Genomic DNA, 72,089 nt, shown 5'->3' with positions numbered 1-72,089 from the left:
CCTAACCTAACCTAACCTAACCTAACCTAACCTAACCTAACCTAACCTAACCTAACCTAACCTAACCTAACCTAACCTAACCTAACCTAACCTAACCTAACCTAACCTAACCTAACCTAACCTAACCTAACCTAACCTAACCTAACCTAACCTAACCTAACCTAACCTAACCTAACCTAACCTAACCTAACCTAACCTAACCTAACCTAACCTAACCTAACCTAACCTAACCTAACCTAACCTAACCTAACCTAACCTAACCTAACCTAACCTAACCTAACCTAACCTAACCTAACCTAACCTAACCTAACCTAACCTAACCTAACCTAACCTAACCTAACCTAACCTAACCTAACCTAACCTAACCTAACCTAACCTAACCTAACCTAACCTAACCTAACCTAACCTAACCTAACCTAACCTAACCTAACCTAACCTAACCTAACCTAACCTAACCTAACCTAACCTAACCTAACCTAACCTAACCTAACCTAACCTAACCTAACCTAACCTAACCTAACCTAACCTAACCTAACCTAACCTAACCTAACCTAACCTAACCTAACCTAACCTAACCTAACCTAACCTAACCTAACCTAACCTAACCTAACCTAACCTAACCTAACCTAACCTAACCTAACCTAACCTAACCTAACCTAACCTAACCTAACCTAACCTAACCTAACCTAACCTAACCTAACCTAACCTAACCTAACCTAACCTAACCTAACCTAACCTAACCTAACCTAACCTAACCTAACCTAACCTAACCTAACCTAACCTAACCTAACCTAACCTAACCTAACCTAACCTAACCTAACCTAACCTAACCTAACCTAACCTAACCTAACCTAACCTAACCTAACCTAACCTAACCTAACCTAACCTAACCTAACCTAACCTAACCTAACCTAACCTAACCTAACCTAACCTAACCTAACCTAACCTAACCTAACCTAACCTAACCTAACCTAACCTAACCTAACCTAACCTAACCTAACCTAACCTAACCTAACCTAACCTAACCTAACCTAACCTAACCTAACCTAACCTAACCTAACCTAACCTAACCTAACCTAACCTAACCTAACCTAACCTAACCTAACCTAACCTAACCTAACCTAACCTAACCTAACCTAACCTAACCTAACCTAACCTAACCTAACCTAACCTAACCTAACCTAACCTAACCTAACCTAACCTAACCTAACCTAACCTAACCTAACCTAACCTAACCTAACCTAACCTAACCTAACCTAACCTAACCTAACCTAACCTAACCTAACCTAACCTAACCTAACCTAACCTAACCTAACCTAACCTAACCTAACCTAACCTAACCTAACCTAACCTAACCTAACCTAACCTAACCTAACCTAACCTAACCTAACCTAACCTAACCTAACCTAACCTAACCTAACCTAACCTAACCTAACCTAACCTAACCTAACCTAACCTAACCTAACCTAACCTAACCTAACCTAACCTAACCTAACCTAACCTAACCTAACCTAACCTAACCTAACCTAACCTAACCTAACCTAACCTAACCTAACCTAACCTAACCTAACCTAACCTAACCTAACCTTTTTTTTTTTTTTTTTTTTTTTTTTTTTCGTTGGGAAATCCTCATGGATACCCCCCGGTAGGGACTAACTGACCGGGAGGTTATGTCGGACTCCTACCGACTAAAACCCAACGGTGATCAAACTCAGCGCTACTCGCCCCCCCTCACGCGAATGGAGGGGGGGGGGGGGGACGGGGGGAGGCCCGGAACTTAACGATGATTACATCAGGCCCCCCCCCATTTGCGCTCAGGGCCCCTCGAGGTTTTGAGGATGCCCTCTTCCCGGCGCACTCGCGCACTTAAACGTCCCCGGATACCGGGGTATCGAGGGTTAGGTGTGATCACCCACCTTACCCTCTCCCTCGCAACACGCGTGCAATGGGCCAAAGGACAATCCCTGGGTCCTTGGGACCCGCGTGTTTCGGACGAGTACTATGTTAAAACATGGTAAAACATGGGGCAGATTACCGTCCGAACTACCCACTTCGTTGTTATTATTGCCGTTATATGCTGTTGGACACAGTCTCTGGACGACAGCTGTTGAAGAAGACTCAAAGCCCCAATTGTCCATTCTTCTTCTTTACATTACATTATCTCCACAGTTAACTTGTCACTTGATAAAGTGTTATTATTATAACACTAATTATAATTAATTAGTACTAATGTACTTATGTGTACACACATACGCGTGAAATTTATGCTATATGTATGCTATTTTTATGTTATGTTATACTAGTGACTTAAGTCTATCACTTAACAACTTTTAAGCTTATGGTTATCGTATTTCTCTATTTACTTCATCTTTCTCTGTTTTTTAGTGTTCACTTATTATATATTATTATCTATATATATGCTTTATTACCTATTAATATTTATTTTACTATATTAACTAGTATATTAGCAGCAATAGATTTTTATTATCTTGCTCATTTATCGTCCATCTTCGTTAATATTGGCCGAAATATGGTTTATTTATTGTTTATTTATTTGCCTTGCACTTTTATTTATTTATTCATCATCCTAATTATTAATTATGACCTTCTCATTTACTTTTTACTGACTTTTCGAAATTAAAATCGCGAAAAAAATCACCAAAGTCCCGACTCAGAGTTCCAGGACTTGAACACGGCACCGCGCGGAATTAAACTTCGCACGGTATCGTGTTCAAGTCCCATCGTATGAGCGAGACTTTCCCATTTTTATTTTTCGTCCACTTTTATTTATTTATTTTTGTTGTTTTCTTCTGTATTTTAATGTTTGCCTTGTTTATTCATCCTCTGACTTTAAAGATTAATTATTTATTAGCGGATGGATGAGCAAACAGTTGTTTTATCACCAATTAAATGTCTAACACCTCTATTTTTTAATTATTTAATTTTATTTATTGTTCTTTCTCTTTAATTTATGGTCCTATATGCTTATTTATAGTCTTTGCAATTTATTTTAATGTATTTTCGCATTAAAAAACGAAAAAAGTCACAAAGTCCCAAGTCAGATTTCCGAGATTTGAACCCGCCACCGTACGGGGTTCGTCTACGCACGGTGCCGCGTTCAAATCCCATCATTCGTACAAAACTTAATCCTTTTTTCTTTTCTTCACTTTTATTCATTTTATTTGCTTGTCCTTTTCCTGTTTTTAATGTATTCCCACCTTATTTATTATTTTTAATTTATTTTTAAATTTATTTTAAAATTAAACGGATGTTTTAATTTTAGTATTTAATATTTAAGTAGGTAGGACTTTTCCCTCCTCTGTTTACTGTTTTTTCTTTCTTTATAATGTCATTCTTTGGTTATATATTTATATTTTATATTTTTATATTTTTATATTTTATATATTTAGTTTCTTTCTTGAGTTTATTGCCCACTGTTACTTTATACTTTCCGTGTGTTTATTTCCTGTTAACTTGCATGTTAACTTTACCACCAGGAAGTTGGTGAGCTCTTGTCAACTCCAAGTCCGTTTTTGCACATACACGTTATTCTTAATTTATTTTTATTTTATTTCCCGCCTTTCTTATAGTTTTATAGTTTTCGTTCCTTCATAGTCATTCTAGCGTGCACTAGCTCTTTCTTCACTTTTATTCATTTTTATTTGCTTGTCCTTTTCCTATTTATTAATGTATGCCCACCTTATTTTATTATTTTTAATTTATTTTTAATTTATCTTTAAATTTTAAACTTTAAATTTTAAATTTCAAATTTTTTAAATTTTAAATTTTAAAACCAAAATCAAATTAAACGAGTGTTTAATTTTAATATATTAATATTTTAATATACTAATTAGGTAGGACTTTCTCCTCTGTTTAATGTTCTCTTTCCTCATAACGTCCTTCTTTGGTTCGTTTAAGATACTGTTTTAGATTCTTACTTGAGCTTATTGCCCACTGTGCTTTATACTTTCCGCGCGTTTATTTTCATGTTAACTTTGCCGCAAGGAAGTTCGTGAGCTCGTGTCAACTCCAAGTCCGTTTTTGCACATACGCGTTTATTCTTGCTTTTTTTTTTATTTTTTTTTATTTTTATTTTTCCGCCTTTATTTTAATTTTTATTCCTTCATAGTCATTATAGCGTACCTTAGTTCTTAATTCGTTATTTAAAGCGTTGATAACTTATTAGTAAACTAGGTAGCCGAATCTTGCAGGTGTTATTTGAGACCTTTGCTTATGTCTACTGTCACCATTGTTATCTTCGCGATATATCGTACTATTGGTCGTAGAGTTCCGCTCGATTGTTATTTATTCGGATGTTAAATAGGCAGTCAAAATCTCGCTCTTCCATTTTATTTTATTTATTTATTTATTTTCTTTTATTTTATTATTACCTCTATTTTTATTTTTACGCCTGTTTTTAACAATCATTTTACTTTACGCCCGTTTTTATTTCATTTATCGCTGATTCTTATCTTTCTTATTTGTATTTTTTATTGCCTTCCTTGTTTATTTCTTCCGTAGTTTAATTTCATTCACTGCCTTAGCGTGTAATATCGCAGAAAGCCAGCAAGTCGCCGTCATCCTTCGGTATGTTTCCATGATCATAGTTTTTTCTTCTTTTATTTTTCCACAATCATTTCTTGCACTTTTGATTTGTCAGACCCTTGTCTTTATTACCTGCCTTCCTTGTTAAAATCAATTCAGCAATTATTGTTTTAAGCAGATAATTAGACAGTCGGGTCTCTGCTCTTTCTAGACGGTAAGTAGCCGTTAATCTTCGGTACATTCCCGTGTGCAGAATTTTTTCTTTTTGTTTTTCCGCCATAATTTCTTGCAATTATTGAGTATCAGACCCTTGACTTTGTTTCCTACCTTCTTTGTTAAAATCAATTCAGCGATTGTTGTTTTAAGCAGATAATTAGGTAGTCGGGTCTCTCTCTTTCTAGACGGTAAGTCGCCGTTAGTCTTCTGTACATTTCCGTGTGCAGAATTTTTCCTATTATTTTTTCCGCCGTAATTTTTTGCAATTATTGAATGTCAGACCCTTGACTTTAATTCCTGCCTTGCTCGTTGGAATCAATTCAACAGTTGTTATTTTGAGTGAGCAATTAGGTAGTCGGGTCTCTGCACATTGTGGTCGGCCAGCCGCCCTCTGTCTCCGGTGCGTTTTCGTGTGCAGAATTTTTCTTTTTGTTTTTTCTGCCACAATTTCTTGCACTTATTAAGTGTCAGACCCTTATCTTTGTTTCCTAGCTTCCTTGTTAAAATCAATCCAAGGGTTATTATTTAAAACAAGTAATTAGGTAGCCGGGTCACTGCACTTTATTGTCAGTGTTTTTGTCATTTTTGTCATTATTTGACCAATTAATTGTCTGGTATACTTGTATTTTCACCACTTTGTATGCTTTTAGTGCTTATCCTTGTAATATTAGCTGCGTCGATCACATTTAACCCGTTCGCGAAATTTATCCCAAGTCCAGGGCGCACTTGAGGCTAGTTTGCTCATATAATATTCTTGCGAGCATACCACTGGCTTGATTTTTCGCCACGCACTATTACACGATCACGCACGAACCGCACACACACGCACACGAAAATTATTCGCGCACTCACGCACTCGAGTAACCGAACGCGCACACACGCACACAGCACTCACTTGTCGCACTGCACAATCCACCTCGATCCTCTTCGCAGCCAATGGGTCCTTGTTGACGTCCTCCGATGAAGTTATCATCAGTTTCTTCGCGTTTCTTCGCGTGTAGCGTTGCAGAGGAGAAAACTGCGCATCTCCTCTGATTGGAGCTACCAAGACCGCCCCAGCAGCAAAATAGGAGAAGGCCTTCCTCCCGAGAGGATCTTAGGAGATGAACCGCTGTCCCTTTTCAGGAAACAACGGCCCCCCCTCGCTCGGACGGACGTGACAAACGTCTACGACGTCGGCCACGCAGGACTCGCCGAGCAGAGAGCGTACGCTCTCTTTCGCGCTCAGCGGCCTCCTTCAAAGCCATAACTTCGTTGCAAAACGAAGCCATGGCCTGCCAGGCCCTCTGACTGTGCGTTATTCTCTCAAAAACAACACTCAGGGACAAATCTGGCCCTATCTCGCCAACCAGGGACCGCCTCGGCCACTCCCATGCTGGACAGCGCTGCAACGTGTGGGCGGCGCTGTCTTCCTCTTCGTCGCAGTGGGGGCAGACGGCCGTGTTTTCTCGGCCAATCCTCTTCAAGTACGACGCAAAGCACCCGTGATTCGTGAGTATCTGCGTCATCCTGAAGCTAAGCGCGCCATTTCTTCTCGTTAACCACGCGTCGATTGTGGGGAGTAACGCCCCCATCGTCCAGTGGTTAGTATGGCGGCTCAGAGCCGTTTTCCACTTCGTCATAGTTGTTCTATGCGCCTCGCACCGCAAATCTTCGGTGTTTTGATCTCTACTCGTACCTCGCAGCTTCTCGTAAACGAAAGAATCTTCTTCTGCGAGGAATTCAATAGGCGCTATGCCCGCCAGGACTGTTGCTGCGTCATAAGAGATGGTTTTGTATCCTCTTATCACCCTTATCGCGACTCTCCTCCAGGATCTTTTAACCGTACTGATATTTTTCTTACTCGCAATAAGGGCGGAATACCATATCGGCGAACCGTACATGGCGATACTTCTTACGACGCTGGCATACAATCTTCGAACATTCTCGTTCGGGCCACCAAAATTTGGCATTAATCTGCTTAGCTTGATGACAGATTTATCCAATCTTGGCGCCAGACGGGCGAAGTGGTTCTCAAAGTTCCACAATTCGTCGAGATAAAGTCCTAAATATTTAAGTTCCTTTTTAATCTCGATCGATTTCCCGGCTACTCTTATCCTCCGAACGCGATTAGAGCTCCTTTTTCTTTCGAAAGGGCTTACAAAGAATAGAGCTTCCGTTTTGTCAACAGATAATTGCAGCCCGAGTTGTGAGAACTTAGATGTCACGGCCGCAATCCCCACCTCGGCACGGCTAATGGTTCCGCTTTTACTTTTCCCGACTGAGAGCACCATCGTATCGTCCGCGTAACACGTAATGTGTACTCCCATCGGGACCGGCTCGCAAAGGGTTACATTATAGCCAATATTCCACAATAATGGACCTAAGACTGAACCCTGCGGAACTCCGCGATCTGTTGTTCTAGTTATTAGTTCACCGTCGCGATTTCGATATATAATCGCCCTTTCGCTCAAATAATCATGAATTATTGCCCGTAGATATTCTGGAAATTCATGCATTAATAATCCTCTACGGATGGCCGACCATGAGAGGGAGTTGAAAGCGTTCTTGATGTCGAGCGACACCGCGAGCGCAATTCCTCCCATTTTCGTGGCCGCTTCCGCGGTGGATTTTACTCTCATTACCGCATCTATCGTAGAGCGGCCCTCTCTGAAGCCAAATTGGCATTCTGCGAGGTCTGGTCCATCCGATTTCATATGCTGGACGAGTCTGAATTGAATTATTCGCTCGAAAATCTTCCCAACCTCGTCCAGGAGGACTATCGGGCGATACGCGGACGGTGAATTCGCGGGTCTTCCCGGTTTATTGAGCAGAACCATATTGCCTGTTTTCCACCTTTTTGGAAATTTTCCGGTCTGCAGACATTCCGTAAAAATTCTCTGCAACCGGGGGCCGTAAAAAACGATCGCTTTCGTCCAAAATCGACCTGGGATCCCGTCAGGACCGGGTGCAGTGCATTTTTTCTTGAGTTTCTGCACCGCACGTGCGATATCCACCAACGTTACTTCCTGATTCGCATCACGGAAATTTCTGAAGCTCTCAAGCAGGTTACTATCCCCACATATTGAGTCCGTATCACCTCGTGGGAATAAAGTGTCCACAACCTCCTCGAGAAGCTCACTACACATTGTTTCCGTGATAGGGGGAGCCCATGGTCTTAATTTGTCCATAACTATTTTGTATGGGCGCCCCCAAGGATCTTCTTGCAGCGTGGATCGCAATTGATCCCAGGATCTGGATTTTGAGTCCGAAATTGCGAGTTTAAGCTTGTTCTTCTTGCATTTATATTCTTCGCAGAGCTGCTTGATTTTTTCCTCGCTTTTGTTGTTCTTTCGACCTTTTTCCCTTTTGTATTGGCGGCGTGCGAACGTACATTCAGCTCTGTGTTTCGAAATCTCATCCGTCCACCAATACACGGGCTTCCTCTGCGGGATCGATTTGATCCGCGGCATGCACGTATCGCATACCGATGATAGAGATTCGATCAGGTCGTCCACTTCTTTTTCCACGTTTATCGGACTTTCGTCCTCCGTGGTCCATGTGGCAGCGATGGCAGCAGCCTGCAGCAAGTCTTCGTCCAGTTTTTTAACGGCCCATTTTTTCGGCCGGTTATTCCGGATAAGTGGGCCATTAGATTGGGCTACGGATACCTGAATACGGATATAACGGTGATCCGACAGGCTCTCCGTTACGTCGACCCTCCAATCTTTGATTTTTCTCGCCGCAAGAATATTTCCAAAGGAGATGTCCACTATGCTTTCTCCCTGCGGACGGGAGCAAGTGGACACCGCGCCTTTGTTTAGTAAAATTAATCTCGCTGTACTGGCCCACTCCAGAACCAAGTGTCCTTTCTCCGTTGTAATTCTCGAAGACCACGCAGCTGCGTGTGCGTTAAAATCTCCGAGAACGAGCACCGGGCGATTTTTTATTCTGGTATCATTTAAGACTGTGTCCAATTCGCCTAAGAAGCGCTCGAATTTGGATATCGGCCAACTTGGCGGTGCATAAATGCCCATAACCAGCCACTCGCACCAGTTTACCGCTACAAAGCCGTTTCCAGCCGCAAAGAGCGTAATTGGCTTGTATGCAGACGGCGTGCATTGCGCAACTGCGACTCTTCCTGTCGTGTCTCCGATCCAGTACGGACTTTCTGGGACACGATACGGTTCAGCGATAACCACAAGTTCCATTTTACGATTCTTCATCTCACTGATAATCAAATCATGAGCTTTGGCAGCATGATTTGAATTTATCTGGAGGATTTGGCACGTATCGGCGAATTTTAAGCCGTGTCCATCGCCTCCTCCTGGCTAAATTCCTTCTCTTGGTATTCACTTTCGATTTCGAGCGCAGCGAATCTGTTTTCCACAGAGATTCGTCCTGCGGCTAGCTCGATTTTTTCCCCTCCACTGGTTCCTTTGCTTGTGGAGGGAATTGCGTTATCCTTGATGGTTGTATCACCTTTTTTATGAAAGAACTTAGTGATCTTTTGCAGACCACTTAAATTCTTGTTTTTATCCTTGTTCTTCCCTTCTTCGCTTTTTGGATTCGCCGTATTTTCTGCTGTAGTTTTTGCGGACCTTTCTTGGTTGCCCCGGGCTCCGCACGCAGTGCCCCCGGCCCTGTGACCCGCCGGGCGCCCCGCAGCACTACATATCGCGCAATTCGCCTTGGCGGCTCTACACTCTCCTGCACGGTGTCCTTGTTTGCCGCACCTGTAACATAACTCGCTTCGGTCTATCAGGGCCGTACATGTTTGCGCGACGTGCCCGGATCCCCAACACTTGAAGCACGTTTCCTTCCTTGTGCTTAATATTTGCACTCTAACGGTCGTCCATCCGATCGTAATTCTGCCTTTTTCGGCTATTTTCCTTGCTGCCGCGATAGGGCATTGCACCCACACGGTGTTAAGACCCGTGTAGGTGCGTCTTAGCGGTCCAGTTTTGATATCGGTTTCCGCACATTCTCCGATTTTCGCAAGATTCCTGAGAACTTCATCCTTTGAGATAGAGTCCTCTATCCCATGCAGCCGAAGCTCTCCCTTCTTCGTTGGCGTTGAGATTCTTACGCCGTCTTCTGAGAGCGCAGCCCTCAATTTCTCAGCCAATTTTGCGGCCTTGGCTTCCTTGCTTTCTCCGGTTATTTCGAGAATTAAGCCACCTGTTCTTGCTTTTTTCGGTTTAACCGACTGAATGCCGATTTCCTCGAGTTTAACCCGACTTCTAGCCGCAGCCATGGCCTCCGCATATGATTTTATTTTTGAGTCGGCGTTGTTAGCGGGGACTGTAATTACCACCGCCGCCGTTTTTGGCACTTTTGCCAATTTTGGCGTCTCCTTTTTTGGATTTTTTGTACGCTCCATCCTCGATGGGGCTGTTGTCGTCGAATTACTGTTATTTGTTTTCTTCGATCTTGTGATTTCCGCCGATCTTGTCGCGCTCTTTACTTTTCTACCCACAACTTTGGTCCATGGGATTTCGTTCTCAGGTTTCAAGGCTTTTCTCGCCTCTTCAACTTTCTTCTCCGCAATTCTGGCTGCTGGAGATTCTCTAACTCTTTTTTGTATCACTGCCATTCTCTTATCCAAAGGCGACTCAGTTTTATCCTTCACCGACCTTTTCCCGTCTTCAGGCTTTCCTTTGCGCGCCTTAGCGTCTGCAACCGGGTGTGATACTCTGTAAGGGGCGATCTTCTCTCTCGTTTTACTAGAGTCGGTGTTCTCTCTTGTTTTCCTCGCTTTTGTTGTGCTCGAGGCCACATTTGTTCGCGAGTCAGCGTTTTTCTTACTGAATAACTCGTTCTCGATTCTCTCAAATCTACTCGAGATGAGCGTCTCAATATGCTTGAGGATTGAATCGAGAGGAAATTCCGCCGCTCGTGCTGATCCATCTGAAGTCGTCGCGTGCGGTTTTTCCTTATTCTTCTTCGGACTATTACCTGGGGAAGCACGGCTGTTATTATCCTTTCCGATCCTATTTTTTCGCTCACTCGCCATTTCAGACAATTTGTGCGTCAATTCGGAAAGCTTCGCGCTCAACAGGTCCACCTGCTTCCTTAGTTGCGCGTTTTCAGCAGCCAAGGAGCTGATTCCCCCTTCAGTGTCGTTCCCAGTTTCGTTTTCGGTCGTCGCCTCGCTGAGACGACGAGACAGCTCGTCAGCTATCACGTTCATGTGGATGGCGTTGACTCTAATATCTCTTTTGACCGTTCCCTTCAGTTTTGACGAGATATACGCCGCCCTGTGTAACTGCGAAGTGTTTCTCTTCGCCCATGCTCCCAACTCGGCCGCAGAGGCGTTTCTGGCCATGATTCTGGCCTGGTTTTCGTCCTCCGTGACTTCTTTCCTGCTAGCCTTCGGGGGGGCCGTGGTACCAAAGAGGATTTCCTCCTCCTCTTCGGACCATTCTTCGCCTGCTTCCTTCCCGACGTAGGTGGCTTTCTCATATTTGTACTTGTCAGGAGCCCTTCCATTTTTTCCTTTATTGTTTGCCGTGTTGGTGTTACCCTGCTTCCTTGGGCTTACAGTTTTGCGCCTGATCACCACAGAATCTACAGACTCGTCGGAATCACTCGTGTATGTCGTGGTGATCCTCCTCTTGGGGGCTTTTCTGCCCCTTACGGCGCGCGTTTCCTCGAACTCCTGCATACCCACGACGTCTATCTGTTCAGAATCATTTCCTACCTCGTCAGATTTGTTCACACCAAATCCATAAAGAGGTGGAAATTCCTTGTCGAAGTCGCTTCCACCGTTGTATTCTGTGGGATCGTCGCTGGTTTCCTGCTCCGTCCCAGGCCTATAGGACGACGTAGAAGCCATATTTCTGGCTTCTTCCGCCTCCTTTACCCTGTTAAATCTTCTTAATTGAATTATTTTCCAAACACTTTTTGATTGCAAAGAGAAAATCGTCACCCTCTGGGGAGTTACTATAAGTGACTATAATCCACTAGAAAGTTCCCAGCGTAACTATACCCACTTTTATGCGCTATATTCAGGCTGATTTGAATCTCTTACTTGTAAGGATACTTAAACAACTCACCCGAGGCGGCCACACATCCAAAGAGTCCAGAAATTAACGTTTTTAATGTAAAAAACCGTGCATTCTTCTTGCCATGTGACGTTCCGTGTTACATCACCAGGCGGCGCTGATCGTATGGTGAGCTCGTACCCGTTGTCCGAGTTGCACCTCTCGATAGCCGTGAACACTGCCCGCACTGGTAACCACGCCCGACTGTCTCGATTTGTTTTTATCCGAGTTTTTATTTAAGCTACTAGTATTGCCTACTGTTTCAGCTTCCTGTCTCTTTATTAATTAACTAGGTAATTATTATTACTATTTGTTATATATGTTTATATCTTTACGTATCTTCTTTGATTTTATATTGTTTATTTTATTTCAGCGAAACTTCACCCCTGCTTGCATGCATACATAAGCTCAACACGCCTTCCAGTTTATTTCCTCAACTTAATGAATTGAGTGATTATTAGGAAGGGAATGCTAGGGTACGTGCTATCTAATCATGACACATCATAACCTGTACGACACTACGCCAAGTATACTGTGTAAGTTGAATTTATTTTATTAATTCTCTCCACCTTATTTATTTAATTTATTTAGATCTATTTATGACCCTCTTGTTGCTTCTTTAATACTCCTAACCAACACTTTTTGTCTCATGCATTGGTTGTACGAGTATTTTTGTTTAAATATGCTGCTGGTCGCCTTTACGGGCCCCCTGGAGGCAACGACGAACCGCTTCCTGGTATTTGTGACGGCAACGCCTCTGCCAGGTTCTCCGTCGACTCAGGTACGCCTTCTCTTGTATCGCTTGTAAACACGTATTAGTATTAGTGCTAATGTTGATGTTAATTTTTAATACTTATGTTTACTTGCTTGTGTCCACCCGCAGATACTTGTTTTATAAGTTATTTCCACTTTTCAGGTCTGCGGATGAAGCTCCCTTCCACTTGCCTTTTGCCTACGCCAGCAGCCGCTGGAGCCAGCACGGTGTGCACGACACTTATCTTTTATTATCTTATATAAGTCCCTAGTTTCTGCCTGTATGGTTTGTTTTATGCAGAAAACAGAAAACTTGTAACTGTTAGCCGTTTGTATTTTACGTACTATAGTCTTCTACGTGTAATTATTATTTCTTCCACTGTATTTACTTAACTAATTACATGCATGTATTCTACATATATTTGTATTAGCCAGTTTTTAGATAGTTTTACAGCTGTATACATATGTTTGTATTGTGTTTTAACTATTTTAACTATTTTAACTATTTTTGACTATTTTAGTAAGTCAATTGAGTAATTTTAGTTTGTGAATATTTACTTTATTTCACTTATTTTATATTACTTTATCTATTAGCTGTATTTTCCCTCTCGTGTATTTCTACATACTTGTGTTATGTTATTTATGTATGTAAAATGAGTTAATGAATTAAACGTAGACACAGGAGGACTAAGTGGTAGTCCCCTTGTGTGTGTATTTGCCGATGCTGTGCGTGTCAAGAGGTCACAGATCTGGCTCGCACAGTAGCGGGTTATTATTTTATTATTGCAGTCGTGCAGTGGATTGCATAGACTTCTCTCTGTTTTTTATTTATTTATTTATTCCCTTCTTTACGTGCTTATGACCTAACTTCCTTCCCTCTTACACTCCACGAGGTTTTTTGTGATTGTTCGCTCCCTTTCACGTTTTTATTTAAAAGGTTAGCGTAACTTATTCACTCCCGTTGTTTAAAGGATTTTATTTAACAAATGGACACCTGTATTTTTAACTCGGCTAACTTAATCCTTTGTTTTTGTAATTTTAGCTGAGCTTGTATGCCTCCTTTTTTAGCCTTTTGTGTTTTTAATAATTTTTTTTTTTTTTTGCTTCAAGTTTTTAAATTCACTTTAACTTTAACTCTTTATACCTTCTTTCTGACTGTCAAACACCCTTTGTTTTCACACAGGTGAGAGTTTACTTGTAGTGAACGCAAGTTGGCGCTGCGTCCACCAAAACTTTGAATTTTCTTCACGGTTTTTATAGTTAGTACTAATTTATCGCGTAGTTTTTATAGTACCATCCACTTTCTCTAGCCTTGTCACACACTCAGAGGTACGAATGACGCACTGTCACTAAGTAATTACGTGCCGCGACGCACTGCACGTGTACGCGAAAACGCAACGACACACGACAATGGCGGCGGTGTTACGTCACACCGCCTTTCCACCGATTTATCACTTGTCGCGCACTTTACACTCACTTTACACTTTATTGACTTCACAATTGACTCTTGACGATACTTACCTTGCCTCTGCCTCTTCCTGTGACCCTGCAGGCCCCTCCTCGACCCGAAAACGCGTTTCCGAATCGCGAAGTGACCACGCACGTGTCACGCGCGCAAAAATAGCGAATTCGCGCACGAAATTCGCTATTTTTCGCCCTAATTACCGCGCGATAACCAGGTTTTTACGACTGGCTTCACCGCGATACTTACCTTTACCTTTCGGCACTCGCTTAAACTCTAAACCTCGCGAATTCCACTCGAAAAATCGAAAATACTCGGAGCGATTTTAAAACACGTCCGTATCCTTTCGATATCACCTCGGGAATCCAACCTAACCTAACCTAACCTAACCTAACCTAACCTAACCTAACCTAACCTAACCTAACCTAACCTAACCTAACCTAACCTAACCTAACCTAACCTAACCTAACCTAACCTAACCTAACCTAACCTAACCTAACCTAACCTAACCTAACCTAACCTAACCTAACCTAACCTAACCTAACCTAACCTAACCTAACCTAACCTAACCTCTACAACAATATGACGTCACTTCCGGTGTTGTCCGAGTGCGATGACGTCACTTCCGGTGTTGTCCGAGTGCGATGACGTCACTTCCGGTATTGCCCGCGTTGAGTGACGGCATTTCCGGTCTTTCCCGAGTGGGGGATGACGTCATTTCCGGTGGTCCCCGAGTGCGATGACGTCATTTCCGGTGGTCCCCGAGTGCGATGACGTCATTTCCGGTGGTCCCCGAGTGCGATGACGTCATTTCCGGTGGTCCCCGAGTGCGATGACGTCATTTCCGGTGGTCCCCGAGTGCGATGACGTCATTTCCGGTGGTCCCCGAGTGCGATGACGTCATTTCCGGTGGTCCCCGAGTGCGATGACGTCATTTCCGGTGGTCCCCGAGTGCGATGACGTCATTTCCGGTGGTCCCCGAGTGCGATGACGTCATTTCCGGTGGTCCCCGAGTGCGATGACGTCATTTCCGGTGGTCCCCGAGTGCGATGACGTCATTTCCGGTGGTCCCCGAGTGCGATGACGTCATTTCCGGTGGTCCCCGAGTGCGATGACGTCATTTCCGGTGGTCCCCGAGTGCGATGACGTCATTTCCGGTGGTCCCCGAGTGCGATGACGTCATTTCCGGTGGTCCCCGAGTGCGATGACGTCATTTCCGGTGGTCCCCGAGTGCGATGACGTCATTTCCGGTGGTCCCCGAGTGCGATGACGTCATTTCCGGTGGTCCCCGAGTGCGATGACGTCATTTCCGGTGGTCCCCGAGTTGCGATGACGTCATTTCCGGTGGTCCCCGAGTTGCGATGACGTCATTTCCGGTGGTCCCCGAGTTGCGATGACGTCATTTCCGGTGGTCCCCGAGTGCGATGACGTCATTTCCGGTGGTCCCCGAGTGCGATGACGTCATTTCCGGTGGTCCCCGAGTGCGATGACGTCATTTCCGGTGTTTCCCGCGTTGAGTGACGTCATTTCCGGTGTTTCCCGAGTGGGATGACGTCATTTCCGGTGTTGTCCGACTGCGATGACGTCATTTCCGGTGGTCCCCGAGCGTGGTGACGTCATTTCCGGTGTTGTCCGAGTGCGATGACGTCATTTCCGGTGGTCCCCGAGCGTTATGATGTCATTTCCGGTATTGCCCGAGCGTGATGACGTCACTTCCGGTTGCGCATGCGCCGAGGAGATGACGTCACTTCCGGTTGCGCATGCGCCGAGGAGATGACGTCACTTCCGGTTGCGCATGCGCGAGGAGATGACGTCACTTCCGGTTGCGCATGCGCGAGGAGATGGCGTCACTTCCGGTTGCGCATGCGCCGAGGAGATGACGTCACTTCCGGTTGCGCATGCGCCGAGGGATGACGTCACTTCCGGTTGCGCATGCGCCGAGGGATGACGTCACTTCCGTTTTGCGCAGGTGCGAAGGGATGACGGGATGACGTCACTTCCGTTTTGCGCAGGCGCGTAGGGATGACGGGATGACGTCACTTCCGGTTAGGTTAGGTTAGGTTGTATTAAGTTACTTACAAAAGGGTTTCGGTTAGGTTAGGATAGATTATAATACTTGCCGGAGGGTCTAGGGTTATCTAAGTTACTTCCGCAGGGGTTGGGTTAGTGTTAGGATAAGTTAGGTTACGTTAGGAATGGTCCGAAGGGGTGAAGGTTAGGTTAGGGTAGGTTAGGTTAGGTTAGGTTAGGTTAGGTTAGGTTAGGTTAGGTTAGGTTAGGTTAGGTTAGGTTAGCTTACTTCCGGTTGCGTTTGGCGAGCGGTTAAGGCACTCCTACTTGTATTTTGTGTCATTGGTAGGGCCAATTTCATTGATGGATAGATCATTTCTTACCGTGGGCCTACAACGCCTTTCTTTACTTAAGGATCATTACATAATTTCATGATTAATTAATAATTTCATAATTATAATTCAATTTTGGCGCCATTGTGGCGCCATCTCTTCGATAATTTTCGAAACAAAGTTGCGAAAGGTTTAAGCAGTTTCACGAGAGATGGCGCCACCTGTCAGTCAGCAGTACTTGCTTGTACATTTCGATTAAAGTTAATAATTACAAAATATGCGTTGTAATAGCTGTTGGTTACTTAAAATTTAAACAGTTTCTTCATTGTTAATGTAAAGAGTATATTATTGTGCAGTGCTTCCATGCTTTATCCCGTTCCAAACAATTATTAAATTCACGTGCTTATAGTTGTAACATGTGCATTATTTTTTTTACATCTGTACCCCTACTTTTAAATTCAATTCTGCTGATTTCTGTGTTCTGCAAGTAATCTCCATAAGGATCAAGGCGTTCCTGACTAATCTGCATGCACGTTGTCTAAAGCGATTCGTTAATTTCTTTCAGAAAATGCAGTTTACAAGTTGTTTCGTGTTTCAGGATTGAAATGGGTCATTCTTGGTTATTTACAAGTGTTATTAACGATTAATTGGTGATAATAGAACATTTATTTCAGATGCTTGACAATTAAAGAATACAAAAAGTGTCCGTACCTGCGTACGCTTATAAATTAAATTTATAAATGCACATATACATAGTATATTATTAAAATTTTGTTGGTAAGGCTTACCAGATACATTTTACGCATAGTCTTTGTAAACAAGTGTAAGATAAATCCCACGCGACTAAAAGCGATGCCAATTTATAATAAGAACCTGTAGATTAACAATTTCTCTTGCGTCTTCTTCGTCGTTGATCCAACAGTTATTTGTAACTGCTTTAAGACATATAAACTCTTCTTCTAACTGTGATGAGAGGCTTACTATTAATCTCTTCTACCTGGTTATTGTAGTTCTTGCACCGTTACTCTCAGCTGAACACATGTAATTCTTAGTCGTAAGTCCTTGGAGATGCTTCGCCAGACGTTTGTACACGCAATTAAAAGCATACGCATGTGCACAATTGATTGAGATACCATACTAAACAATAGAAAAGTCATAAAAGAAAGGATTACAAGTGTCAGAATGTTACTAACTATCATCGTCTAATGAAAGAAATCCTTTCCATTATTTATTTTTCACCACTTACAACATACTTTCGTAGTAGAAAAGCATTTTTTAATGATTCTACGTATTCTATTATCGTTAGAGTTCTAACATTGCTGATTAAATTATTAATTATCATTAATTTATTTACGATATGGTGGCGCCATCTCTCGTGGAATGGCTGAACCCTGAACGGGGAACAGTTTCAGCACTTCTTGCAGAGATGACGCTACCAGTCTTCCCGCCATGTTTCCTGACGTAGTATCGAAAAATGTGAACAAACATAAAACATTCTTTGTTCTGGCTATTAATTAATTAATACTCAGTTTCTATCGTCACGTAATTAACGAGGAAGGAGCTGTAGCTTCATAGTTCATGTAAATAAAATGTTATTGAAAAATGATTCCTTGTTTTATTCCCTTCCAGTCATTACTCTTGTGCTTGCATTGATTCCAACGTTTCTGTGTAATATTTGTATAGATTTATGCCCATTCTCTTACATCTACTTTCATTAGTTTCCCTGCTTCTGTGCTTGTTTCTCTTATATACGCATTAGTAGAAACTACAAGCAATCTGTCCATACAATTGAACGCATTCCCTTCTAACTTCTGGACACGTGGTCGCATGCAATCCATTTATTTGTGTTTGGTACAATATTGTACTATTATGTCGCCTCAGACATTGAAATAGATTATTCCAGGATCGTTGCGGGGGTGGTTGAGTAATTAAACAGATCATTAGAGGTAACAAAACGTTTATTGCAACTTCTTATCAATTCACAGAATACAAAAGTTTTACCTTATAAATTACCTTTGCAAATCCACATACGCATAGTATATTACTAAAATTTAAATGGTAAGACTTAGTAGGTGCATTTTATAAAGGATTTTAGGAAGCCAATATACGACACATGTAAGACCAACATAGATGTCAATTTATAAGGAGATAACGTAGATCATCCATTTCTGCAAGTTCTTCTTTGTCGTTGATTACACAGTCCATTATTACTGCTTCAGGACTCTGCGACTCTTGTCTGAATAGTTACAATAAGCCAACCGCTAGTATTCGTTGCATGGATATTATAGTTTCTTCTCTGTCGTTCTTATCCGATGTAGACATGTAGTTGCTTGATTAATAAAGTCCTTTGGGATGCATCACCAGATATCTGTGCATAAAATCAAAAACATACACATGTTCACAATTGATTGAGGTACCATACTAAACAAGAGAAAAGTCAGAAAAAGGGATTATTATAAGTGTCAGAACATTATTAACTTTGATCATTTAATCGAAAAAATCCTTGCAATGGTTCTGACGCATTCACCACTTGGAACATTTTTAATCATTATACGCATTCTACTATCATTACAGTTCTAACATCGCTGATTAATTTATTAATTAGTATCATCATTAATTTATTTACGGTATGATGGCGCCATCTCACATAGAACGGCTGAACCCTGAACGGCGAACAGTTTCAGCACTTTTTACAAAGATGGCGCTACCAGTCGTCCCGCCATGTTTTCTGACGTAGTGTCGAAAAATGTGAACGAACATAAAACGTTCCTTGCTGTGGCTATTAATTAATTAATACTCAGTTTCTATCGTCACGTAATTAACGAGGAAGGAGCTGTAGCTTCATAGTTCATGTAAATAAAATGTTATTGAAAAATGATTCCTTGTTTTATTCCCTTCCAGTCATTACTCTTGTGCTTGCATTGATTCCAACGTTTCTGTGTAATATTTGTATAGATTTATGCCCATTCTCTTACATCTACTTTCATTAGTTTCCCTGCTTCTGTGCTTGTTTCTCTTATATACGCATTAGTAGAAACTACAAGCAATCTGTCCATACAATTGAACGCATTCCCTTCTAACTTCTGGACACGTGGTCGCATGCAATCCATTTATTTGTGTTTGGTACAATATTGTACTATTATGTCGCCTCAGACATTGAAATAGATTATTCCAGGATCGCTGCGGGGGTGGTTGAGTAATTAAACAGATCATTAGAGGTAACAAAACGTTTATTGCAACTTCTTATCAATTCACAGAATACAAAAGTTTTACCTTATAAATTACCTTTGCAAATCCACATACGCATAGTATATTACTAAAATTTAAATGGTAAGACTTAGTAGGTGCATTTTATAAAGGATTTTAGGAAGCCAATGTACGACACATGTAAGACCAACATAGATGTCAATTTATAAGGAGATAACGTAGATCATCCATTTCTGCAAGTTCTTCTTTGTCGTTGATTACACAGTCCATTATTACTGCTTCAGGACTCTGCGACTCTTGTCTGAATAGTTACAATAAGCCAACCGCTAGTATTCGTTGCATGGATATTATAGTTTCTTCTCTGTCGTTCTTATCCGATGTAGACATGTAGTTGCTTGATTAATAAAGTCCTTTGGGATGCATCACCAGATATCTGTGCATAAAATCAAAAACATACACATGTTCACAATTGATTGAGGTACCATACTAAACAAGAGAAAAGTCAGAAAAAGGGATTATTATAAGTGTCAGAACATTATTAACTTTGATCATTTAATCGAAAAAATCCTTGCAATGGTTCTGACGCATTCATCACTTGGAACATTTTTAATCATTATACGCATTCTACTATCATTACAGTTCTAACATCGCTGATTAATTTATTAATTAGTATCATCATTAATTTATTTACGGTATGATGGCGCCATCTCACATAGAACGGCTGAACCCTGAACGGCGAACAGTTTCAGCACTTTTTACAAAGATGGCGCTACCAGTCGTCCCGCCATGTTTTCTGACGTAGTGTCGAAAAATGTGAACGAACATAAAACGTTCCTTGCTGTGGCTATTAATTAATTAATACTCAGTTTCTATCGTCACGTAATTAACGAGGAAGGAGCTGTAGCTTCATAGTTCATGTAAATAAAATGTTATTGAAAAATGATTCCTTGTTTTATTCCCTTCCAGTCATTACTCTTGTGCTTGCATTGATTCCAACGTTTCTGTGTAATATTTGTATAGATTTATGCCCATTCTCTTACATCTACTTTCATTAGTTTCCCTGCTTCTGTGCTTGTTTCTCTTATATACGCATTAGTAGAAACTACAAGCAATCTGTCCATACAATTGAACGCATTCCCTTCTAACTTCTGGACACGTGGTCGCATGCAATCCATTTATTTGTGTTTGGTACAATATTGTACTATTATGTCGCCTCAGACATTGAAATAGATTATTCCAGGATCGCTGCGGGGGTGGTTGAGTAATTAAACAGATCATTAGAGGTAACAAAACGTTTATTGCAACTTCTTATCAATTCACAGAATACAAAAGTTTTACCTTATAAATTACCTTTGCAAATCCACATACGCATAGTATATTACTAAAATTTAAATGGTAAGACTTAGTAGGTGCATTTTATAAAGGATCTTAGGAAGCCAATGTACGACACATGTAAGACCAACATAGTTGTCAATTTATAAGGAGATAACGTAGATCATCCATTTCTGCAAGTTCTTCTTTGTCGTTGATTACACAGTCCATTATTACTGCTTCAGGACTCTGCGACTCTTGTCTGAATAGTTATAATAAGCCAACCGCTAGTGTTCGTTGCATGGATATTATAGTTTCTTCTCTGTCGTTCTTATCCGATGTAGACATGTAGTTGCTTGATTAATAAAGTCCTTTGGGATGCATCACCAGATATCTGTGCATAAAATCAAAAACATACACATGTTCACAATTGATTGAGGTACCATACTAAACAAGAGAAAAGTCAGAAAAAGGGATTATTATAAGTGTCAGAACATTATTAACTTTGATCATTTAATCGAAAAAATCCTTTCAATGGTTTTGACGCATTCACCACTTGGAACATTTTTAATCATTATACGCATTCTACTATCGTTATAATTCTAACATTACTGATTAATTTAATAATTAGTATCATCATTAATTTATTTACGTCATAGTGGCGTCATCTCTCATAGAATGGCTGAACCCTGAACCGCGAACGGTTTCAGCACTTTTTACAGAGATGACGCTACCAGTCTTCCCGCCATATTTTCTGACGTAGTGTCGAAAAATGTGAACAAGCATAAAACATTCCTTGTTGTGGCTACTAATTAAGTAACGCTCAGTGTCTTTCGTCACGTAATTAACGAGGAAAGAGCAGTAGCTTCATAGTTCCTGTAAATAAAATGTTATTGAAAAATGATTCGTTGCTTTATTCCCTTCCAGTCATTACTCTCGTGCTTGCAGTGATTGCAACGTATCTGTGTAATATTTGTATAGATTTATACCCATTCTCGTATATCTACTTTTATTAGTTTCCCTGTTCTGTGCTTATTTTTCTGAATATATCCATTAGTAGAAAGTACAAACGATCTGTCCATACAATCGAACGCACTCCCAACTAATTTCTACACACGTGGTCGCAAACAATTCATTTATTTGTGTTTGGTAGAGCATTATACTATTTTTTCGCCTCAGACATTAAAATAGATCATTCCAGGATCGTTGTGGAGGTGACTGAATAATTAAACCGATCATTAAATTATAAGATAACAAAACGTTTATTGCATCTTTTTGACAATTTACAGAATACAAAAGTCTTAGCTTACAAAGTACCTTAATAAGTACGCATACGCATAGTATATTACTAAAATTTAAATGATAAGCTAGAGTAGATGCATTTTATAAAGGTTTTTATGAAGCCAGTGTACGACACATCCACGGTTAACACTGATGTCAATTTGTAAGGAGGTAACGTAGATCAGCCATTTCTGCAACTTCTTCTTTGTTGTTGATTAAAGAATCCATTATAACTGCTTCAGGATTTTGTAACTCTTGTCTGAATAGTAATAACGGGCGGTCTGCCAGCCTTTGGTGCATGGATATTACAGTTTCTTCTGTGTCATTCTTATCCGATGTAGACCTATAGTTGCTTGAATAATAAAGTCCATTGGGATGCATTGTCAGACATCTGTGCATAAAATTAAAAGCATACACATGTAAGCAATTGTTTGATGTAGCATGCTAAACAAGAGAAAAGTCAGAAAAAAGGATTATTGCAAGTGTCAGAACATTATTAATTTTGATTGTTTAATCAAAGAAATCCATTCAATTGTTCTGATGCATCTACGACTTGGAACATATTCTCGTAATAGAAACGCGTTTTTAATGATTATATGTATTCTATTACCATTATAGTTTTAATATTGCTGATCAATTTATTAATTAATATCACCATTAATTTTTTACGACACAGTGGCGCCATCTCTCGTGGAACGGCTGAACCGTGAACGACGAACAGTTTCATCATTTTCCACAGAGATGACGCTACCAGTCTTCTCGCCATGTTTTCTGACGTAGTGTCGAAAAATGTGAACAAACATAAAAAATTCCTTGTTGTGGCTACTAATTAATTAACACTCAGTGTCTTTCGACGCGTAATTAACGAGGAAAGAGCAGTAGCTTCATAGTTCGTGTAAATAAAATGTTATTGAAAAATGATTCGTTGCTTTATTCCCTTCCAGTCATTACTCTCGTGCTTGCAGTGATTGCAACGTATCTGTGTAATATTTGTATAGATTTATACCCATTCTCGTACATCTATTTCTGTTAGTTTCACTGTTCTGTGCTTGTTTCTCTGAATATACGCTTCAACAGAAAATATAAGCGATCTGTCCATAGAATTGGACGCATTCCCAATTAATTTCTGCACACGTGTTCGCAAGCAATTCATTTATTTGCGTTTAATACAGCATTCTACTATCTTTTTGCCTCAGACATTAAAATAGATCTTTTCAGGAACGTTATGGAGGTGATTGAATAATTAAACCGATCATTAAAGATAACAGAACGTTTATTGCAACTTCTTGTCAATTGACAGAATACAAAAGTCTTGTTTTATAAATTATCTTTATAATGCACATACGTATAATATATTACTAGGACTTAGATGGTTATACGCCTACAATTTTCATTATAATCTCCAACATCCTTGATTAATTAATTAATTAATATAAATTTATTTGGAAGCGTTATCGACTTCCACATCTTAGCAGATTCGTTCACTGCCACCTACTTCCGCCCCTCGGAAGGTACAATTTCCTACAAACAATAAGTCTTTAACAAGTTAGGTAAACTGAAGTAGAAGCTTAGAAAAATCGCGTATATGCGTCCATAGAGCTCTAAGGGTTCAACACAGCTAACGTAGCCGCACGAGCTATCGTGTCAATTGCATGTCCAGCGGCCTTGCAGTCTTCGCTACTGGCTTCGGTTATTAGCTGCGGTAACAAAAAACTTATCCACGAACCGTACAATCACTGCCTGTCGCCGTGTACGTAATTAATTTTGTTCCAACTTTATTGACAGAGATATTTGCACTGTTTGAACGTGGACTCGAGAGAACGTTCCTGGAACATGGTGCTGGTTCTCAGTTGATAATCGTGATACAGGATTAAACGTCGCGTAAAAAGTAACTTCTTATATTTTCATGTTTCGTATAGAAAGCGTAGAAATATAAGCTAAATATAAATCTACATTTTGTACAGAAAAATTATGATGTGATGTCTTTGATGGCGCAGAAATAAGCGAATAATATATTTTAAAAATGTGTAAATTTGAAAGACGTAGCAAACGAGAGTCTCTTTTTTATAGATGGCACAAATTAATCTTTAAACAATTTCGTACTGAAAATGTACCTTCCGAGGGGCGGAAGTAGATGGCAGTGAACGAGTCTACTGAGATGTGGCAGTCGATAACGTCCTTCGGAGGTAGATGGCAGTGAACGAGTCTGCTGAGATGTGGCAGTCGATAACGTCCGTCGGAGGTAGATGGCAGTGAACGAGTCTGCTGAGATGTGGCAGTCGGTAACGTCCTTCGGAGGTAGATGGCAGTGAACGAGTCTGCTGAGATGTGGCAGTCGATAACGTCCGTCGGAGGTAGATGGCAGTGAACGAGTCTGCTGAGATGTGGCAGTCGATAACGTCCCTCGGAGGTAGATGGCAGTGAACGAGTCTGCTGAGATGTGGCAGTCGATAACGTCCTTCGGAGGTAGATGGCAGTGAACGAGTCTGCTGAGATGTGGCAGTCGATAACGTCCCTCGGGAGTAGATGGCAGTGAACGAGTCTGCTGAGATGTGGCAGTCGATAACGTCCCTCGGAAGTAGATGGCAGTGAACGAGTCTGCTGAGATGTGGAAGTCGATAACGCCACAATTTACGTCGTAGTGGCACAATATCTTTAAAAACGACTGATTCCTCAACGGCGAACAGTTTCAGCATTTTCTACAAAGATGACGCCATCAGTCTCTCTACTATATTTTTTGATGTAGATGTCGAAAAATATGAATAAATATAAAACATTCCTTGTTGTGGTTATTCATTAATTAACACTCAGTGTCTTTCGTCGCGTAATTAACGAGGAAAGAGCAGTAGCTTCATAGTTCGTGTAAATAAAATGTTATTGAAAAATCATTCCTTGTTTTATTCGCTTCCAGTCATCACTCTTGTACTTGCAGTGATTACAACATATCTGTATAATATTTGCATGGATTCATATCCATTCTGGTATATCTACTTCTATTAGTTTCCCTGTTTCTGTGCTTATTTCTCTGAATATACGTGTTAGTAGGAGGCACAAGGGATCTGTCCATATGATTGAACGTATTCACAGCGAATTTCGATACACGTTCTCGTAAACGATTGATTTATTTGCGTCTGGATGGCATTTTACAAGTTTCTCGCCCTAGACATTAATATAGGTCATTCCACGATTGTTGCAGCAGTTATTGAGCAATTAAATTATTCATTAACAATAAGAGAACATTTATTGTAACTTCTTGTCAATTCACAAAATGCAAAAGTCTCGCCTTACAAATTACTTTCATATAAGCACATACGCATTGTATATTACTAAGATTTAGATGGTAAGACTTGGTAGGCGCATTTTATGATGGATCTTTAGAAGCCAGTGTACCACACATCTTTTACGATTGAAACGTGACGTGAATTTGTAAAGAAAGAACGTAGATCGGTCGTTTCTGCAGCTTTTTCCCTGGTGTTGATTAAATAATCCATTTTAACTGCTTCTAATATTAATGACCCTTCTTCTGATTGTCATAATAGTTCCACAATTAATTTCTTCTCCAATGGATCTTGCAATTTTTGCATTATTGCTTTCCACTGTAGACATGTAATTCCTTGAGTAATGATGTCCTCTTGGAGATGCATCATCAGACATCAGTGCATAAAATTAAAAGCATACACATGTTCATAATTGATTAAGATACTATATTAAATGAGTGAAAGGTCAAGAAAAAGGATTATTACAAGGATTGTAATCCCCAATATCCTTGATTAATTAATTAATTATTATCATCAATCTATTTACGTCATAGTGACGCCATCTCTCGAGGAACAACTGAACCCTAAATGTCGAACAGTTTCAGCAGTTTCCACAGAGATGGTGCCACTAGTCATCCCGTCATTTTTTTTTCTTTTTTTCTGACGTAACATTCGAGAAGAGTAAGTGATCATAAAACATTCCTTGTAGCGGATATTAATTAAGTAAAACAGTTACTTCCGACACGTAATTAACAAGGGAGAGGCAGTATCTTTACAGTTGAACTAAATAAGATGTTATTGAAAAGTGATTCCTGGTTTTATTCCCTTCCAAACTATTGTTAGTCTCGTGTTTACATTGATTATAACTGATCTGTAATGTTTTCATGGATCATGATTTGAATGGTTCTATTAAAAATTATGTACAGTGTCTTTTATACCTACGTCTATTAGTTTCTTTGTTTCTGTGCTTGTTACGATTTAACCTATTCACAACTAATTTCCATACACGTTGTGCAAGCGATTGATTCATTTGTATCGGGGACTGCATGTTACGAGTTGATCGCTTTAAAGATTAATATAGGTAATTCCAGAATCATTATACGAATCATTCAGTAATTAAACCGTTTATTAACAATAATAGAACGTTTATTGTAACTCTTTGACAATTCACCGAATACAAAACTATCTCTGCCAGCTAACGATTATAAATTATCTTTATAAATCCATGTACGTATCATACATAACTAAAAGTTAGATCGTAAGACATATTAGGTATGTTTTATGAAGAATCTCGGTAAACCAGTGTACACTACATCCTGTTAGACTAAAAGTGATGTCAATTTGTTATAGGAAACCATAATTGACTATTTCTGTCGCTCCTTCTTTGTCGTTGATTCAACAGCGATTTGTAACTGCCTTAAGACCTAGTGACTCTTCTTCTGATTGCTATAACAGGCCAACGATTAATCTATTCTGTATGGATACTGTAGTTTTCGTACTTTTGCTTTCCTGCGAGATGTCCTACGAGATGCATCACCGGACATCAGTGCATACAATTAAAAGCATACACATGTACCAAATTGATTGAGATACAATACTGAACAAGAGAAAGATTAAAAATAAAGGATTATTACAAGTATATCAGATCGTTATTAATTTTGATCTTTTAATCCACCACCATTTAATACACATCTTTTAATCATCCACCATTTGTAACAGAGTCTCGTGATAAAAATGTATTCTTAATGGTTATACGTATTCTGTTATCGTTATAGTCCTAACATTGCTGATTAGTTAATTAATTAATAGGTTCATTTATTTATGTACACCACGGTGGCGCCACCTCTCGAGAAACGGCTGAACCCTGAACGGCGAACGGTTTCAGCACTTTCCACAGAGATGGCGCTATCAATCTGACAAGCGCACTTTTTGATATACAATTCAATAAGTAAAAGATTTGTTGTATTAACTGTTATTTATTTCACATAAATTTGTTCAGAGTTTCTTAATACTGCGGAAGTCGTTGAGACGCAACAATTGTGAATAATCGTTTGCTTTAATTCTTTGTATTTTCACAGAAAATGTAATCATTTCATTTTATAAAACATGTGCGGTTGCACTACTGGAAAATAACGAGAACGTAGCTGAAAACAACGTTTATTGCGCGTATCGGACGATTTAAGTTCGCGAAATCGATATCACGATCCACGTGATCGTATTGTCACGATATGGCGATAACAGGGTGCTTTAATATCGTCTCATTACACTGCAAGTTGCATTAGAAATTCTATTAGTTCGACAGAAGTTTATCCGCTGAGAATAACTTGTTGAAACGGCAGGCAACTGTGTTTCAGAAACATTGAAAATTGCTATTGTTTTGTCAAATTGAGTGCAGTCCTGGATAGAAACGTGAACTATAACAGTTTGATTTCCGTTGAGAAAGAATAAATCTTTCCATATATCATTTTTGGTAATTCGTTAATAATTATATAAATATAAATAATAATTTTGACGAAATTGTAAACTTCTTGATATACGAAGTAAATTTGCGGTTTATTGTAAAGCAAGTGTACTCGTTAATTACATATATATGTAAATAAAAATTAATTTCGAACCGCGATATCGACTCGGTTTACCGTGTAATACGATAACGAAATAACGCAATACATCGTGTAATCTGGTTTATGGTATGTTTGTTCCCAGAGTATCGAAAAAGTTGTGACTGTTGGTTATGATGAATTCCATTCTAATTCGAGTCGGTGATAGTGGTTTGTGGTCCCGTTTTGTCAAAATAATTTACCCCTTCTTTGCCTTCCATTCAATGAATTTACAACCGTGGTAAATGGTAAACGTCCACGAAGCATTATGATGCGTAATAAAATCGTACAGGATTATGCGTTCATATCCTACGATTTTCCAGTAGAGATTGAAAAAGTAGATTGTTCCTAGTTTGTAATTAGAAATATCGAGAATACTCCAGTAACCGATGTAATTGGTAAACTACTGGTCAGCACCTAAATACTTTCCTATTTCATCTACTAATTTTATTGTTTTATATTTATAGCAATGCGTTATTACATTGCTGCTTGTATAGCAACGTTCGATAATTTAGCTTCAGATTGATTTACACTTGGTTATGGAATTGTGGTTGCGGTACAGGAAATTAGTTACAGAATGGATTATTCTACTACTATCTAATATTAACTACATAATAATGTACAGGGGTTAATATATACATATCCATGTACCTACGAATGAATACAGGTGTAATAATAAATTTCTGAATAATAATTAAGACAACGTTACTCAATAAACGTCTATCTGAGAAACGATTCTAAATATAATTTAACCTTTGAAATGACAAACGCTATAAAATTGATTTTCCAACAACTGCAAGATTCGATAAGATTCGCTAAACGTTTCGTAAATAAATGTCAAATTTGGCTAGTGTACCACGCACGCAGATACGCAGATAATGCATACTTTCATGAAATCAAACGAATGTACATGCATTGTCGCAACAGGCGTGCGACCATCGATTTCCGATACACGATACGCGATATACCTTTCCATCCTACTACCGTCACTATCGTTCGTCTCTCTTCAATTTTTCCCTTTCGTCCCATATTTTTCTCTCTCTTTTCTCCATTTGCATTCTCCACACCGTACCGTTACGCGTTCCCTTCCTTCTGCACCTCGTTCCGTTCTTGTTTTTTCCGTGGCCTAAATACAACTCCCTCAAAAAAAGAGAAAGAAACGAGCAAACACGCTCGCTCCGCGTTGTTCCTCGACAACCCCCTAAAAATTGTTCCATCCTCGCCGCGACGCGCCAAAGAGGACAGTAGTAAGGAAACGTGGAATGTGCGAACAGATAATAAATAACATCTGTCTGTCGCGTGTTTTATGAGCAATCGCCGTGTTCCATGTTCCATAAAGCGAACAGCGGACTTTATCTTCCCTTTTTCGTTGGTATTGTCACGCAGGACTCCCGAGAGAACAATCTTTGCTCGACTCTTATCGATATCGCCGCGCTCGATGTTACAGAGGAGGAAAGAGGGTATCTTGATGCAAGGCCGGTCGTATCATTCTCAACGAAGAGGAATTACGTCTGGTGGAAACTAGGGGATATTACAAGATATGTTTCAAGGAACGTTATAAGGGAATGTATGTAATTCAAGGAATGTAACGGTCAAATAAGAGGATATATGTATTATTATTTTTAGATCGGGTGCCACTAAGAAAATGACTGTTGTATTATTTTTTAGGAAAATTATATTAACTGCAATAATTACAGCGAATATTACGAGTATGCGATTAAGAAGGGGTATGTTTAATATCATTTTCTTGCAAATACATATGATGTTATATGGAATTTTCTTTTTCGCATTCACTTTTAATTGAAATGAGCGAGAAACAAAATTGATTTAAATTAATGGCATAAATCACTCATAGCTCTGATATGGTTGTAATTAAATTTTTAGCCGACTATTTTATAATACTTTAGAAATTCAGCTTCGCTTCCTTACATTTTTTTTCATAGTGTCCTTTCCATCTTCCTAGTATTGTCATCATTCGTCGAGTTTCCTTGGTTCGGAAGCTTTCCATTTGTTAATGTAGTCTACCTACGCGTAGCTGGCCGATGCTCTTAAGATTAATTAATGTGCAAATAATGTGAAAGCACAGGGATGGACCAGCATTTTGCGCGGTGGTCGCGGGCCACATTTGGGCAATACCAAAAGTTTTTCCCAAGTGGCGAAGTAAGGAATAAGCAAAGATGAATACCACAATAATAATAATAATAACAAATTAAGTAAGAACCACTGTGCGTTTCTCTCAGTTTCTTTTTACGTTGCTCTCAACTTTCTTTTCATTTCTATTAGAAGAGACTCCTTTTGCGCAACTTGTACCGGATCACTCGGAACTTGTCCACTGCCTACAGATTATTTGCGTCTACAGTGGTGGACTTAAGAAGGTTTGAAGTGGTGGTCTTGGGTAATCTAAGAAGCGAAAAAGGAAAATTGTTTATTTTAGAATTGAAAATCATATTTATAACAGTACAGGGGGTTAGCAAATCAGATTTATTAACAGTTAATATGCTAATGTGTAAGAGGAGAAAATGTAAAGAGTATTGCGCACGCAAAAAAAGTGTTTGTTTATTATTCGTAAATGAAAATATGAGGAAATACGCGATTAGTTCATTGCTTCTATATAGGTATACACATACGTACGTACGTACATACATACATAGACATGTTTTCCCGATAATATTATTTTTATAAACTGCTCGTCCGTTTAATCGAAAATAAAACGACCGGCTGACGTAAACGAATTTTATCGTTGAAATAATATTACCAGGAACGAGAGTCTGTAGTGAGTATATATTTTTACAACAGTACACACTTTATTTCTTTATTTAAATTATATTCCCTTTATTAGAGTTTTATCATTGATACTCTATTCGAGGCGGAACATTTTTCATCCGAGATATAATGCATTTTTTCTGAAAAAGAAAGTCAGGAATTCGGCTGCGATGTATTGTAGAAATTTGTATTAATTATCAGTTTAAAGCGGAATATATTGAATACGTAGAAAGAAAATATTCGGTATGTTTTGTAAGCGACAATGTTTGTCACGATGGTACGTACACGTGGACACGCAGTGCGCGTGCATCGATACTTACACGGGGAGGATTAATTATAGCTGTTCATTTCCATAATTAGAACCGACAATGGCGTAAATATTGCATTAGGGATGATACGATGCGAACACCTATCGATTAACGGAGAAATTTACTCGCGAATGAAACAAGGGTGGGGATGATTTAATAACTCTCGCTAAAAAGAAACGTAATCCTGACAAACTTTTTATTCCCGATGTTCTCTTCAGCATCGGAAATATTAATTTGAGTGCTGTTTTCAGGCACGGATCTAGAAATAGAATCAATTCGCAGCTTTTAGGTTTTCGTCGGTCAGAGTGCACTGTGAATAATCAGGCTCGTTTATTTCACCGGTCTGAGTAACGCGCACAGTCCATTTATATCACTTATCCTTTTCACGTGGGTCAGCTCGTCTTGCAGAAATCCACTGGAATGTGTCCGCACGGTATTCTTCAGCAGGCAAGGATCGACTTCTTTTGTTGCGTTCCTTGAAATTGCTAAAAGTCAGATGTCTTCTTGCTTAGTTTAATTCATACGGCTCGTCTAGATGGATTTTTACAAATTTGTTCTTTAACATCGTTTTAATTTAGATACGTAGACCGACGAAAGGAAATTTGTGCACAATACCCTCTTCACATTATACATGGATTCAATTTCGAAATGCAGGAAATTCTAAATTTCTAGAAATGATTTGGTTGTAAACGGTGAAGTAGCAGGCCGGAGAAGACTGACGGAATGGAATAATGGGAATCGGTCAATTGTACGAAATTTGATACTCTGTTTGTAGTTAAATTTCCAGATTAGATCGCAGTAGAAAATAATGAATTTCATTACAAATTTTAAAGTCAGTCCACGTGTCGAACATCACACTCGTCTAGTGACGTTTTGTAAAAATTGTTAGCTTTCTTTTGAATAATTTGAACATTTTTTTAGCAGATATTTGTGGTACTTAATGAGTCCAGGTAAAAGTCGTTTACGATCGCAAAAGTGGACAGAAACTGCGCGATAAGCTCTATTAAACGCGTCAACAGGAAAAATGAACGGTTCAAAAGTGGCGATGATGAAAGTTTCGTGTGCACAGCCAGAACGTTTACGCTTCGACAACTTTTTTAATGCAGCACGCGTGTGTTCAGGAAGTTCGTTATTACGGGTAACAACTCGTTCATTTCTTGTTTCTTTTTTGTTTTCATTTTTCCAAGCGTACACGCTCCTTCGTTCATTCTATCTTTATGCATGTTTAATGAGCAGGTTACAGCGCAAATTGAATATTCACAGTTTCTTTGGAAGCTAGTCAGAGATCTTTCGCTATCTTCTTTTGAACAATTTCATAAAAAAATAATTGATCCAAGCAAGGCGAAACTCTTGCCAGCTGAAATCCTACGCGATCAATGCGAGTTAGCGTTCGCTGTTATATTCGGTAGACAATCAGTGATTGATACTTGTGAATACTTTATGCCACTAAGAATCGGGCGTAATTCATGTCGATCGTTTATCTACGGAAGTACGTAGGATCTAATGTAGTTAACTAGAAAATAATGTTAATGGTACATTGAAACTTTGAACAAAGTCTACAAAAGTGCAACGGCAATCAGCTTAAGATATATTATAGAATATCTTTTATTTTTTAATCGTTCCAACTGTCACGCCAACGAAAATATTATATAAATACATTCAAGCTTGCAGATAATTGTACGTCCGCAATAAAATATGGAACAAGGGGTGTTTTAGGTACATCGTTCCATGTCAAACATGGCATCAGTCAGCGACAGATCAATATTACGTGTCATGAGTCGTGAAAGGATCAGTTGAAAGACGCGTCGAAATTATTCAACGTGGCGGAAATTTAACAAGCGTTAAGGCTGGTTTCCACATGCAAATATGATGAAAGCCACTCGGCTAGTGCCGCAATTTCGTTGCATATGGAAACGCGTTGACGTAACACTAGCAGCACGTGACTGACATTTATTTTTTTTCACTGCACGAGCAGAATATGGCGCAGGTGTACTTTCGTGTAGCAGTTTGGGACTAATTAAGAATAACATTTACGACGTTACATCGATACATTTCTAATGGCAACTATGCCCGCAACGAAAGGTATTGAAACGCTGGTTGATCCATACAATTTTTAATAAAGTCTAATCGTAATAGGTGGATCGCATGCGATCATGCTTTCTGTCGCGCGTATCAAGATTATTGGTCCTCCGAGTGAGGGAGGGATGGGACGTGACAAAGGTGGTCGAAATGGATCATCGGATTGTCGATCATTGGTCGCTACGCTTCTTTATTCAACTTTGCGAGCCTGCAATTGTCGTTAATGGCTGGGTATCACCGTCGACCTGGAAATTCCATCGCTACGAGAGACAGGGAGCGGGCGGAAGGAAAAATTGTGGAAGAAATTTTGACAAAAACGTGAAGGAGGATGGAAGAGGAAACGGGCGGAACGTCCTTAATCGTCCACGTTCCTCCGATGGGATTTCATTTAAAATTCGGTACTTTTCTAAACGTCGGGCTCGCCTTCTCGTAGAAGGAGAATATAAATTCTCGCCTCGTCGTTATGTCGTGGCTTCTGGCAGTCTTTGAGTCAAACGACGAGACGATATAACCGGGTCCGGATAGGTAAATTCAAAGCGCGTTGACGCTACTGCGTCGCGGAACTTTCGTGCCTGTAAAAATAAATCTGGCTACGTGATCGACATTTCGAGCATTTTCCACAGCTCCAAGAAGATCTCACGACATCGCGATGTTTTAGAGATTCATGCTGGAAATAATTGGTGAAATACGCGTTGAAGTGGGTAGCCTCCAGACATGCAAGATCTAAGTAGTACGGGGTGTTGTTGCTTGAAATTTCGTCCAGATGGAAGAAAAGTAGCGAGATCTTTTCTTAGAAAATTGGCAGCATCTGTTTCAACCACGATCGACGTAAGACGTAAAGTCGTGACACATATTATCCAACTTTCGGTCATTCTCTTTTTTGCGCGTTACCGTTCGCATCCCGTCCTCCACTCGAGTCCGTAGTATCGACTGAATCTCATATTTGAGCGCCCCTCAGGAGTCTAGGAGAACGCATGAAATCCCCTTGGTTTGTACAGTTCTTCGAATCCTCTCTTTACCATTTACTTATTTTGAGCGCTAGTATTTCCTACTATCATATCACGGCCCGTTTCGGAAATATTATGTTGCTACACGACATACAATTATGCACTATATTTAAACGTCACAGATCGAAAAGAAATTCCTAATAGCAGTTTCAAAGCATGCGATCGATCGTCAAGATCGGGACACCTAAGTACGACAACGAAGTGTATCGACTCGAGCTTGTTAGTGTTCATGGATGCTAATAAGTTGAATCATCTTATCAATCTGACACGGATATAAAGACGGAAGCGAATTATAAAAGATAATGGTTACAAACACGTCGATCGTCGCGATACAATGGGACATCGCCATCGTGGTTGCGCGACGCACAAGGTTCTCGTTCAGCTCTACCGTGGAAAAGGGTTGGAATGGTCCCCAGAGGGATCACATACTGGATGATGATAAAACGTCCGAATTCCATTGCGGTCCGTGGTTTAGTCCTTCTCGCTCGTGTGAACGCACCCTTCGAACGCGCGAGCAGGCAGTCAGGTTACAAGGGCCAGGCTCGCCAGGAGAGCGTAGGTGAGCTGAAATAGATCGATGGACGTGCTGCGCACGCAAGTACCTCCGGTTGTAACCCCTGCAGGGGGTAGGGAGAGCCCCGCGTCGGTAGGTAGGGTTGTTAGAAAGCGAGGGGAATGTGGTGGACACGGGGGTGGAACAAAGTGAGACAAAGTGAGACGGAAGCGCAGGAAAGAACGGGCCAGCAGTGAGAAGAGTGAAACGCGGAACTACGAGGTAGGAGTGTCGATAGTTCGATAGGGGTAGGAGATACTGTAGGGAGGACGGCCGTTATGAATGCCTGTCGATCGAACGGGGATGGAGATAGACACACAGAGAGAGAGAGAGAGAGAGAGAGAGAGAGGCACGCGGAACAATCGTGCAGGAACGGGAATGAAAAGGAACAGTAGAGGAGAGCGGATGATGTTATCAGGGGTGGAAGGTGCGGGAAGGGTAGAATTTTTGGAGGGGTTGAGATCGGCGATAAAATGGTGATCGAACGAGAGGGAAAGAAACAGCGCGTGTCGGCTTAATCTCTCGAAATAAGAAAAATCATAGGCAGGAATTCCGAGTGCTTTCACAAAAAACGCCGTGCGGGGTGGGTACGAAGCGCAAGGACGAGGCTAGTCTAGAATCCGGGGGTTGATACGCGTCGAGTTAGGGTGGGAGGAGCGTGTAGACAAGGAGGATGGTGAGGGGATATTCCGTGGGGATGAAAGGGAGACGGAAAACGGACCAGCCGGGTAAATTGGAGTAGGGTGACGGTACGAAGTGGGATGCAAAGAGAGCGAGTAAGCAAGACAGAGAAAGACGGGCACGCGACGGCATCTCACCTGTTTGCCAGCCCGCCAGTCTAGTTTACGCGCCCGATCATCCGCCGGCTCTACAAGTGGCTATTCCATTGCACGATCGCTAGTCGTGCTCGTTCTGTCGTGTACGCACCCTCCTCGTTTTCTTTCATTCTGTCGCGTATCACGACCGCGTTTGTCCACGTCGCGAGCGGCTGACCATCGGATTTCTCTGACTGCCGAGTGAACCTCCTCCGAGCCTCTCCCTGGGGTCTTCCCACTCCCCATTGGACGCGGGACAACGGAAACGGTGAGTACCGTAGGTCCGAGGGTCAGCGTACTTTAAATCGACGACTCTATTCAGTGGGAAGGTATCGCTTTGCGATTTCTGCAGTGCGATCGTTCGAATTTGTTTGTTAAATAGTGGTGGTGGATCAGTTGGTAGCGTTCGTTTCACGTCGTCGACGACCAGAAACGTGGACTGATCTGATCCAGGGTGGTGCGTCTCGTTTCGAACGAACGATTCTGGAACGATTGACAGATCGTTCACCGCCCCTTAAAAGCCCCCTTCCCCAAACCTCCAAATCTATTTGTAACGAGTGATCTGTGAACAAGCAGTTGTCCGTTTATATTCGAGCGAGCTTTTCATCCTCTTCTTTTTGATAATGGGGTCACGAAATATGATGATGTGATGGTAGATTATTTAACGTTCAGATCAATTTGTGATGTGTAAGGTACAAATATTGATCTAATTCGATGAACTGATGCGTGCAAACATGTGCTCCGATGACTATGCCTCGACGATCGAAATCATTGTTTGTTTTTCAGCAATTCGTAGAGAAGCGACGCGATGGATCGAGGAAATTCTTACTGCATCTCGGTATTCATGATTTTTGGTAAAAATTTTGCCTGTTTCATAGCGCGATCACGTATCTATTTCTCGTAGCTCTTTTGGTTGGCTACGTTTTCATTGTGCACAACTTTTACACTGTATACGATACGGTATATCTTTTTTATTTTTATCGCGAAGAATGGTAGAAGAGAGAATGAGAGCAAAAAAAACGAGGCAAAGAGAAGTTATAAACGAAAGGTATCGATTGTAGTCTGACGAATAAAAATGAATTAATGAAGCAAAAGGGTGCCGAAGGTAATCGTGCGCGTGACATTGTTCTTTGCCAGTCGATGAAAAAGTTTCAACCGAGTGCTTTGATTTTGAAGGTCGGGGGTCGCAATTTTAGAGCGTGGCTATTTGTTTTTAAATAAACCTGTACCCGGTGAAACGCTTTTCTGTTTGTACTCGGGACATTCCACATCGCGTGTTAAAATCAAAATAATAATTATACTTATCGATTGGTAATACATGTAATTCTTCAAATTACAATGAAATTGGAATGAAAAATTTTAAATTACATAATCACGTAGAATGATATGTACAATATAATTACGCTCTTGGGTAGATAAGTAGTATTCTTGGTTATATGGTAATATTATACGTTCTTGTCGTATCACCAGTATACAATATATATTCACATATGTATAATAAATATGTAATTATATCATGATGGCTTCGGGCATCGACTCGAATTGCTCTGTACGAGAAATTAAAGAACAAACAGAAACTGTACGTCGCTGTGATATATTTATCGTACGTAATTTAACGATATAATCTGTTCCCGCATGAAATTTCCGACAAAATTGAAATTAACTTTACTTTGTTGGCATGCGCGCGACGAAATCGCGCAGGGTCCACGTATGTATGTATACTCGTTACGGTACGTGTTTCAGATTATACGAAACTCTGAAAATGCTAATTGAAATGCTTTTTAGTGATCACGTAATTATTTCGAGATTTCAGGAACTTGTAATTTTCAGGTGACCGTATCCACGATTTAACAACAGTTATTCAACCTTCGTTTATTTATTCGTTCGTTCCCCGTCCTTCTCGTCGTCGACGAATACCAAGTTTAATTGAAGCGTCGCTCGCAATTAAGAAAAATTCATGTAAAGGTCAGGCAGGGATTTTTTCAATTATAGAATTAGTGAGAAAGTACCGTGATACCCCCCTGGCTTTTGGTTGGTTGGTGGCGTGAATTCTTTACGTTATTAAATTATTTGGTCAATAATATAATCAGTTACTCCGTTACGTTCCGTAATCGATGATTGTTGAGGTTAGCTAGAAGAAAAGAAATGGTTAATTTATTGTTTCTGCCGATTCTTCCGAGGCAGAAAGTCACAGATCGCAACGAGCGGGAAATTATTGTTCTAGGAGAATTATAAAGAAACAGCCGCGATAGTTCGTTACACTTTATTATGCTGGGACATGTACAATCCACAGAAAGAAGTTCACAAATCACGATGTTTAATTAGAACCGAGTCGAGGTGAATTTTTATCGTGCGAATTTAAATTCGTTTCAACTTGGAGGAGTTTCCGAAGTTAAGGAGCAGATATAAAACTGGAACGGAAGATGCCAGAACTTTAAGAGTATCGATTAATTTCTCGAGCTCGTAACCAGAGAGTGTGCTACCAGTGGCGGATTTATCTTTCCAAAGTTTCCACGCGGCCCTGGAGATCGATACGAGCGAAATCAAGGTGTTTAAGTAGTGTTAGAAATTCACCAAGATTATATTCGCACTGGAGAACGTTGTTGGAAATACCGAACCGTGCAAATCTTAGTCTTTTGACGCGGTGGGTGAAAAAAGGGGGAGATTTCTGAATAATTTATTCCTGCACTTGGAGCGCCAATACATCGGTGTTAAACAGTTGGCGCTAGATATTTCCTATTTCACGCATACAAAAGGATCGTGTCGACGATAAAGATTAAGGGAAAGGCGAGTAACTTTTCGTTGGGATAAAAATTGTGGTGAACGGGGGCCGGTTGTTCCGGACTTTCCCGAATATCCACGGTCAGTGCTTAATATCGAAACCACGGCGGCGTGCAGTTTCCAATAGCTCGATGCAAATGAACCGTTTATTGGGGAAAATATATCGAACAATGGTGGTAACCACCGGGGCGATGGTTGATCGGGCACAAGGGGACCACGTAATCGTTCTTAGGTGATACTCGGCTCTTTGTTTCGCTAAAACTATGTTATTCTGATAATTAAATTAAAAGGAGTAATTTATTGCGCCGCCTGAAACGTTTGTAGAGAAGTGTACGCGGGCGTGGATAACGATCGAGCTCTTCTCCTATCGTGGTGTCGCGCTCGACTTTCGGTCCCGAGATGCCACGGTAATCTCTTGTTGACCTCACAGGATGATTTCGTGGAAGAATGGAAGAAAGCTATCGCTTAATGTCCCGAGCCTTTCAAATGATCGTTTCTGGTCTGGCTCATCTCTGTATTCAACGTACAAATCTCGTTGTAAACGTCTCCTTCGAACGGTACATGTGACACGTTTCTCTTTTGAAATAATTTTGTTTTTTTGTTAGATGTTCCAACGATGATACAACGGTATAAGATAAGACTGGAAAACCATTTGAGAAAAGAACACCGTGCGCGTCCGTCCGCAAGCCCATTGCTTGGAAACAGTTCGGTACCACCAGCCGCTTCGTTCATGGTAAGCAGCGAGCCTTTGGTTGTGAACACTTTTCCAAAGACCATTCGCGTTCTGAAATCCGACAGGGAATAAATTTTGCAATGCCTCTTTCTGCAAAGCGCACTGCCGCGGAAAAAGGTTGTATCCGCGCCTTATATTTCTCACATCCAGAACCTGTCAACCGAATCAGTTAACTCTGATGAATTGAATCGAATCATCCCGCGAAGTTGATTACAGGCAGGTTACCGGATTGACCGGTTTGTCTTTTTCCTGGTCCACGTTATCGCGGTAAACGCGCCGAGCCAGTGGTACGAGTCAACGCTCTGTCGGCCGTGTCTGCGGTGGCGCGAGCGTTCAAGGAAATCTGAATTCTATTATCATCTATTCTATTATCATCGTCTTCTACGTATTATTCGTCTGATATATGCCATTCTGTTTCTTCTTAATCTTCGATTGCGTATTTAAAATGCCTAATAAGTGCAAGTTTAGTACCGAATAGAGTACCATCAACCATTCTGGTCAAAAGGTCTGTCTAATTTTAAGAAACGTCCGATCGAGAAATCAACAATTTAATGCGTCGTATTATTTTACTATTTATAGCATGGCTGTTGCACCTGATTCAGGAGAAACTCGAAACACGAATCGAAAGCAAAGAATTGTATGACGGTCGACGTGACCTAAATTGAAACAAGGGACGAGATGGAGAGAGACACTAACTCAACCCACTCGAACATTTAACGAAAGTTTCTTCCCAACTTTTTAATATCGCGTGGTGCACACGGAGTCGTGCAAATACTGATGTGTACGAAATATCCTCTATTTCCTTTCTTTCAACGTATAGAGCGTATAGAGGGTGTGCCCTGGAGAGAATGGTGACTCTATATGGAAAAAAAACCAGATTGAAAACGTAGAATGAAGGTTTCCTTACTTTTCTACCATCAAGTAGCACGATTAAAAATACACAATCATGCGCATTAGGCTGAGGTAAAAGTGTCGCAAAGGGTTGGCCGTTAAGGATCGTTTATGGTAGGTAAATCATTAGTAGAAAGAGTTTCTCGCGGCAGGTTTCACGATTAGAATCGTTCTGCGTGCGGTTAAAGGCCGGCGTTCGCGTTTTTTCCCGTTCGAATCGTGACGGGGGCCGACTAGCTCGCACGGTAATTGTTCCAGGACGTGACTGTGAAAGAAACTCCCTTTATTCAGCCTTAATTCATCCCGCGGGTACGAAACGGCCGAGATTACATTGGCCCGGGCTCATTATTCCGCCGTGCATACTACGTTTTTCCTTTGCCGCGGGGAAATTAATTAATTGGAGTGGATCGCTTAAACGAAATAATTGCTAGATGACATTCGTGGTCGTTGATAGCGCGTTGGAGTTGGGATGCAAAAGAATGCATGAACCCCTTCCGAATAATCGAAATGGTAATATCGATAAATTTCTCAAAATACAAAATATTGTCCTCGTAAAATGCCTGTCCTTTCCTCTGACGTTGAGAATAGTTGGTTAAGGGGGAAGGTTCGTGCCATCTTGCAGGTAAGTCGTCGTATACCACACCATGTAGTATATCGATCGCAGGTCAAAGCGACCGGTTTAAGAGTGTGCACCCTATCTATCCAGGTCCCTGGATAGGAACACAACCTTAATCCGATTTATCCGCCCTCTCAACGCGATCAGAATGTTAAAACGTCTGTATGGTATGTACGTATATAGATGGGCATTCTCCATTCATTCTGGGATTCTTTGCATTCGTGAGCGACTTGAAGGGACAGAAAAGAAAGAATTGATAGTCGGAAGAGTGTTTTCTCTTTAATCGGTTGAAGCGTTCGAACATAATAGAACCTGAGAATAAGTCAATAACAATGAATGTTCTTCGTCTTGGACTCGAGGCATTTACGCAGGCAGTTTCGAATAGGCCTTACATGCCAGCCTTTTCTACCGCATTACTCGCGTACTCGATGAATGTGGTGCGTCGAGAGGAAGGTGGTTCCGATGATTACGTGCGCGAAAGATTGTCGAGAATAAGGGAAGAAGAAGAAGAAGAAGAAGAAGAAGAAGAAGAAGAAGAAGAAGAAGAAGGAAACCCCGCGATCCGTGAAATTGCCTCTCTGTCAATCACCCGATTCGAGGTCGGGAAGAAGGGGGCCGAAAATACACGATAAGAAATCTAAGAAGCGTAATTAATGGCCCGTTCTCGAGTGTTGTGTGTGCCCGTACGCGCGTACAACACAATTTCTTTATTAAATTCGTAGACAAGTACCTACTCGAGCATAGGTTTGATTACACAATAGATAAAGTGCTAAAAAATATTCGAGTAAGTACGGTGATAATAAATAATCTACGTTTCTTGTTAAGCATTCAAAGGTATTTGTCGCCAGCCAGGAAGTCCTTTGAGCGTAACGCGTAAAGGTCGGCGGGGTTCGCCTTGCGAAGAAACCAACAGCTACCGGTTGATATTGCGACCACGAATCACGTCCCCGTCATTGTCCTCGCGTGTGTGGTTAACGCGCGATTAACCTCGACACGACCGATGAAAGTCTCGGGACGTGACGGTCGATCGAGATCCATATATATATATATATATATATATGTATAATACAATATAATCTAGTCGGCTCGTCGAGCGAATCGAATCGAGGACGAACTCAAAGGGGAATTAATTAGGCGGATCAACGCGGATCGATCGCCGAGCGATTGTCATTCGCTTGGAAGCCGACTATTTTCTTTCCATTCGGACGGATGAATTTTAACGGATTCGTAGGGATCGAAGAATCGGTGAAATTGATGGGTGATGATTCGTTAGTTGTAGATTGCGACGAGCTTTGCTGCGAGATAGCCACAGCTTTAGATTGTTTGTTAATTAATTGTTAAAAAATTTGAATCACGAAACTGTAATCACTTCAGTAGCTGCGTTATGCATGAAAAAAATCGATCTCTACGATATATTCACGATCGTTAAGCGATATGGGATCGAGCAAACAGCAACCCACTTAAGAAAGTAATTCTGTTTTCTTACCACCTATAATATAAGCTTGATCGAATCGGGTTTGGAAAATTGCAAGGAACCTACAGTAGTAAGTACATATATTATTAACGACTCGGGTGTTAATCGTGTAATTTAATGTACGTAATTAATTTTAGTAACTCAGGGGAAAAATTGTTCCAATCGAAACGGGTGATTATTTCTCGTTTCGGTACTAAGAGAAAGGCCTAGTTTCGCGGTAGTTTGAGATTATTCGACGTGGAAGTAAAGATAACAGACACTGGGCGGTTGTATTTCTACGGTGGCGCGGGTTACTAATGGAATTGACTTCCTTCCGCGTGCAACGAGAGGCGAGGGGCGAGGGGCGAGGTTGAAAAAGGGAGCGGGTTACATTGTATATATGTATAGTTAGGAAACAACGACCGGTTTAAACGGTGTCCGCGGTTAAAAGTTTGCGCGGCAAAAAATATCGATTCCCCTGGCGAAATTACCGGAACAATTACCAAGCGGAAAGTTGAATTTTCTCTTAGCAAGTATAATATTTACTAGGCCAGAGATCGATTGTCTTGTTTGTGTGATTATGCTTTCTTTTCGTTGAATTTCCAAGCGTATTTTAGTGTTTTACGGAGCGGGGAGCGTATAGGGGCGCAGCAGAGACGCAGAGCTTTTAACGCCTCGATCTGTTTAAGTGAAATGGCTTTATTGAAAATATTAATATTTGCTGTTGGAAGAAATCAATATCCATCTTGTGTTGATAGGCATGCGTACAAGCTACTGGAATAGAATTTGGTTAAATTAAATGTGCATCCATTACGCACGAATCAACTACTGTAAAAGTTTACTTAATTAGTAATGGAATGGTAGTTAATTAAATAATTTTTTGACGGTTGTTGCGTTTTGTTACGGTGAAATATTCTAGCCAGTGTACTAATTTCCAGATGTCGCGAACGCAGCGCGGAAGCCGCACAGGGTTGATGACGATGAGGGGCACGCGTTAAAAGGATATCGGTCCTAGAACGATGACTCAAGTTGCGCTCCTCGAGGGACCGTAGCGATCGCGAAGTGGAAAGCAACGATATCGCAGATGGCTGTGAGGCAGAATCGATATCGTGACGCAAAGAACCGTGAATGTTGTCGAGGTCTAGGTGCCTTCCTGCCCGTATCGTCGAGCCAATCCAGCGCGTGTTACCTCGAGGTCGATGCGTGTAAAATCGCCGCGAACTGAACCGCCCCTCGAAGCCGTTCTTCGTGAACGGGGATTGCGTCGGAAGGGAAACGATGACAATTGCTCCGATTCCCACGCGCCATTATATCGGTTGAACGCGAGCACAGTCGACTTTGCCGGCCATCTACGATGAGCTTCTTCAACTCGTTGCAGCAATACGTGAGCGACAGCGTCGCGAGTTTGAGCTTAAGCCCGAAGAGATTCTCGTTCAGTCGCGAGGACTCCGGGTCGACCGCGACCGGTAGGAGTGGATCCACCGGAAGCGTCACGGGTACGACCAACACCAACTCTACCGCGCAGCAATCGACTCCCCATGGATATCCAAAGGTATTGTTTTATTGTACAATCAATTTTATACTTTTACCATATAAATTGACCGAATATAATGTTGCGTTGATCGGACTTGTCGCGCGTGAATAATACGTGCCGCGGGCAATTGACTTTACGCCCTTCTAATGCGCCCTCGTTTGAAAAATGGGGACGTCGAAACTTTTAATAAGCGCTGCGACAATTCAGTCAGGTGGGAATACGTCAGAAAAGTTTCCGGGCATACAAACTTTTTCCACCTTCTATGCATTATTCAGACCGATGTAGGCCTGTCCGCAAAGTCGCAATCAAACGCCGCGTACATCTATTCCGTAAAGACCTACTCTACACCGATACGTAATACGTTTCACTTTGTCCTACCATATTCAAAGCTTCTATAATAGATATTGTAGATTACATAGGCTACATAGATTAAGAGGATCAGGCACGATGATCGTTGTTGGCTGTTTCAGGTGGTACCACCACCGGGAACGACGACCGTCAGCACCCATGGCAGGTCGTTGTCGACGCGCAGACGTACCCTCGAGTGCACTTCCGTCTCCGGTCTGGCGGTGCACCCCGCCGCCGGAAGTGCATCGGGCAGCACGTCGCCCCGCAGGGTAGGCTCTTTCCGAAGGAGCACCGGTTCCGGCGATCGGCCGCCTTTGATGTTCTGCCGGAGGAGACCCTCTTGGCCGGAAGTCGACATACAAGCCACTTCCGGGTAAGTAGAGTGGAACCACCGGGAGGAAGATGTTTGACGTTTACCGTTGAGCTCTCTTAGGGCGAAGCTCTTCCCGTTGGAGTGTGAATAAACGGTTCTCCGTCGCGGGAACAGCTTTCAGGTTAGCTATTCGGTTGTTATCATATTCTCGTGAAATAATTTTACGAGACAACTTACGACAAACTCGAGGACAAATTCAAAGGAAGTTTCGCCAGGTTTACGATCATTTTCTTCCATTTTCTTTTATTACGTACGAAAAGCTCGAGAGGAAGCAAAGACTTGTGCCGGAGAGGGAAAAGGGCGGGTTGGACGCATTGATAGTTTAATCTGTTTGGCTCCAAGTTCCACTAAGCTTTCCAATTAACCGTACTAATCTCGTTTGCCTAAGGTCACTTTAATTAACCGAAACTGACGACGAACCACGACGCGGTGGAGTTATCCTAAACATGCTGCGGATGAATTTGGACACAAAATTGAGGGATGAAATTTACGAATGCCTCGACGTAACACTCTTGGAAACGGTTTAATCACGATAGAAGAACGGGGAACAAACGTTAAATGTTATCAAGGGGGGTTTTCGTGCCGGGCAAACCTCATGAATATTTCATTTGCATATTCAGATACGCGCACTCTTGCCCTATTATTGGATTCATTCACTGTGGAAGAGACTCATCGTTCTCGCCGTGCATTATTCGAGGACACGAATATTCTCTTTCTTTCTCATCCCCCATCCGGCCGAAAGACCGATCGATACGCGCAATGTTTCGATGTTACAGATTTTTAATAAACGAATCGGTTGCCAGACTTTGACCGCGCCGTTGCGTCCTCGAGTTTCGAAGCGCAACGGCAAATATTTCCCGAGCAAATATTGTGATTGAAACGTGGGATAAATAAAAATAGGAGAAAACGTAAGTGAAAGGCGGCGTTTGATTTGAAGAATTCCAATGCTCTTCGAACGAAATTATTACGGTACCGTTGCATCTTGAGGGAATAATTCGACTTTTACTCGATCACTACCAAGGAGGAATTAATTGTCACAGACAGGGCAGATGGAGGATAGAGGGAAGAGGAAGGCTGGAAATTCAATCATTGATTCCGATGATAAGCAGGGGGAACAATGTACGTGAGAGATTTTAACGAGTTCCCATCTCTTCGATTGTAAAGGGATGGAAGATGTTCGAGATAGTTGGTTAAACGTTTAAAATCGAGTTTCTAAAGAGCTATCGCACGGTAATCCCGCGAAATTGACCGACGAAATGATCCGACTGTTTCGTCTCTCTTAACTTGTACTATAGTATGAAATAGTAATCTCATTGAACATGTTTGTCTCGTATTATAAATAAGCGTATCGCGTATGCGATCGTACATCTGGGATGGATTCGGTTACAGCCACTGGGAGCGAGCTACCCTCGAATTAGCGGGGTTCTTCTCGATGGGATAAAGATGGAACCTCGCGAAGCGGCGAAATAAATGTTCTTCGTCTTTGCTCGATGTTGTTACGTAATTGGTAGTTGGCTGAATTATTTGTTGGATTTGGTGTCGTTGACTAAGAGAGGGTAAAAATGTTGTATTTCCTTTCACCAGTTCGATTCCAAACGATTCCCTATTTATCGAGCAAACTGTCCGAGAGACGAGGGGCGAATAATAGTTTGTCGGGACGAATACGTGTTGCGAATTGTTGCGTGAAACGCGAGAGTAGCCATACGAGTATACGGTTCGATTAGAGACGGAATTCCTCCTGGAATTGCCGCGCAACTCCTCGATCGGGCGACAAGGATGACTTTGGAATTCAAGGCTGTGTGGCTCTCGTGAGAAATAGTTTCGAGAGCGGACTGTCCAGGGGTTTACAAGTGGAATATTTGTCGTAAATGCGGTGGTGGACACCCGTGTCGTCAGCGCACGACAATAACGAGACTTTCGAATTGGTTAATTAGTCCGGCGTAGGATCACCGCCCGCTACGCCTTGCTATCGCACCATCTTCTTCACAGTTGGAGGTTGGCGGATAGCCAAGGCAATATCGGTTGCCTGATAATTTGCAATTAGGGCCAGGACGTGTTGCGAATTCTGGTAGAATGTACGAGCCACCGATTCGGCGCCGTCTATTCGACCCCTTTCCGGACGATGATAACAACACCACCATTTGCAACGGAAAGATTTATTTAAGTTCGCACGGCTCGAAATTCAGTAAACTACGAGCGTAATGAATTCGAGATCGAGTTTTTCAGATATTTTACGCATACATCGATGGAGGCTTAAATCCTGTATACATACGTGTGTATAGACGGAGCGTGGGTTTACACAGCCTGGAAATTCTAATACCAATTTCAATTTCGAAGCTCGCGTCGTGAAATGCTGCGATAAATTTTTACCCCAAAGGCAAAGAAATCGGTTCGCATACGATATATCATATAGATCTATAGTATCTACAAAACTACAAACAGGACGATGGGACGCTTGTTGACGCTTTCGTCGTCGCGGTAGGAGGAGGTGGGTTAGAAAGAGTTGAAAAGATTTTTCGAGGGAACTGGGACTGGCTCGCGTTAATTAACTGCTAGGGCAATTAGCGGCGAATGAGATTAGCATCTTTAGGGGCTCGCCTCTTTTCAGCGCTGGCTGGGAAACATTCAGCGGCTCGGTTGAAAGATAGTTGAGCTAGCCAAGGGGGCTCTCGGATGAGCCTCTTTATCCGGTACTCTTGGCGGAGATAGTTTTCTTTCAACAAAAATCAGCCGAAATTCACTTGAAATTGGAACACTTGGGTTTCTTCTTCACCGTATTCCAAACTACAATATAATAGTTTAATGCAACGTAGAAATTGCTTTAATTCAGCCAACTTCCATTCGAAGCCATTCGAATGTTGTCACTAAAGCGACATTCGACGGAATTCGATAAACGGTAGACGATTAGGCCAACAGTATCCAATTCGCGTTGGAATAATTCAATCTCCATAGGTCGGTAATAAAATTGGTTAACGGGAGGAGACGGACTACCGTACTATATACCGTACTATTCGAGATTACACTATTCTAGAAGGGAAAAATGAAAATAAAGTGGAATGTATAGTAACGAATATTTCGTTTGTATCTGTATGGAGAGTGATATTCTCGTTTGAACTTTGGTCGATACGTTAAAGTGTTCTCGTTTCGGGCAGCAACAGATGCCGAGAAACGTCAAAGGGGCTGGCAGTGGAATACCGTACGTACCCGTCGTACACAGAGTAGCAGGTAGCAGAGTTCGCGTGGAAAGAAAATAGTGGCGTCTAACAATAAGTTCCCCTTTTAAGCATTTCCCGGGCTTTCCATTCCATTTTCGAGAGGAAAGAGAGCTCTTTGTGGACCCTGAACCCGTGGCATAAAAATGAAATAAACCGCGAGAGACGGCTGAGACGACGAAGGCAGCGCCAGATTTATCTTTCCACGTCGAACGGTAACGAAATCAGAAATTACGCCAAAGGACGACTCTTGAACGCTCGCTTGTTAAACTTTCAATTTATTATAGACGAGATAAATTATTTGTATCGTTACGAAAGCCTCCGCAACGATATATGAGAAATAGTGACAGGTTTATTATTTCTATTGTATTTCACATGCGGAGCATGTGAAAATCGCGCTTAAAGGGGAGGAGAATCGTCAGATCGCATCGACGTTCCGTTTATTAATATCGTACTCGATTGTACCTAGCCGCTTTGTATAAATTAGCGCAGCCGGGCGTGGTTAACGGGGTGAACGTGGCGTATTCCTCGAATATCGTATCTCCCTCCTGCCTGTACCCTTAACTTCCTCGACTCGTTAAATTTCTTTAATTATCAATTGATATAATACATTATATATAGCAACAGCGGGAAAGAGCTAATTATGAAATTACACTAAGGGCATTCGAGGTTCAAGGATGCTTTCGATTAGCGCAAGCGAACCGATTGTTTGAAACAATCCTTGTTTTTTTTGGTTTTTTTTTTTTTTCCTTTCTGCTCTAGAGAGAACGATAATAGCAGAGAACGAATCTATAGGCCAGCGATCGTAGAAGCGAGGATCGTTCCTTTGGGAGACGGAGCGTGGCGTCGTCTTCTCTTTCGGATTTAAACTAGTGATTTCATCTGCACGGTCTTCAACAAAAATCTGGGAACGACGAACGTCTACAACGTGTAACGTGATTCCAACGGTTCGGTGATAATGGAATGCTAATGGAAAATTAACGCCACACCTGTTGACTATGACAAATCTACCAATAATACCAGATCTGTAAACCGGATCGTCGTTACTAATGGTTATCGAAGGGATCGAAGGAAAGTTCCAACTTGTTTAAAAAAGGAGAAAAAGAAATTATTCTCGCGTCCGATATTATCGCCGCGACGACGTAAATGCGAGGGAAAAACGCACGATAGTTAATAAACATCGGTTAACGTTGATCGTTTGTGGTATATGAATTTTAGTGGAGCGAACTATTCATTATTGTCATTTAAATAGTGATCATAAACGTAATTAATGTTGATGTTGCAGGGTTCAAGAGACAGATGGGTCCTTCTTCGAAAGCTTCACCGCGTTATCCTGGAAGCAGGAAAATCGAAGGCTGGTTGTCCTTCAAGAAGTGGAGGCTAGAGCAAAGGAACCACCACCCCCGTCCAGAGACAACGGTTTGATGTCTTCGCAGTCTTATCGTTTCACTAAAAAGGAGGTAACAAGTTGCCGTATTGATTTTCTAAACCGTCTCCGTGAATTGAAAACTGTGGTGAGAGGGCAAAAAGGGTTTTACTCTAAAGCTGGTGAAAAATGAATCGGTGATTTTTCGATTAATAAAACGGAATACATACAACGGGCGCAACGCCAAAGATACGACGACGCGGAATAGACTAGCGATTAGCACGATTTTCACGAATTGTTTCAGTTGGAACAGTTGTACATAGAAGTTCTTTACACGATCGCCAACACGGTGGGCGCGAGCACGGGACAATACGCCCACTACAAAGAGGATCTTTATAGGTACGCGCAGGAGGCGTTTGGGGTTCCGCAGGATCAACATCGAAGATATTTAAACATCGCGTCCGAGGAGAAGGTAATTTGCCGAATAACAATTGAAACTCGAATGGCGAATTATAATGATAATATTAGAACCAGGTTGATAACGATGAATTTTCAGCCGCCCATAGTTGTCCTCAGCGTGGTGGTTGTCGAGGCAGAGGGGCTCGAAGCGAAAGACGCGAACGGTGAGCTTTGAAATAAAATCTTTTTCAACTGTAATTAATCGAAGAATCGTAATCCGTGATCTTGTTTAGGATTCAGCGATCCTTATTGCATGCTGGGAATTCAACCGGGCAATACAGGCGCGCCGTTGAGTCCGCAGACGAATTTGACGGCGCATTCGCCTCACACACCGCCTGCGTCGCCGAGGCAAGCGACCCGCGCCCTATCCGACGGCGGTGAAACAGAGAATTCGCATCACGAGAAATTACGGAAACACCACAGGTAAGTAGAATTCTATTTCCTTGAATAGCTCCTGTCTCGCGAGCAGCCTCGAGAGCTATCGATTAATCGCGAAAACCCGAGTGAAGCTGGGCCAGAGGAGGGAGGCGCGATCGAGTGACATTCTCACAATGCGTTGCGATAACAATGAACGGTCGCCGGATGCAAGTTCTGTCCGCGACGGTTCTCGCGGCAGAATAAGGACGCGTTCTATTCAGAATTGACATTGTCTACGCGCGAAGCCAGTACCGGCGCGATTAATTCGCAGTGGCATCGCGTCGACGCGAGAACCGAGAAACGAGACACGCTTGTTGCTCGAAAGGCTTCTTCTTTGATCTTCTAACAAGAAGCTGCTGACCTAACGGGACAGCGAAGATGCCGAACGTGGAGAGGTTGGCCAAGAAACGGCTGAAAAAATTGTGAGCATCTGTCGCGGCGAAATGAAATGGATTTCATTCGTTCTCTGTGATGTGTCATTACTATTATTACTTTTTGCCCCGTAATCGGGCTGAAACGTTGGCAAAAGTTCGAGTGTTTAAATAATCGGCGTTCGAAATCAGTTTCAGATTGTCGTTCAAACGCAAGGAGCACACGAGCAGACGCGAGCACCGAGAGTCGTTGAGCGGCGCGGTGCCTGCCAAGTTTATACGCGCGACCACCGTCAAGCCGCACACGCTGAGCCCGCGATGGAACGAGAAGTTTCGTTTGTAAGCAGCCGCTCATTTCAGTTAGATATCTCTTAGAGTTAGAGATCTCTTTATTCTTTTTATGCTCATCTTTAGCGATATCGACGACATCAACACGGATATCCTGCACCTGGACATATGGTGAGTGCTATCGTTGTACGAGCTGGCTGTCAGTGGTGTGTTATATTGGTTTTAGTTGCTTGAATGAGATTTTCTCTATATAAGAAGATCTGTTTTGCAAGACATAGTAGCTGCTGCGATTCTAGCAGTTTTAGGATCGATAGATTCTTGAGAATTTCGGCGATACACTGGATATTCGGCTAGTTGCGCGCATATTATTCGGCTAGTTGTTTAGAAGACAGCAAAATAGTACGTTCAGAATGATAATCGGAGAGGGAGAGAGAGAGAGAGAGAGAGAGAGAGAGATGCGATAACTATTTTCAGTACTGTACGCATGGCTGCAGCAGTGAAGCGGACATGGTAGAGTTAGAAGGCAATTTATTTAGTTGAGCCCGCATCTCTTCCTGTCGGGAAGTGTTCGCGTGTCTCGTCCTGACAGACATAGTTTCAGGGACCACGACGACGAGTCCTCGGTGTTCGACGCGGTGAGCAAGCTGAACGAGGTGCGCGGCGTGAAAGGACTTGGGAGATTCTTCAAACAAATCGCGCAGAGCGCGAGATCCGGTGGCCAGGATGACTTTTTGGGCTGCGTGAATATCCCCCTTCAGGTGAATATTCGCAATATCCTTGGATCGTGTTCTTCGGTGTGGAAGAAAAAGACAAGAGATCGATCGTTGGCAGGATATTCCAAGCACCGGGCTGGATCGATGGTACAAACTAGAGGCCAGAACGCAACGAAGCACTATTCAGGGTAGAATTAGATTAAAGCTGGGGCTGTCGACGAGGGAGGATAGGGGGACATCCGAGGAAGACAACTGGGGGGAGCTTAGGCAACAGGAGAGACTTTATACCGTCTTCCTCAATCACGAAATGAATAAACAAGGAGTAAGTGCGGAGGAGTAAGCGCGTAACGTATAGAAAGAGAGTGTTTATTTGCACGGTGTAATTTAGGAGGAGTTCACGGGGGAATTGCCACAAACGGCACTAACGATTCTCCATCAACACGCCGTCCAGGGTGATGTCACGAAACTACAACAAGCGTTGGTTAGATGGGTGGCGACATCCAGGCAATTAGCCTGCGATCCAAGGATTCTTCATCGTCTACTCCAGGTCTGCCACAATTTTCCGACCTCTCGTAAATATCCCTTCGTTCCGTTCTGACGCGACTGAGATTCGTTTCCAGGAATTGGACAATGCATGGCACACGGACACGCTATCGCGAGACGAGGAACAATGCTTGGCCGAATCGTTTAACGAGTTCCTCGACGTGACATTGAAAAAAGTTCGACAGCATCGAGTACTCTTCCCGCCGTTGCATCGAGCATCGATCGCGAAATTGGACTATCTCCTTAGGTGCGTTCTTCTTTTTTCTTTCTTCTATCCTAATTCCTAACAAACACAAACACTCTCGGAAGCGTAGTAGAAAGCGTGGGCTTTACAGCAGATTTTGCTTTTTGTTCCTCCCCGATATCTCGATTAGTTGTCGAGATATCGAGCGGTAAAGATCGCCGCTTCGGACGGAAGAATCGTGAATGGCTGGTCGCGTTAGCGGTAACTCTCGTGACCTACATTTTTTCCAGGAAAATGCGTACGTCGCTAGTAGTAATATAGTAAGAAACCGTTAGCTTTCATTGACTAGCGCACGGTACGCGCGCGCTTGGGATAGGTCAGTGAAGACGCGCGAGCGAGAGATCCGAGCTGCGCGACAAGGACGCGGATAGAGTGACGGTGAAAAATACGATCCTCTTCGAATCGCGATATCTCCGGAACCACTGGACGTATCGATTCGAAACGTAAACCATTTTAAAGGGCAAACTTCCGCGCTTTCAACCAGCTAAGCGCTACTTACCTATGACAGTTTGCGGCTGCGGTATACGGAGTTGAAAAAGTGACTAATTTAATGGGAATCGGATTTGATCTTTACGCGTAAGGAGGTACGCATTGTTAAGAAAAAACGATCGATTAATCATTTTTTCAGATGCTTGGGCCTGCTATCGAATATGAAAGCATTTCGTGCTTGTTGTCCGTTTAACAAGGAAATTCGCGGCGAAATAATAACCGCTCTAAGAAAAGGAACCCTCGAATGGTTAGTTGGTCGTGATCAAAGTTCCCTCTCTCTTCTTCGTGTTTCTCCGAGTCAACGACGTTCGTTCTCTGTTCAGGTACGAAGAGACAAGGCAGCAAACAATGTGTTACGATAAAGAACCCGATCAGGATGCGGATAAAGTCCTGCAGGACTTTACGAACTTGGTAACTGCGTTACTGGTAGATTTGGAGCAGGGTCTGGCTTATTACAACACTTTCTTCGAGAGGTGAGCGTTTCGAACTACACAGACTAGACTAAAGTTCCTAGTTTTATTTGCAAATCGAAACTGTTGCATATATATATATATATATATATATATATATATATATATATATATATATATATATATATATATATATATTTTCTAACTATGCTTGAAATATTGTGTTTCAGCACGAACGGCGTACCATATTTCTCAGCGGTGTATAAACAATTGGACAAGCTGGTAAGCAATAAAAATGTACGCGCGTAAAAGATACTTGCAATCATTTTCCAACAATCTAAAAGTCAAATATTCATAAATAGATGTAAGATATTCTCACTTGATAGATTGCAGCCGATGCAGAATCAAAGCACACACAATTATACCACACGAATATATATATTTTATTTTACTGTTTCGTGAAGCTGGATGTGCTGTTTGGCTTTATGCTTTAATCAAGACGTCGATCGTGCCTCTCATTCGAAAAATTTCAAATCAACAAAATGAAAGAACCATCAAACTTTTAATCAGTTTAATAAAAATAATTAAATTATTAATTATTTGTTGCGAATCGGTCGACGTCCTTGCATCGAAATAACTACAAAACATATTACTCTTTATAACTCTTTATATATATATATATGTATAGGGTGTTCCAGAGAGCGATCACGTTTGCAGAGAACAAAAAAAGCATTTCATCTCGATTCAAGGTTATAAGGATTTTTAAACAATTTTAGTAGCAAAAAAAAAAAAAATGTCGAAATTACGCGATGAAAATCAGAAGAAATGGTCAATCGAGGGACACTCTATAGATAAACAAATCGCAGTGACCTGAAGGGGGTGTTCAGGACGACTTGGAAATGTCGGTCAGGTCATCGCGATCTTACTGTACACGAGATGTTTGTTCATAGCTGGCGGAACACGTGGCGAAACACATGGAGAACACATCCGAGGTACTATTTCATCGCCACCACAAACTGTTAGAACCCTGTTATTCTCTCTCTCTCTCTCTCTCTCTCTCTCTCTCTCTCTCTCTCTCTCTCTCTCTCTTATATTCTACTCTATTTTCTTCTTCGATCTCCTCGTACATGTGACACCGAACTTGTCCCCGTATATCTCGAGATCCCTAGCTATTCATTCGCGTACGTTTCGCATCGACAGAACGAGAGAAAGAAATTTCATATAAATCGTGAAAAAAAAAAAAATTGGTGTTTTTTATTCATTTTTTTAACGCACGCAAATGAAAGGAAGGATTGTGATTGATTAATTGGTAGCTATGTATCTATTATGCTTAAAACTGTCCCATATATCGATCAATGACTATACTCTGTATTTCGAAAGAATGCCCATAAGGATTTTGAACCAGTCGGACGGGGGGCGGCACGCACGTGTAAGTAGTGTTGGTATGGCATGTTGCATACTTTTTGTAAGGTTTGTCGTCTCTATCGAGAGAAAAGTAAGCGAGGACATTCTTACGAAATATAGAGCACGTACGCACATGTTGTTATTTCGATTGATACTTGTTCCCCTCCAGTTTTGGAATTTAGTAAACCTGTAAAATAATTACGCGTGAAATAGATGAAATCACGAACTCACGATTGACGGACACGACATACGTCACACGTCCGCACGCTCGCCGCATGGATCACACGTCGAAGCGGTGGCGGATGCATGCGCTCACAGGAAGACATCATTGTCGTTACATCGTTACACTGTTGTTGCTCTCTGTTTCGCTTGGTCTTTTCTCAATATGAACGTTGTTTTCTCTTCGGAAGGAAAGAAAGAAAGAAAGAAAGAAAGAAAGAAAGGCAACGGACCGGTTCCACTACTGGTGGTTCCGGCGCAGAAAATACCAAGCGATCGAGTAGATCTTTTTTGTCTTGCACCAATTACACAGCAATGTGCTTTCCGCGCACAGCCACTTGATCGAAACGTTCCCCCGATTAACCTTTTTCTCTCTGTAGGGTGTCCACCACTTTTTTTTCGCCAGTTGTACGTAACAAGATTAGTCGGATGATTGTTCGTACGAAAGCGGTCGAAATAGGAAAAGAGCTGTAGGACCGCGCTAGTACGTAGAATCGTGGGAATCGTGTCTGATCGATCGAATCTACCTCCGTAGATGCAAAACGAACTCGGAGCGAGGGTGACCACGGCGTGCCTTCAGCTTCACGGGCAGAACGCGGACGAAGAGTACGTGCTACCACCTGGGGCGGAGATTGGGACGCCAATGTTCGAGTTGTACTTGGCTCTGCAAGAATTCGTAACGTAAGTAAAATTTCAAGTGTTTCATCTATTATAATATAATAAGAATGGATAAAGTTACGATATTGTACGCGATATTTTTAGCATGAAGGAGAATCTGCCGCAGTCTGATCATAAAACTTTGGCCATTTGCAAATATTACGAGTGGTTCAGACCAGCTGTCGACAAATGGCTGGATCTGGCTAAACTGAAAGCGATCCAACGCGTAAGAAAGTCGACCGAACTCGATCGAATCTGTACCAGCGAATATATCGTGAAGCATGGTACATCCGCCATCGACGTTACAGCGTGTTTGTATCAGGTAGGAAGGGAAAATTGTATCAATAGGAAGAGAAAATATCCACGTCTCACAATACCAACTCTCGATGTATGTGCCCTCGGTGTGTTGATAGATTAAAGAATTTTGGAAGAAACTGGCCTGGCCGGATCTTCCTGGATCGTATAATTTCGTTCTGAAAGTAGTGGACGTGAGTAACAAGTACAGAAAAGTGTTAGAAAACACATTTATATTAATCGTAATAACGTACTCTTTCCTCGGATGATGCGTCGCACAGGCGATATGCAGTTCAGCGGCTTACTACGCGGAGATCACCCACCAAAAATTAGCAGACAGCGGCTATTACGAGGAACAAACACCGTACAAAACGACAGACGAGGTAATCGCCGAGGTAGAGACCGCTTCGCATTAGTACGTAGACACGACACTGCTTTGCGATATTAGCATTTCGAATAAAAATGATTATACACGGATTCGGTAGCTCGTGTTAGGGAAAATATTTGGATTCGAAGAGTAAGTACTCTCGTTGAAAGTTACACGGATAAAATAAAGAGAATTATACGATCGCATAGATGTGCGTAGCTATCAACGGCCTCGAGTACGTTCGAAGATGGCTGGTGAAGCTGGGCGAGGAGTTGCACGTTGAGAAGCTTTTAACAGCTTTGGAGTGTCAAGCAGGCGATTCTGCGCGGGTGCAGTGGAGGACCGCGTTGACGTCACCGTTGGAACAAACACCAGGGCAAATGTTGCTCTTTATTAATCAGATTGTTTCAAGGATCGGGACCAAGGTCGGGAGCAATATCGATATAAATGTCAGAATGTCGAAAAGTATCGTCCACGTTGTTCGAGAAAGAAAGTCCGATTGAATTTTCAGATGAGACCACCCCTGAAGAAAGCCATGTTCCATCTGGCTTGGTCGCCGGATAGTTTGCCTACTTCGGAGGCTATCGCTCCGTTGCTCGAATATTTAGACATGCATCTGGTGGTGTTGAACGCGTCTCTGCTAACGGTCAACTTTAATCGAGTCCTTCAGGATATCTGGGAGGTGGTGCTGGCCGAGTTGAGCAATCAAATGGACGGAAACGCGGGTGTAAGCGGAGCTTACGAATGAAAGTGAAATATTGTAGTAGAAAAAATTGAAATTACGTATTTTGTCTCCTCTTGCAGGACAAACCAGCCATGTTTTACGAAAGACTCCACGAAGCTTTGGACTTGTTAATAAAGTTCTTCCACGAGGAAGAAAAAGGGTTGTCCTACGAAGCACTCCATTGCCAGAGCTTTCTGAACGTCGAGGAACGGCTTCAGTACCATAAAATGGACACTACTTTCTTGATCGACCGATTCTATCGACAACGACTTCAGGTTGCAGTCGAGATTAATATCTGTGTGAGAATAATTTCCGAATGAAATGAAAATAATTTTCACCTTTTGTCAGGATCAGCTGAACACTGTTACATCCGAGTATGGTGTTTTGACGGTAAGAGCGTATCTAAATCACGATTCTCTCTGCGTGGAGGTGATAAACGCGAGGGACGTGATACCGTTGGATCCGAATGGTTACAGCGACCCTTTCGTGATAATCGAATTGCTGCCGCGAAGAGTTTTCGAACACTGTGCCGAGCAGCATACCAACGTGAAGAAGAAAACTTTAAATCCCATGTTCGATGAGTGTTTCGAGTTGTAAGTAGAGTGGTAGGTAGTAGGAGAGACGACAATTTCCCATTTTACACCTACGTTTATGTTCGTAGCTCCGTAAGCGTCGAGCAATGTCAAAGTCCGGACGCCATGGTCTTGTTCACCGTAATGGACCACGACGTGCTCACGGCGAATGACTTTGCTGGCGAAGCATTCTTGGGGCTGAGCACGATACCTGGCGTCACCGACACGAACGCCAGTATAGACAATTTCCACGGCCTCAAGCATACAGAGTTACCCCTGATGCATCAAAAGAATCGGAGTGAGTTAAATCGATAAACTCTCTATGGGCCAGGTGAAAGTTGTTATTAAATTTCGAACGAACTCTGTTCGACGGTAATTAAATATCTCTAAAGTTGAAAGAGTAATCGAGTTTACCACTCTACATCTTAAGAGTAACCTTGTCGACAATATAGTGCTGCACTCTTAGTTTTTCCTCCTGGTCGTTTGAAATTGTTACTCGATTACTTGTTACCGTTCTTCAACTAAATCTGGATCCATTTTGGTTGCAGACCATCCGATTCTACAGATTCTGGAGACGAGAGTCGGCGACAAGATGGCCCTTGATTTCGTGAAAAAACAGAAGCAACGGTTCGCGTCGACGTAAAATGAGTCCAACTACGTGTATTCGACGAGGTTGAAACGAAGAGAAAACAGAGGGCAAAGATACGATAACTCAGAATTCATCCCCTCTCTTCCCAAAATTTCAAAATTCCTGAAATTCGCCACACCTTTCTCAGTGTAAATTGTGTTGAATGTAATCAGTGTTGGTAACTAAAGAAATTAAATAAGAGAAGATGAAAAGCAGAGAAAATATTGTAAAGAAAGAAAAAGAATGAATGCGAAAAGGAGAATAAAAGAAGAACAAACACACACGCGCGCGCACACATACACAAATCATCAAACTGCAAGAAAAGCGTACAAAGAAAAAGGATAAATGTCTAACGAAAAGAAGAAGAAGAAGAAGAAGAAGAAAAAGCTATCGTCGAGACCGTCGAAACTCGGAGTAATGCTAAACGGCACTGAGCATGAGAGGCGACATATAACGTTAAAAAAAAACGGCAGTAAAGGGGATTTATTTCGTAACCTTTCAAACTGAACGCAGCTTGAAAAGCTAACAATGAAGAGATATACACATAATATAAAATAATATAAAATGATAAAATATTCATCGCTTCGACGATTACAGATCAATTCCACAGAGAGTGAAGAGATATATACGATATTTTTCTTACTCGTCATTGGCTAACCAACGTCTATTTCTATCTTTCCACCGCGTTGTTTCTCACTTTTCGATCTAAATACTATTTTCCATGCGATACTTTCCATCCGATCTCGACCGCGCGACGCGTCAAGTTTGCACGATGGATTTCGATCGACCTTTACAAAAGCAAACGAAACAATCTAACCAAAGAGATGAAAAAAGGAAAAAAGTATATGTGTGTGTGTGTGTGTGTGTGTGTATGAAATTCACGGAAGGATAAGAAAATAAAAGAGAAAGAAGGGAAGAAAGGAAGAAAAGAAAAACAAAAGGGAAAAATATATGACACACACACACACGCGCGCGCGTAGATGAACAATAATGCAGGCGTGAAAAGCGAACGACATTCGCGCATACACACACGTTACACGCATGTCTAATGAATTTAATCGAATAATTAAGAATTACCAATGAAAGTGTCCAACTCTTCTGTGTCTCTGTGTCCCGCGATGGGGACCAGTGTTTGATTTTGCTCGTACAATCTGAATCTTTCTACAGCTCTATCCCGATCTCCCAGGCGCGACAAAGTATCGGACTTATACGAGGGAAGTGAATACGTGCGTTGCTTCTGTTCGAATCTGTTAATCTCGCAATGCTTCGAATCTCAATCACGATCGTGATTTACAACTAGACACGTATTACGGCTGAGCGTGATGTTTATACTTTGATTTAAACAACGTGACGCTTTACGCATCGAGTTTTACTGAACTGAAACTGAAATCGAATGCCAGGCTATCATATATTTGTCGAACACGTGTACACGACGTTACGTTACGTTCCAAAGGCGTGCATCTCTATTTGTTGCGTATCATCGTGTTGGTATGATATACGCTTGAAAGGTAATTGAAAATTGATTTAAAACCGGATATCTGTTTTTTCTTTTTTTTTCAACATTTACGTTACCATCGATTTCGCGATACGGTCAACTCGTAAAGAAACGTTTCGCTCGGCTCGAGTACCTGATTTGCTTACAAGAAGAAATGGAAAAATAAAAAGGGGTGACCATCGAAATCGGCGACCAAAACGTAGTTAGGACCATCGGTATGGGAAATGTAGATAGAAGAAACGAACGACAAAACGCACACTCGTCAATTTTTCTATTGCACGGTATTCACTAGATAAACAATTTATCACGTACGTATATACGCGAGAGAAGATGAAAAGGAGATAAAAAGAAGAGAACAGAGAGAGAGAGAGAGAGAGAGAGAGAAGAAGGAAAAGGAATGATAATCTCTCGAAACATCGCGACGTCTGTCCGTTATAATCTCGGTATAATCTCGTGCATCGAATCCAATCGAACTCTATTTGCTTTTTCAACCTTTTACAATCACCAGAAACATATGTACGATTTGTCTTGTAACGTAAGACGAGTAAACCAATATAAATGTACGACACACTGTTGTATGATTTCTGATGATTAAAACCTTCCAGCGTTTTTTTTTTTTTTGTTGATTTTTGATTATTTCAAGAAATGAAAAATTCTTTTAGACACCGGCATAAAAATGTAATAATTTAGTCGAGTGATTTCTGAGATTGTACAGGAAAGATATTGTCAACATTTTGCGACACGCTCGCGCATTCCTCTGTGCGTATAATCGGTTCACCGTCTAATTTTTCTAATGTCGGTAAACGTTTGGCGACTTCGAGCCTCCAATTTTCCACCTGGAATAGTATCGTATATAGTACAATAGATAGTTTTTCCCACAGTTTTGAAATCAATGGCAATAGTAACGTAATATGACACCTCTAAGCTCTCGTAAAGTGGATTCCCGACGAAAACCAAATCCTGAAGATTCGTCAAGTCCTGAAGTTTGTTAACCTCGTTCCACTCCCTAACCAAATTATTCGACATACAAAGCACACGAAGATTTCTCATCGCGTTGATTCCCTTCATTTTCTCAATTAGATTGTACGAAATCCAAAGTTCCTCCAACGTGTCGGCCAACGCTTCCAGCCCTGAGAATCCTTTAATCAAGTTCCGGCCTAGCGAGAGGATTTTTAGATTCTTCAACGTTCCGATACCTGGGTTAGTTTCGAACCCGATTAATTAAGGAGGGCTCGGCTCGGAGGCGCGATCAATATTTCATTTACGGTAATTAGAATTGTCCGGGGTTGGGAACGCGCGGTACCTGAAATTTTTTCAATCATATTCGTCGACAATGAGAGCTTCTCGCAATTGATTAAAGTCGCCAACGAATTGTCCATCTTTTCGATAGGAGGCCATTGAAAGCTAAAAATGATTTCCTTCGCGGAGGACGGTTCCCGTCCATTCTGTTCCTCCCACGATCTTATCGCTTCCTTGCAAGTGGTCGGCTTGACGGTGGTCATGTTCCCTTTCGTTCATCGTCGAGTTTCGAGTCTTTTTAAAAAATGAATTCTCTCTCTCTCTCTCTCTCTCTCTCTCTCTCTCGCTCTCTCTCTCGCTCTCTCTCGCGCGCGCATGCACACACACACACACACACGTTTGTTATCGTTTACCTATCTGGCTGTTCGACGTTAGACGAATCCCCTCGACGAGGAATTCGAGTTTCTTCTTCGTGGCAAACTGCCACGACTGTAGCCTGGTAACCCATGTATCTGGCACCAATCAAAATAATCGATGCCCAGAACGCATGCGTCTGGTTCGGGTTATTTATCAACGAAACGTCCCGATAAGATTTACGGTAGATATTAACATTGAAAAAGTACAGGTCTCGGTTTATAGCGTACCGCGTGAAATCTTTACGAAAATTGGTACATTTTACTTTATTCAGTAGCCGATGATGTAATATCAGATTCAGATTTAATTAGAGTGAGTGAAATGAAACAACACAGACGGAAGATATCGAATGCCATTTGTTTATTACTATACTAGGATATAGATATTACCTATTAAGTACAATAATCCCTCTGGATGAAGTGCTCCCCGAAAAGCGTTGCCCGAAAAGCGTCGCGGTAGTAGTGTACACCGAATTAAGTCTGCCGAAAAAATGGCAGTATTGTCATTTGAGAAAACATTTCTGCTCAAAGTAGACGTAGGTGGACTCTGATTCTGTACTTTCCGTAATTGGTCGTTTAATTTTCCTCGGTTTCGATCGTTTTCACACGAGCTCTAACACGCTTCTCCTGTCCTCAACAGGAACGAAAAGGAAAGTTGAAAGGTGAGAACACTACTAAATAAATTATTACAGAATTATCTGCCGGCTATAAGTATAGACGGATTTTCGAGAGTAACGAGAAAAGAAAATTTCTCTCTGGCAAGAGTTTTCCACGGTGTGAACGCGTTCCCAGTATTCGGCGTAGATTCGGCGGGTACACTGTACTTAGATCGAGTTTAGCTTAAATTACAAAAATACACAAAGGCACTTGATAAGAGATAGGATCCGCTTTTTCTTTTCCCTCTCGACAGTAACGAATGGCAACCAGGTACAGAGCGTGTTGGCTCGTTTAAGCAAATAACATTTAAGCAAATGGTCGACAAAGGAACGATTTCCGCTCATATTTACAAGATAAACTTTACTTTTGCTCACTTTGATTCGATTTACAGTACAGTGCTGCGATCAGCGAATATACGTAAAATAGACGTAACTAACAATAATTTTTCAACAATTATTCAACAAATATCAATCCGTTTCGTTTGCACTCTTTACTTCCACCCCTCCCTACGTATACGATTGACTCTCTTTCGTTATACATATATTATAGCCTTTCTGACTTTCGGCATTCTACAATATTATTACTCTATCGTTATACGTATTGTCTGTAAGTTGATCAATTGAACAATTGGATCATTTTTGGTCATTCGGTATTGATGTCGATTCCAATTTGTAAACGAGTCTTTTCGACTCTTTTCGTTTGATTTTCGCATTTTGAACGCAAACGTTATGCTTTATAGTGTTTCGCAATAATCTTTGAAAATTATTACGCATTTTCTACCTATATCACCTTTCTGTACGTATGTATGTAGTTACTTGATTTATCTTCCTTCTCGGTGCTCGCCGTTTCATTTCATTTCAAACAATGATGAATTTATTCTCTGCCGATTCTTTCTTGTCACATTACACCCATCTAAACCTTTCTAACTTGGCCCCTGGAACGAATATACCGCTCGAACTGTACTTGTTACCACACACTGCAAGAAGGTAGTTTAAGAATATACAGTTTCTACACGCGGAACAGAAAAAATCACCGCGAGTGATACCTCGTGCTTTCCTTCTCTAAAAGTAAAAAGAACAAAATAATTATCGAGAACAATGATACACGAAGACCAGAGACTCATCACCATATTTTACGTAAACTTGTTTAGAAAAATGGTGTAAGGTGATAAAGAAACGATAATAAATAATTAACAAAAGCGATATGCGTAAAATTAAATAAAAGAGAATCGATTATTTATTCTGTCAAAGAATTGTAATATACAAAATTACGTAGAAAAAGTTCACTCCGTATATTAGTATTCCATTCGATCAAATTCTCAAACCACCTTTTCCTTCTTCTTTTGTTTTTTGTCCTTTTTTTGTTTTGTTTTTTTTTTTTTTTTTTTTTTTTCTTTAAACACCCCCTGTATACATACACGTTATATTTCTATATAATTCGGATATACATAGGCATAGAGATCGCAGAGAATAGACAATGGACAGTGTACGCGTATGTATGTGTATACATATACATACATATAAATATACATGTACATATATATATATATATATTCTTGATCCTTCATATTTGCCTCCTAAAATGTTCCAAAAAAGAATATGCTTTACGGTACCGCGTATTTCCTTCAAAGTTCGAGGGTGGAATTACACGTTTTCCCTCGTACACTCTTATTAATATCTGTAACAATGCAAGATACGATCGTAGACTCGCACGAGTCTTTCTTCTCTCGTTTTCTCTTCTTCTCTCGGTTTATTTAACGTTAGATTAGGTATATACAGTTTGGATGAAAAAAGGTTAAATTGGTCTTATTATACCAGGGTAACGATGCAACAACATTAGTGGCCGCTAATTGATGCCATGGTCCAATTGAAAATTGTTTCGTCAAAATCGATCGTCGTCGTCGTCGTCGTCGTCTTCGAGATCGATTTCAACGTGTTTTCGCGTTCGTTTCGACTTGAGAAAGTTCAATTCGGAATCGAGAAGAATTGATTGGCACTTTGATCGCGCAACAGGGTGTCGCGCACCCGTCCTCCTAATCCCTTTCACCGTGTTAGGCGTTTAGAGCACGTGTAGATTCTCACAGTTCTTGAACTTGCTGTCCTCTTTGCCGAACAGCCACGTCAGCATCTGTCTAGCCTTCATGCTGGCCCGCACCACGCCCCTCGACTTGTACCAGTGGCCACTGCCCTCGCTAGCACCGTTGCTGCCACGGTTCTCCGCGTTCCCCTGCACGTTCTTCAACCGGATCTGATTCAGAATCCCGACCAGCAGGTCGTCCACGTTGTGGTTGATCGCGACCGAGACCTCGATGAACTTTACCCGATAGGTACACGCCATGCACTTGCCATCTGCGGGGCAGAGATTTTTTCACCACCAAGTGAGAAACCTTCGTGAGCGACCTTTGTTGAAATTTACTCTCTATCTTTCAACCGACCTTGGGAAGAAACCACCCTCGATCGAACAAGGTCCACTTTGTTACCGACTAATATAGCCGGCTTTCCCCGAAGCAGATCCTGATCGTGAAGACGTTCCAGATATTCCTCTGCCTTTTGAAAGGATGCCTTATCAATTACGGAATACATGACGACGAACGCATCCGGATGCACGTTCTCCAGTTCCGTCTTTTTTAAGTAAGAAAAAAAGTTTTATTTATTTGTTTGTTTGTTTACTTTTGTCCAACAAAATCTCTCTCACCTTCGGATTGGCGATGTTCAGGAATCTCAGCTCGCTCTCCTCACCGTTCAGCATAACGAAAACAGATTGCTCGCTGGGTACGTCTGAGAAACAGTCAGGGAAACGGTAGAAAAGAGGTGAAAGTTTCCAAGTACGTGAACAAATAGGTAAGAAGAAATGGTCGAGTGGCAGGCAGACGCGGTGGCAAAGGGAGGGCGGAAGAGGAAGACGCGAGAAAGAAGAGGAGGGCAGACGATGAACAGACTGGCGGAGGCTGTATGATGTACGTATGTACGTTTATAGCACACTGGCCGGGGCAAAATTAACCAGCGTTATTTCTGCCTGGCTGTGTTCCTGCACATCTTTCTTTTTTATACCTTCCTGGAAACCGACGTGCCCGTCATCATTTCACTTGATTCCTCGGACCATTTCCGTCCCGCGGTTTTTCGATCCCCTGTCTTTCCTTTCCGTCTTGGCCTCGATCCCGATTTCACTCGGCAGAATTATCGTGCGCGAAACTTGACTTCGGCCCCGATTTTCGTCTTTTCGCGGCTACTTTATTTCTCGCGCGTTCGGAAGAATAAGTAAAATACAATATTTATTCGACGCGAGAGACTCGAAAATCCTCGAAAAAAATGTAAATAGCAATAGTAATAGGTTAATGACACTCTCGATCGTCTTATCGTTCGAATGGATCGAGATTTCCGGGTGGCGTTGTAACGGCGCGAGAAAACAGGTGGCAAGTTGTCTCTCGGTGATTCCAGGTGATTTCTTTCCGATTCGTTTCGAAGTTATTTTGGCCTACTAGGAGGAGGAAAGCGAAAGGATAAAAATTTGGTCCGTAAAGGTAGGTAGGATAATTAAAATGGGAAAGGACACCGGGGCTCGCTATTGGAAAATTCAACACGGTTTTTGACCTACATCCTTTGGGGAAGCTACGAGAAAACGGTTCGCCGCTATAAATATCCAGCGGGGCAATTTCGCGATAAGGTCGTGTGTCTGGGTGAAATAGTGGCTCGAAACCGGCGGCGGTGGGCACGGTCGTGACGAAAAGCTGAGGTCGTTCTGGCAGGTGAAAAACGGGCTGTGCCGTCGCGACGATGTTTCATGTCACCTGGAACCGAACCGACTGGCCTATCTCAGCGACCCAGATACACGCCTGCTGTCAAGGGTATTCACTCGCGAATCCTAGTTTGTCTCTGGAATAATTTCTCTGATATCGTATCGTACGCGTTCGCGGTCGGCTGTTAAGAAATTGGGCGCGAAGGGGGAACTGTCCGTTTCGTTTATTTTAATCGACGGGGCTATTAATCTCGAGGGAACGGGAATCGAGAACGGATCCCGGACCGAGTCTATCATTTCTCGAAGCAGCCCCTTTTCTTTGCCCGCGATCATTCATTTCCTCCAGTGTTTCTTTCCAACCCGAAAGGGGGTTGAGAAACGGTGATGTCGAGTCCTTATCCTAGCGAGATTACACCTACCTCTCTGTCTGTCGTACGCGTTTATACATTCGCTGGTCATAAACTGGCTGATCAGGGCGGTTTTGCCGACACCTCTCGCGCCCAGCATCGCGACCGTGTACGCGGTGATCTCTTTCGCCGGTACGGCACGTTTATCGTCACCTTCCAAAGGATCCGTGGGTGCCAACGAGTTCGACCTTGATCTTCTTCTTCTAAACGAGTCGCCCCTATTAACGAGGCCTGTAACGCAACAATCGAGAAAATTGGTTCGACGAAAGAGAGCGATACGGTGGTAAAGGGTTATCGTGCCCGCAATCGAGCAAAGACGAAGAGATAATATAATGTACGCGTTAACGTGGTGGGTGGAATTCCGAGTGGTAAATACAATAAATGAAACGATAAAAATACATAGCGGGTGAAAGAGGAATTTTTTTGGGTCACGGCCATTACGATGAACAGAGGAAACGGGACGGACTTTCTTCATCTCTATATTCGCGAGACGATGATTCTTTCGGTTTGCATTAGAGCTGGTGCTCTAATAAAATCGAGTATAAAATAAGTAAATTTCGACCATCTAAAAACTCTAGGCTTAAAATAGATATGTAGAATAGCTCGGAGGTTAACCAGGCTACCGCGCGGCAATCGCGCATCGAATATTTTTTTATCGCACATTGTATTTTTATCGAAACTATTGAAAGTATCTTATAGTTTCATCATTATGTTATCTTAAAGAAAGCATCGGAAATAACCGCCGGCTAGAAAAAGCCGGTTATAGGTAGGTAAACGGTGACGATCGACGCGATGTTAACTCTCGTTAATGCGTTTACTTAGCCATTTCACTCGTAGTCAAGGTCGATTTGAAACCGTGAAACCCGTCCGTCCGTCAGCGTCCAATTAAAAGCTAAATAACGATCGCCGGCGCGTTCGTCACCGCGGTCTGGACACGTTTGGTATAAACGCAGGAGGAGGGTTGTATCGCGTTAAATATAATAGAGCCACGCGGCCAGTCGATCCGGGTGTGGCGGCTCCGTTGGTGTGGGTGTTCACGTCGCGATTCAAACAGCAGCCGTCCTGTTTAGCGGCTGAAAAACACCGATATCCGTCCGTCCGCTTTGTTCTGTTCGCGCAAAACTGAAACGGACGCGCACTACTTGCGGCTGTCACCAGCCGATCGATCCACCACCGGCAAGACCACCACCGGGCAGAGAGATGACTCGACGGAGGACGCGAGGACGAGCCGATTTCCGGCCTGCTAGAGAAATGTAAGCGTTTCAGCGCGCGCGAACAGGAAACGCTGATGGTTCCACAAACGACGTAGAGTACAGGTGCGCACCAATTTGGCCATCGAATAGGTGAGGCAGCGTTCTATTAATAAAAGTTTAACCATTCGAACGATCCGAGGAGCCTGCCAAATTGCTTTGAGCGTGGTACGCAACCGCTGTGCGTACCCTGCGTTTCAAACCACAATATATACCATATATGTATCTATGTATCCGTGTAGCTTCGCCTTAGTCACGGAATATTTCTATTTCTGTGTTTTCTTATTGCTTCGTTTCGGAGAATCGAATTCCTATCTTCCGAATCCTACTTCACTTCGCGCTACTTGAAACAATTCTATTGTATTAATTCCCATTTATTGATACTTCAACCAAGATCTCGCGAAACAACCAATGTATGCGACTAGCGTTGCACACGTGAAACGTTAAATGAACTCGTTGGGAAATAAAATGCGTACACGCTGCTCGTCTATCGATCGTCGATACTCATCTTTGTTTCCCGTACGTTTCGTCTTCCTACTTCCACTGCAATGGATGGAGTGTAATTATTAAATAAATATTAAACGATACGCGAGTGTAATTCGAAGAATAACTACTAAACGAATAAATGAAAATTTCAGCCCCAAGTCGTGTACCGGCCATGGACCGCGCACATGGGAAAAAGGGTTGAGCCTCGTCATCTTTCGAGGCATATTTTTAGAGCAGTTTACAGCATTACTTTGAAACGCGCGTTGTGTGTCTTATACCGGTTAAATGAACTCACATCGTATACGTATACCGTGAGAATGCTCGTTGAACCCTGAAAGAAATTTTCATTTTATTTCACTCGGCTAGCCATGCCTGTAATTGGTAATCATTTTCCGTGCTAACGTACACGTCGGCTCTAGTTAACGTTATTGGTAAACACCGATTTTCCTTTAACCAGAACGAGAACCGCGAGGGGTCCGTCGTTTATTTTTAATACCAAATCTATTTCGAGGCTGTACCCCACACCCCGATCCCTTTCATTAACTTTTATTACCGTGACGAACGGACATTTCTCAAGTGCAAACCTTGAACTGTAATTTCATAGGACGGTCGATTTGGCAAACAGACTGCATCATGGCGTTTCTTTTGACAGATGTACAAATTCGCTTTCGATATTGCATCGTGTGCATGCGGTGGTATGCTGTATCTGCTTCGTAGCAATGTCAACAAGAAGTCGTTAATTCTTCGAACCGCTCTACTATAATACCTTCATTTGGAAGGACTTGCTTAATTACATGTATGCAAAACCGTTAAGCTCTTTTCGTTCGGGATCAGGCGGAAGAAGAAGAAGAAGAAGAAGAAGAAGAAGAAATAATCAAGAACCCTTTCCATTGTGGTATAAAATACAAGTTAGTGTAGAATAATCAGCAGTAAGAGGAAAAGAGGATTCGACACACTCCGAGGGAGAAATTAAAACGAGAATTTCGTCGGGGATCGTGAACGAGTAAACCGAGTTTCGCGCGCGTTCGTTGGCTCTCAACCGGTTCGAGGAAGTCGGTACGACGTCACAACTATTATATATAGACTATACTCTATTTTCGCTTATCTGGTGCTCACTCGGCCCTCTTCCTCTGGCTACCGCGAAAACCGTGTATTTCTGGCACATCGCTACTCACATCGACGGCCAGCTCAGGCCAGAGCACCGAAGACGAATTCGAGAATCGCTGAAGCCAGACCCCCGACTCGGACCATCGGCGAGATCTTCCTATCAAGGAAGATGGAATGCTTACCCTTGCTGGTGAAACTGAAGCTTCTAAGCCTGTAACTGTCCTCGTCCTCGCCTTCTTCCCTCGATGGCATCTGCGACGAGCTGTCGGGAACGTCTAGAAATGCGTTGCTTTTCCTGTGATGACTGTGGTGCATGCTCTGCCCTCTTCGACTACCCCTTCTCCTGAGGCCAGGGCTGATATCGTTGTCGGTTAACCTGGGCTCGCTGCTACAGTGAGCCGATTTTACTGTCCCTTCGTGGTGATGATGATGGTGATGCGCGGCTAAAATTCAAACCACCCGTCTGTGTATCTAATGCAATTAACAATCCTCCCTTTGAACGCGAACAAACTAAATAAAATATGATTAAAAAGCGTGGCGCAACGAACAGTTGGCCGATCACGCTTCAGCTTCTATTCTGGCAGCGTTCGTTTGGGTAGAGAGTAGGTCACTGACAGTGCACCTTAGAAAATACGGAGCTTATTTAAAGACGGGCCAGTCTCGCATATTCGAAAATTGCCTCTGACGTAGCATATCATAATATAAATATGATATATGAAATATCATAAAAACTAGTAGAATTGTCACGGTTGATTACCTTGGGCGGCCGCCCGGCGGCGAATGCTCTTGTTCGCGCCGGAAACACGAGCACTCTGGGACCTGGTCGCCGGTCTGCGTCTTCTGGTCGGAGTACTGCTATCAGGAGTCCCGCTTCCACTGTCTTTCTCCCTGTCAATTTTCTCCCTCTCTCTAGCACCCGAGGGTGGCATTGTCCCTATCATTTGTTCCATGCTGGAAAATCCGGGGGCGCAGATCGAGGCCGATCTGGTCTTCCGGCGAAGCGAGTGTTCCGCCATCTTGTCGCTCGTACTCGACGACCTTACCTACTACGCTGCACCACTTTCGAAATCTTTCAACGATTTCCAATTTCCAGTCGCCGAAGAACCACTGCAGAGTTCACTATGTTCTATCCTTTGTTATTGTTCCAATCGCTCCAACTCTTGCACATTTTTCTCTCGGAACACTTGGAAAAGCCACGCGCACCGTTCACGCGAGCAACTTTTACCCACTCGCGATACAAATTCAACTCCTCGCGTGTTTAGAATGAAATTGCACCGATGGGCGTATGCACGCAATACGAATTGAAGTGGTTTATTCTCTTGTCGTTTCTTTTTTCTTGCCATCCACGAGGGAACAGCTGCAACATTAAGTGGAAGAGATCAACGCTTGTGCGTACCTCGCCTCGTTTACGAGCTTTCACGCCTTTCGTAATAGCCGCTTCCCTTGCGTATCTCGAACAAGTTGAAGAGGATTCATTTCTGCACGTCTAACAGTTTTATATAATGCTTTATATTATAGATTTCCCTCATCGCGATCTAGACGAGCTCGTCAACATTTATTTTCCGATACATCAAATGTCCCGGAACCTTATTACAAACCGCATTGACGTATCACAGCGTGGGACGAACGTACGATTGCAATTCCATTTTCTCTTTCCATGGAAATCGTCACTGTACCAGTTGAATACGACGTACGGTAAGTAGTATGTACCGTATACGTACCACTCTCGGCGTCCTAAACTTTTATATCGAACGTACGTGCCAGATTTGAACATCATTTTAACGACTCTAAACGTGACGCGAGCGGTTTTCGTGTTATCTAAAAAACAAGGAAAAAAAAAAAGGAAAGAAAAGAAAGGGAAAAAAAAAGAAATAAAAAGAAAATCGCGCGATAAAAGCAACTGCGAAAGAGCCGGAGAGAAAGACAGACAGCTTAGTTAGATTGAGAAAAATAAGAACGAGAAAACTTCTCCTCCCAACGGAAGCCACACTCGATCGAGATCGTCAACTAACAAAGAAATAGTAGTAAGATTACCACGTACGCGTATATCGCGTGAAATGATCCGGTTGTCATTTTTCCAAGCTCTTCTTCTTCGCCGTCACATGTCTCGAGTGTGTATGGGCGCGCGCGCGCGCGCGCCAACGACCAACCGCGAAGCCGATCGACACCAGGAGAAACAGAGAAACGGAACGAAGAAATCGGTACGCGATGACCAGAGAACGAGGGACGGACGGACGGATATGCACGGTCGACGATACGCGGCACACTAAACCACCTCTGGACGGCGACGTCGCGTCGCCAGGCGTCGCGACGGTTCGGCACCCTCCGTGGAGACTGCTCGGAGAACCTCGTGCCGAGCGGCAAGCTGGCCAGCGTCCAACCCTCTGTAGCCGCCTCCTCTCGACGCTCTGTCCGTTTCGCGTGGCGCTCTCGATTATTTACGAGCCATAGAGTAATCGGCCGATCTTGGAAGGAGAAAGAGGTAAAACGGCCTTTAAATAAAGCCTTTAAATATTCCTAGCTGTGGTAATTACCAATTAACGAATCTATCGTTTTTGCGCAGCTTCGCTAGAAGACTTTGTAGCTTTCTTCGTCTCGTCTGATGCACTAAAGGGAAGTGTTCCAGGGCACTAAGGGGGAATGACACGAGTATTTTTGACATGTGGCGGTTTAAGGCTATTTCAGTACCAGAACGTCAACTCCATCGACCGCCCGGTTCTTCCTCGTCCGCTTTGTACTTATTCCAACTTTCAACTCCTTTTGATAGTTTTAAAGGCATCGCCGCTTGTCATTGACCCTCGACTGATTCGAAAATAAATCAGGGCGAGCGTCGGCCCCGGGACAAAGAGGGTTGCGCCGAATTTTTCTTAACGCTCATTATTGTCACTTACGCGACATTGTGATTTCAAGCATCGATGTATCGAACTAGGACTTGACACGGTTATTCACGAATCTCTGTGCGACGACACAACCGCAACCGATCGTGGCAGACCACGATATCAGCTGGTGCTAATTGCGAATGCCATATCCGAACTGCATCGATCGATTGCGCGAACACATTAATATTGTAATAGCGGTATATCACCGTACTGACACGATTTCCTAATCCCAAATCAGATTGAGTCGTTCTCGAGGATGACGTCCAAGAAGACAACCCTAGCCAAATCTAATTCCACAAGCATTATCTACCCCATTATTATACTATCCCATGCTCCGAAAGCCTTTGACAGGTAAGTGACATGTCACTATAGATATCGATTGTACAAACAGTGCTAAGTGCACACTCGGTGACACTGTACGGTCAAAGGTAGAGTTAACGCGTGAATTTTCATTTCGGTAACGATGAATGAGCGACGGAAATATATCTTCTAGGAGGCGAATCAAGATCCCTGATCTCTCCTGAACAGTTCCGAAATTGATGCCTTCCCCCGCTTCGTTTCCCGTCTTCTAAATAAACAAAATAAATACAATTTATTCTGATAATTCTCAGACAACACAGCAAATCGCATAACGATTCAGAAAGCACCAGCTTATCACGGTACCGCCCCCAGGTTCCGTAACGCCATAGGGGTAGTTTCACCAGGGATTATACTTGCTTTCATTATTTTTTATAATCTAACTCGATACAGCGATTGTTTGTTCCGAGTGAAAATGTAAAGTAACGTATGCACAT

The 72,089-nt window shown here is 42.1% G+C and overlaps 3 protein-coding genes across 5 annotated transcripts; 1 reads left to right on the top strand and 2 right to left on the bottom strand.

The window, feature by feature from the left end:
* The first annotated feature begins 43,005 nt into the window (after positions 1-43,005).
* On the top strand, positions 43,006-57,652 carry Unc-13-4a (BAI1 associated protein 3). 3 transcript variants are annotated; one of them, XM_076907858.1, is made up of 26 exons: positions 43,006-43,547; positions 44,000-44,250; positions 48,748-48,922; positions 49,133-49,300; positions 49,385-49,451; positions 49,521-49,710; positions 50,268-50,414; positions 50,490-50,534; positions 50,965-51,121; positions 51,195-51,398; positions 51,465-51,623; positions 51,697-51,866; positions 52,492-52,599; positions 52,676-52,825; positions 52,993-53,044; positions 53,713-53,754; positions 54,921-55,066; positions 55,148-55,364; positions 55,456-55,530; positions 55,618-55,719; positions 55,913-56,128; positions 56,215-56,430; positions 56,508-56,702; positions 56,776-57,020; positions 57,089-57,297; positions 57,548-57,652. In XM_076907858.1, the coding sequence occupies exons 1-26, from the start codon at positions 43,350-43,352 to the stop codon at positions 57,640-57,642; spliced, it is 3,999 nt and encodes a 1,332-aa protein (XP_076763973.1). In that variant the 5' UTR covers positions 43,006-43,349; the 3' UTR covers positions 57,643-57,652. The 3 variants fall into 3 exon arrangements, with proteins under 3 accessions (XP_076763973.1, XP_076763972.1, XP_076763974.1); XM_076907857.1 differs by having other exon boundaries at positions 55,618-55,731; XM_076907859.1 differs by lacking the exon at positions 53,713-53,754 and having other exon boundaries at positions 55,618-55,731.
* Positions 57,653-59,749: 2,097 nt separating this feature from the next.
* Positions 59,750-60,624, bottom strand: LOC143431240 (dynein axonemal light chain 1). The gene is made up of 3 exons (XM_076907822.1): positions 60,426-60,624; positions 60,041-60,318; positions 59,750-59,958 (listed from the first exon to the last, which is right to left on the bottom strand). Exons 1-3 carry the CDS (start codon positions 60,622-60,624, stop codon positions 59,809-59,811), a joined length of 627 nt encoding a protein of 208 aa, XP_076763937.1. The 3' UTR covers positions 59,750-59,808.
* A 2,834-nt stretch (positions 60,625-63,458) lies between these two features.
* Positions 63,459-69,470, bottom strand: Rgk3 (Rad, Gem/Kir family member 3). Its single transcript, XM_076907821.1, has 6 exons — positions 69,174-69,470; positions 68,599-68,859; positions 65,586-65,804; positions 64,126-64,208; positions 63,866-64,052; positions 63,459-63,779 (listed from the first exon to the last, which is right to left on the bottom strand). The coding sequence occupies exons 1-6, from the start codon at positions 69,430-69,432 to the stop codon at positions 63,490-63,492; spliced, it is 1,299 nt and encodes a 432-aa protein (XP_076763936.1). The 5' UTR covers positions 69,433-69,470; the 3' UTR covers positions 63,459-63,489.
* Positions 69,471-72,089: the final 2,619 nt, after the last annotated feature.

This window comes from Xylocopa sonorina, chromosome 17 (assembly GCF_050948175.1).
Source record: "Xylocopa sonorina isolate GNS202 chromosome 17, iyXylSono1_principal, whole genome shotgun sequence".
NCBI classification, from domain to species: domain Eukaryota; kingdom Metazoa; phylum Arthropoda; class Insecta; order Hymenoptera; family Apidae; genus Xylocopa; species Xylocopa sonorina.
The sequence above is the reverse complement of the archived record's forward strand: the minus strand, read 5'-3'. Positions and strand labels throughout refer to the sequence as shown.

Excerpts from the sequence above, each read along its gene's own strand:
- Unc-13-4a (XM_076907857.1), top strand. The coding sequence starts at position 43,350 with ATGAGCTTCTTCAACTCGTTGCAGCAATACGTGAGCGACAGCGTCGCG. Across the intron at positions 43,548-43,999 it reads CTCCCCATGGATATCCAAAG|GTGGTACCACCACCGGGAAC; the intron begins GTATTGTTTTAT and ends TGGCTGTTTCAG. Across the intron at positions 49,452-49,520 it reads CGAAGCGAAAGACGCGAACG|GATTCAGCGATCCTTATTGC; the intron begins GTGAGCTTTGAA and ends GATCTTGTTTAG.
- LOC143431240 (XM_076907822.1), bottom strand. The coding sequence starts at position 60,624 with ATGACCACCGTCAAGCCGACCACTTGCAAGGAAGCGATAAGATCGTGG. Across the intron at positions 60,319-60,425 it reads TATGATTGAAAAAATTTCAG|GTATCGGAACGTTGAAGAAT; the intron begins GTACCGCGCGTT and ends AAACTAACCCAG. Across the intron at positions 59,959-60,040 it reads CACTTTACGAGAGCTTAGAG|GTGGAAAATTGGAGGCTCGA; the intron begins GTGTCATATTAC and ends ATACTATTCCAG.
- Rgk3 (XM_076907821.1), bottom strand. The coding sequence starts at position 69,432 with ATGGCGGAACACTCGCTTCGCCGGAAGACCAGATCGGCCTCGATCTGC. Across the intron at positions 64,209-65,585 it reads CGCGTACGACAGACAGAGAG|ACGTACCCAGCGAGCAATCT; the intron begins GTAGGTGTAATC and ends ACTGTTTCTCAG. Across the intron at positions 64,053-64,125 it reads TGAACATCGCCAATCCGAAG|ACGGAACTGGAGAACGTGCA; the intron begins GTGAGAGAGATT and ends TACTTAAAAAAG.